The 72,089-nt window shown below is 33.2% G+C and overlaps 2 long non-coding RNA genes across 3 annotated transcripts; one reads left to right on the forward strand and one right to left on the reverse strand.

Annotated features, from left to right (window-relative positions):
• Positions 1 to 13,159: 13,159 nt before the first annotated feature.
• On the reverse strand, positions 13,160 to 18,350 carry LOC139886244 (uncharacterized). 2 transcript variants are annotated; one of them, XR_011772351.1, is made up of 3 exons: positions 18,159 to 18,350; positions 14,084 to 14,335; positions 13,160 to 13,990 (listed from the first exon to the last, which is right to left on the reverse strand). It is a non-coding gene; the product is annotated as an uncharacterized lncRNA (long non-coding RNA). The 2 variants fall into 2 exon arrangements; XR_011772350.1 differs by lacking the exon at positions 18,159 to 18,350 and adding an exon at positions 14,460 to 14,798.
• A 1,428-nt stretch (positions 18,351 to 19,778) lies between these two features.
• LOC139886245 (uncharacterized) lies at positions 19,779 to 22,250 on the forward strand. Its single transcript, XR_011772352.1, has 6 exons — positions 19,779 to 19,885; positions 19,987 to 21,321; positions 21,448 to 21,592; positions 21,668 to 21,715; positions 21,816 to 21,903; positions 22,019 to 22,250. It is a non-coding gene; the product is annotated as an uncharacterized lncRNA (long non-coding RNA).
• The last annotated feature ends 49,839 nt before the right edge of the window (positions 22,251 to 72,089 follow it).

Consider the following 72,089-nt stretch of genomic DNA (forward strand, 5'->3'; position numbering starts at 1 on the left):
CGGTAGTTTACCGAAAGGTAATATACGGGACAAGTAAACTGGACGTGTTGCTTTCCAAATACAAGGTTAGCAAGTGGGTGACACAAAACCGCAAGTTTTGAGCTAAAATTTTCAAATCTGAAACCCACCAAACCCACAAAAATATTTTGCAAACACCGGTAAAGGGTTATTCCGGAAAACTTATCTAGGGTAAAAACTAGATTTCAAAAGATCAAATGTTTTCATAAAGATCCAATTTCCTTAATGGATCTAAATTTTTATAGTCATGTGGGACTGTAAACCATATCGTTACTACCATTGTTTATACCACCTTATAGAAATCACTGATGTACAAAGTGTGAAGAATAAAGAAGTGATTCTAGTATTTCAAGACAATATTGCTTGAGGACAAGCAACGCTCAAGTGTGGGAATATTTGATAATGCTAAAAACGAACATATATTTCATAGCATTATTCCTCAAGAAAGACAAGCTTTTAGTTGCAATTGTTCTATTTACAAGTGATATTCGTTTAAATAATAAAAGGTGAAGACAAAAGACAGATTCGACGAATTGAAGACGCAAACGACCAAAAAGCTCAAAAGTACAAAAGACAATCAAAAAGGTTCCAATTATTGATAAGAAACGTCTCGAAATTACAACAGTACAAGATTCAAAACGCAAAGTACAAAATATAAAATTGTACGCAAGGACGTTCGAAAATCCGGAACCGGGACTAGAGTCAACTCTTAACGCTCGACGCAACGGACTAAAAATTACAAGTTAATTAGGTATATAAATATAATATAATATATAATTAATTATATTAATTATATATATATTATATTTATAAATAAAAACCGTCGGCAGAGAAAGACTCCAAGATATGAGCTGGAATTTCAAACTCCGCGACTTGCGGAGTTTGAAGGCAAAATTCACCGCGAGTCGCGGAGCACCAAAAATCGAAAATCCCTATAAAGCCAACCGAATTCTGATCAAAAACCATCATCTTTTTCTTCTCTTATCATACGTAAAATTTATATATATATATATAATTTATATTTTAATTTTAATTTTAATTCTAATAATAAGGGTATGTTAGCGAATATTGTAAGGGTGTAAGTCGAAATTCTGTCCGTGTAACGCTACGCTATTTTTAATCATTGTAAGTTATGTTCAACCTTTTTATATTAATGTCTCGTAGCTAAGTTATTATTATGCTTATTTAAAACGAAGTAATCATGATGTTGGGCTAATTACTAAAATTGGGTAATTGGGCTTTGTACCATAATTGGGGTTTGGACAAAAGAACGACACTTGTGGAAATTAGACTATGGGCTATTAATGGGCTTTATATTTGTTTAACTAAATGAAAGTTTGTTAATGTTAATATAAAGATTTACAATTGGGCGTCCCTATAAACTACCATATACACTCAATCGGACACGATGGGCGGGGTATTTGTATGTACGAATAATCGTTCATTTAACCGGACACGGGAATGGATTAATAGCCACTAGAATAATTAAAACAGGGGTGAAATTACATTCAAGGGTAATTGGTGTAATTGTTAACAAAGTAGTAAAACCTTGGTTTACACGCAGTCGATAACCTGGTGTATTCATTAAACAAAGTATTAAAACCTTGTTACAATTCGAATCCCCAATTAGTTAGAATATTTAACTTCGGGTATAATAATAATTTGACAAGGACACTCGCACTTTATATTTATGACTGATGGACTGTTATGGACAAAAACCAGACGGACATATTGAATAATCCAGGACAAAGGACAATTAACCCATGGACATAAAACTAAAATCAACACGTCAAACATCATGATTACGGAAGTTTAAATAAGCATAATTCTTTTATTTCATATTTAATTTCCTTTATTTTATATTTAATTGCACTTCTAATTATCGCACTTTTATTTATTGTTATTTAATCGCACTATTAATTATCGTACTTTTTAATTATCGCAATTTTATTTTATCGCACTTTTATTATTCGCAATTTCATTATCGTTATTTACTTTAAGTTTTAATTTAAGTCTTTTATTTATTTAATATTTTACATTAGGTTTTAACTGCGACTAAAGTTTTAAAATCGACAAACCGGTCATTAAACGGTAAAAACCCCCCTTTATAATAATAATATTACTTATATATATATTTGTATTTTTATAAAAGTAAACTAATATAGCGTTGAGCTTTGTTTAAAGATTTCCCTGTGGAACGAACCGGACTTACTAAAAACTACACTACTGTACGATTAGGTACACTGCCTATAAGTGTTGTAGCAAGGTTTAAGTATATCCATTCTATAAATAAATAAATATCTTGTGTAAAATTGTATCGTATTTAATAGTTTTTCCTAGTAAAATATAAACTATTTTATATACACCTCGCATAACATCACATGTAAATAAGTCATGAATGATTACTCATATTTTTGTAATTTTATGAGATATTTCATGCTAGTTGCCAAATGATGGTTCCCACATGTGTTAGGTGACTCACATGGGCTGCTAAGAGCTGATCATTGGAGTGTATATACCAATAGTACATACATCTAAAAGCTGTGTATTGTACGAGTACGAATACGGGTGCATACGAGTAGAATTGTTGATGAAACTGAACGAGGATGTAATTGTAAGCATTTTTGTTAAGTAGAAGTATTTTGATAAGTGTATTGAAGTCTTTCAAAAGTATATAAATACATATTAAAACACTACATGTATATACATTTTAACTGAGTCGTTAAGTCATCGTTAGTCGTTACATGTAAGTGTTGTTTTGAAACCTTTAGGTTAACGATCTTGTTAAATGTTGTTAACCCAATGTTTATAATATCAAATGAGATTTTAAATTATTATATTATCATGATATTATCATGTATGAATATCTCTTAATATGATATATATACATTAAATGTCTTTACAACGATAATCGTTACATATATGTCTGGTTTAAAAATCATTAAGTTAGTAGTCTTGTTTTTACATATGTAGTTCATTGTTAATATACTTAATGATATGTTTACTTATCATAGTATCATGTTAACTATATATATATCCATATATATGTCATCATATAGTTTTTACAAGTTTTAACGTTCGTGAATCACCGGTCAACTTGGGTGGTCAATTGTCTATATGAAACATATTTCAATTAATCAAGTCTTAACAAGTTTGATTGCTTAACATGTTGGAAACATTTAATCATGTAAATATCAATCTCAATTAATATATATAAACATGGAAAAGTTCGGGTCACTACAGTTAATACACTTAATGATATATTTAATTATCATTTAACATAATTAACCAAGTGTATCAATATCTTAATATGATTCATATGTACCTAGTAAGACGTTATAACGATAATCGTTATATATATCGTTTTCGAGTTTCTTAATTTAATAGTATCATTTTTATGTATATAACTCATTGTTAAAATGATATTATTATATGTATGTATCTCATTAGGTATTTTAACATGATTTTAACAATGAGTTATATACATAAAAATGATACTATTAAATTAAGAAACTCGAAAATGATATATATAACGATTATCGTTATAACGTCTTACTAGGTACATATGGATCATATTAAGATATTGATACACTTGGTTAATTATGTTAAATTATAAGTAAATATATCATTAAGTGTATTAACAATGAACTACATATGTAAAAATAAGACTACTAACTTAATGATTTTGAAACGAGACATATATGTAACGATTATCGTTGTAACGACATTTAATGTATATAGATCATATTAAGAGATATTCGTACATCATAATATCATGATAATATAATAATTTAAAATCTCATTTGATATTATAAACATTGGGTTAACAACATTTAACAAGATCGTTAACCTAAAGGTTTCAAAACAACATTTACATGTAATGACTAACGATGACTTAACGACTCAGTTAAAATGTATATACATGTAGTGTTTTAATATGTATTCATACACTTTTGAAAGACTTCAAGACACTTATCAAAATACTTCTACTTAACAAAAATTCTTGCAATTACATCCTCGTTCAGTTTCATCAACAAATCTACTCGTATGCACCTGTATTCGTACTCGTACAATACACAGCTTTTAGATGTATGTACTATTGGTATATACACTCCAATGATCAGCTCTTAGCAGCCCATGTGAGTCACCTAACACATGTGGGAACCATCATTTGGCAACTAGCATGAAATATCTCATAAAATTACAAAAATATGAGTAATCATTCATGACTTATTTACATGAAAACAAAATTACACATCCTTTATATCTAATCCATATACCAACGACCAAAAACACCTACAAACACTTACATTCTTCAATTTTCTTGATCTAATTGATCTCTCTCAAGTTCTATCTTCAAGTTCTAAGTGTTCTTCATAAATTCTATAAGTTCTAGTTTCATAAAATCAAGAATACTTCTAAGATTGTAAGTTTACTTCCAATCTTGTAAAGTGATCATCCAATCTCAAGAAATCTTTCTTATTTACAGTAAGATATCTTTCTAATACAAGGTAATACTCATATTCAAACTTTGATTCAATTTCTATAACTATAACAATCTTATTTCGAGTGAAAATTTTACTTGAACTTGTTTTCGTGTCATGATTATGCTTCAAGAACTTTCAAGCCATCCAAGGATCCTTTGAAGCTAGATCTATTTTTCTCATTTCCAGTAGGTTTATCCACAAAACCTGAGGTAGTAATGATGTTCATAACATCATTCGATTCATATATATAAAACTACCTTATTCGAAGGTTTAAACTTGAAATCACTAGAACATAGTTTAGTTAATTATAAACTTGTTCGCAAACAAAAGTTAATCCTTCTAACTTGACTTTTAAAATCAAATAAACACATGTTCTATATCTATATGATATGCTAACTTAATGATTTAAAACCTGGAATGTGACGATCGCTCCAAATCCATATGGACGAACACGTCATTCATCGATTTCATTGCGAGGTATTTGACCTCTATATGATACGTTTTGTAAACATTGCATTCTTTTGAAAAGGCACACCATAAATGAATATTTAAATCAAAGGTTTTCGACATCTGATGATTTTTACATATAGACAATCACCGTAAATAAGTTTACAATAGTACTTCCATTGACAATGCAGTCAAAATAAGATACATGGTGATGATTTGGTGAATGCAACGTTTCCTTGATAAATATGCCATGTAAGACTCCATGCACATAGCTTGTCTAACATATAAGCAAACAGCGGAAGACTTCTAGGAAACCTGAGAATAAACATGCTAACAAGTGTAAACACAAAGGTTGGTGAGTTCATAGTTTTAATGTTTCGTATAATCTGTATATAAAGGTGGATCACAAGATTTCAGTTGTTTCATCCAGAAACGTTTATCAATAGATTATATAAAAGTGGATCACAAGATTTCAGTTGTTTCATCCAGAAACGTTTATCAATAGATTCTACATAACAGAGCACCTGGTAACTAAACTTTAACGTTATAATGATAAATACCCCATTCGTTTTAATACACGCAAACCAACGTGTCCTAAACTCAAATAACATACGTCCGTTAAAAGGCTAGCGCTCTAGCTCGGACGGGGATGTCAAGCCCTATGGATCCATATACAATTATTCGCGCCCACCAGTCCATATCATATGTACTGGCAGCTACTAGTTACCAAAGCTAAGGGATTTTCGGTTTAACTCAGTGTAGAATTTAGTATGTACTTGTATCCATTGTGTTTAAAATAAAGTGCATGTATTCTCAGCCCAAAAATATAGATTGCAAAAGCAATTAAAAAGGGAGCAAATGAAACTCACCTTATCAGCATATAAAGTCGTTCATCGTAATGTGATCGAAACTCAGAGTATCGAATAACCATAGATCTCAACGTATCAATATTGAGATTTAATATTGTAGAAAAGTACGTAGACGTAACGGAGATGATAAACACTAGGTTTGATTCACAAATATACCCCCGAACGTTACCCATAACCTCTTTGGCAATAACCCATAATTTCCTTAACTCTAGCTTGCTCGTAAACTTGTTTTGAAATCGTTTGGACATAACCTCGTCGTAGTATTTTATGTATAATACTAATAATATTACTAATAAAAATAATAAGATTAATAATAATTATATTAATCTTAATAATATATATATATATATATATATATATATATATATATATTTGAGAGACAGAGAGATTTTGAGAAAAAAAAGTAAATATATTCGAACAAAACTTGCGAGCTTTATAGACCTGGCCTGATTTCCACTGCCATGCGATCGCATGGCTGGGCAGTGTAATTCCTATGCGATCGCATGGGAAACTTTTCCAGCTCACAATGTTTTGGCAACTAGCTCGTCGACATATTTTTATAATATATATAATATATAATTTAAATTAATTAATTATATATTATATTTTATTCTCGTGCATAGTTGATTTGTAATTTTTGTTTCGATAAGTCGTACGTCGTCACTCGACTTATGTCCCGGTTCCGGTTTTTCGAATGTCCCTTCGTACGCTGAGAAAACTTGTACATTACATTTTGGAACACGTACCTTAGTCAAAATATAGCCTTAAATTATCCCTAAATTATATCACTCAAAATATAACTTATACATTTGAGTGTTTTGGTCATTTACATCTATAAATCATCGTCTCGCTATTTGTTAAAATACATTTTAAAATAGTGTTTACCGTAGCAAGTTACTGTAGCAATTCACTGTAGCAAAGTCAATTTCACTGTAGCAAGTAGTGATTTTCGAAAGAAAAAATTGCACCGTTGGTCACTCATGTTTAACTCAAATTTCATGTTAGTCACTAATGTTTGTTTTGAACATTGTTGGTCACTCAAGTATACAAAAGTTCTATGGCTAGTCACTTTTAAACTTTTGTAAAAAAAAAAATGCATCACATGTTTTACATGTGAAGGTATAATCGTCCACACACATTTTTCCATAATAGCAATCCAAGCTACGATCAAAATATGTGAGATTTTTTAAGTGCTCTTCCAAGGAAAGATTATGATTCCACTTGTGTTAGTATCTTTACACACAACTATCATCACTCCTCCCACTGATGCATCAAAAAACAAAAAGATACTTTTATTATTATTTTAAGTAGTAATAAATCAACATCATATTCCTTCTACTGATTCTATATTTAGATCCAATCCAACTTATTTTTTCATTTAAATTTTTTTTTTTTTTTTTTGTTTCTTCAGGAAGGTTTGGGGGACAAAATTGAGTCTCAACTGGTCAAGGTTCTCTCCGAGAGCACTATCGGAAAATGTTTCATTGCGGTGTCATTCATGATTCTTGCATTCAAATTTGGTGGTTCCTTTTTAAATCTTGGTGAAAAAATAACAGCCAACTATGCCTCGATCAAGAAGATCTACAATACCCTATTGAAGCTATCTATCTATCTTATCTATTAATTAGTCGATCCATGTGAAGGTATTTGAAGAAACTGATTTTGGAATTCGTTTTTGACTTTTGTTGACTATTTTGGGGTTTTGATGATCTAGATCGAATATGAGAAAAGTAAAAACGTGGAAAGGTTGAAAATCATTTAGTGAATGTTTCTTCAGAGTTATCGAGTTATGATAATTTTTTGTTTCGAGTTTTTTTTAGATCTGAAATCGATTTGTTCATCAAATTTGGTAGTGTTTTGCTAAATCTGAAAATGGAGAATTGTTCAGAATGTTCAAACGCTGCTAACTGCATCGTTTGGTGGATTGGGGTCGAGTTTTGAACTGTTTTTGAAGAACGCCGCCAACAGCCCACTTGAGCCGCCGCCTGAAACTCGCCGGATTCTGCTGTTTAACAAGAACATATCAGATGAGGCATATTTCCGGTAGCCTGAGTTTGGTATGATGATTCAAACAACAAAAATGTGTATGGACGTTTATACCCTCATGTCTAAAACACGTGATGAATTTTTTTTACAGAAATTTGAAAGGTGACCAACCATGTAACTTTTGTATACTTGAGTGATCAACCATTCTCAAAACAAACATTAGTGGCTAACATGAAATTTGAAGTAAACATGAGTGATCAATGGCGTAATTTTTTCTTTTCGAAAACACTGTAGCATTTTGAGTACTGTAGCAATTTGAAAATACTGTAGCAAATTAGTGTATTACTGGTTCATCTTAAATGCTTTAGTTAACTTATCTAAATATCAATCGAATCAATAAACGAATGTTACTATCGTTTACTAAATAACTTGAAATTATATATATGTATATATCTTTTTAATATACATAAATCAGTTTTTAAATACACATTGAAAGTTATTTATAAATAAATTTTAATAATAAATATTCCAACTTATCATATATATTCAAATAGATATTTAAACCAATAAGTTTAATGTACGGTCTCAAACAATTAATACATTGTTACCTTTTCAAATTATAGTATATATGTATCTATTTATATATAATTGTTCGCGAATCGTCGAAAACAACCGAAGGGTATTTAAATATATAAAAGTAGTTCAAAAATTTTGAGATTCAGTTTTACAGACTTTGCTTATCGTGTTGGAAATGTTAGTCATACAAAGATTAAGTTTAAATTTGGTCAGAAATTTCCGGGTCATCACAGTACCTACCCGTTAAAGAAATTTCGTCCCGAAATTTGAGTGAGGTCGTCATGGCTAACAATAAAAATGTTTTCATGACGAATATGAGTCGATAACTAGAGTTTTATCACGGTTGAATAATATAGATACAACAATCCAATTACTTGAAGCGTATGAGAGAAGTTATCGTAATCAAGTGAAATGGAGAATAGAGATGCGTCTTATCTCTTGTTGTAGTAACAATTGATTTCCGGATTTTAAGGAATAGAAAATCTTCATAATCTAAATAAGATTTGATTCTTTAGAATTTGCGGAAATTAGGATTTTCTTTGATTAAATGCGTAATCTGCCTCGATTGCTATGTCTGATATTTCGCTTATAAATTGACCACTTCCATTTCATTATTTTCACTACTCCTACATCTTCTTCCTCATTTCATACTTTCAAAAGATTGTGAAATGCTTCATCCAGTTCTGATTCTTGATATACTCCTAACTTTCATATCTGTCATTCTTCTTTTTCATCTACCACCAGAGGAAGTTATTTTCTTCTACCATTACCTTGGGGTTATAGTGTTTTTCATTCTCCCGTGTCTTTATATTGCTATACGCATTGATATACACGGTTTGTAATTTATGTGTTGTCATCGAACTTTATATCTTTCCTTATTTTTCAGAGTCCCTGCTTCTGTCTTTTTATAATCATTGACATCCACAGTTACTGCTCCCTCCTATTTACTGCGATTTATACTCCAATTTCTATTTCGGAGCTTTGTCCCTTCGTTTCTTCTTCTTGCGATTAGACATCTCTTGTAATGGTCCAGAATTCGTAGGTATGGAGTTTTGGATGAACATAGTTAATGTTCTGAGAAGGTAATCGTAATGGCACGATCTTGATTTGTCAAATTACCAGAATATCCGGAAAAGACCGAATCATTAAGAAAATATTTTCTTGATATGTTTAGAGGTTAAATAGAATAAAAGAGTTATGTAACATGGGTCATGATGATGGTGTGATCTGTGAACATTTATCAAGTTCCATTAGAAACTCAGCATGACTTACTGTAATATAATCACGTTGATCAAGTGTCATTATATTATACTAACTCATGCTTCAATTCCCAACATTACTTCAAAACATTTATATTTTAAACTTGAAAGTTTCAGAATTTAGAAACTAAAATAGTTTCTGTTATGGTGTAACACAGATATCGTACGTCGTCACTCGACTTATGTCCCGGTTCCGGTTTTTCGAATGTCCCTTCGTACGCTGAGAAAACTTGTACATTACATTTTGGAACACGTACCTTAGTCAAAATATAGCCTTAAATTATCCCTAAATTATATCACTCAAAATATAACTTATACATTTGAGTGTTTTGGTCATTTACATCTATAAATCATCGTCTCGCTATTTGTTAAAATACATTTTAAAATAGTGTTTACTGTAGCAAAGTTACTATAGCAATTCACTGTAGCAAAGTCAATTTCACTGTAGCAAGTAGTGATTTTCGAAAACACTGTAGCATTTTGAGTACTGTAGCAATTTAAAAATACTGTAGCAAATTAGTGTTTTACTGGTTCATCTTAAATGCTTTAGTTAACTTATCTAAATATCAATCGAATCAATAAACGAATGTTACTATCATTTACTAAATAACTTGAAATTATATATATGTATATATCTTTTTAATATACATAAATCAGTTTTTAAATACACATTGAAAGTTATTTATAAATAAATTTTAATAATAAATATTCCAACTTATCATATATATTCAAATAGATATTTAAACCAATAAGTTTAATGTACGGTCTCAAACAATTAATACATTGTTACCTTTTTAAATTATAGTATATATGTATCTATTTATATATAATTGTTCGCGAATCGTCGAAAACAACCGAAGGGTATTTAAATATATAAAAGTAGTTCAAAAATTTTGAGATTCAGTTTTATAGACTTTGCTTATCGTGTCAAAAATGTTAATCATACAAAGATTAAGTTTAAATTTGGTCAAAAATTTCCGGGTCATCACATGGAAACACGAAAAACACCGTAAAACCGGACATACGCTGTCGTAGTAACACCGCGGGCTGTTTTGGGTTTGATAATTAAAAATTATGATAAACTTTGGTTTAAAAGTTGTTCTTCTGGGAAAATGATTTTTCTTATGAACATGAAACTATATCCAAAACTCATGGTTAAACTCAAAGTGGAAATATGTTTTTCAAAATGGTCATCAAGACGTCGTTCTTTCGACTGAAATGACTACCTCTTACAAAAATGACTTGTAACTTATATTTCCGACTATAAACCTATACTTTTTCTGTTTAGATTCATAAAATAGAGTTCAATATGAAACCATAGCAATTTGATTCACTCAAAACGAATTTAAAACGAAGAAGTTATGGGTAAAACAAGATTGGATATTTTTTTGATTGTTGTAACTACGGGAAATATTGTAACAAATCTATATTAATCATATCCTAGCTAACTTATATTGTATTATACATGTATTCTAATATATTATGTAATCTTGGGATACCATAGACACGTATGCAAATGTTTTGACATATCATATCGACCCATCTATATATATTACTTGGAACAACCATAGACACTCTATATGCAGTAATGTTGGAGTTAGCTATACAGGGTTGAGGTTGATTCCAAAAATATATATACTTTGAGTTGTGATCTAGCCTGAGACGTGTATACACTGGGTCGTGGATTGGGTCAAGATAATATATATCAATTTATTTTCTGTACATCTAACTATGGACAACTAGTTGTAGGTTACTAACGAGGACAGCTGACTTAATAAACTTAAAACATTAAAACGTATTAAAAATGTTGTAAATATATTTTGAACATACTTTGATATATATGTACATATTTGTTATAGGTTCGTGAATCGACCAGTGGCCAAGTCTTACTTCCCGACGAAGTAAAAATCTGTGAAAGTGAGTTATAGTCCCACTTTTAAAATCTAATATTTTGGGATGAGAATACATGCAGTTTTATAAATGTTTTACGAAATAGACACAAGTAATTGAAACTACATTATATGGGTGAATGATCGAAGCTGAATATGCCCATTTTGCTTGGTAGCCTAAGAATTAGTAAACCGATCTACTAATTGACGCGAATCCTAAAGATAGATCTATTGGGCCTAACGAACCCCATTCAAAGTACCGGATGCTTTAGTACTTCGAATTCGTTTTTATCATGTCCGAAGGATTTTCCGGAATGATAGGGGATATTCTTATATGCATCTTGTTAATGTCGGTTACCGGGTGTTCACCATATGAATGATTTTTATCTCTATGTATGGGATGTATATTGAAATATGAAATCTTGTGGTCTATTATTATGATTTGATAATATATAGGTTAAACCTATAACTCACCAATATTTTTGTTGACGTTTTAAGCATGTTTATTCTCAGGTGATTATTAAGAGCTTCCGCTGTTGCATACTAAAATAATGACAAGATTTGGAGTCAATGCTTGTATGATATTATGTAAAAACTGCATTCAAGAAACTTATTTTTGATGTAATATATTCTTATTGTAAACCATTATGTAATGGTCGTGTGTAAATGGTATAATTTAGATTATCATTATTTGATAATCTACGTAATGCTTTTTAAACCTTTATAGATAAAATAAAGGTTATGGTTGTTTTAAAAATGAATGCAGTCTTTGAAAAACGTCTCATATAGAGGTCAAAACCTCGCAACGAAATCAATTAATATGGAACGTTTATAATCAGGGGCGAAGATGGTATGGGGCAGGGGGGCGGGCGCCCCCGGTGGATTTTTTTTTTCAGTGTAAAAATTTTGGGTTTTTCGACTTTGCCCCCGGTGGATTTTTTTTTTTGCCCCCAAACCTACATATTTTGCCTCAAAACCTTCAAATTTTGCCCCAAATTCTCCAACTTTTGCCCCAAAATCTTCAAATTTTGCCCCAAAATCTTCAAATTTTGCCCCAAAATCTCCAACTTTTGCCCAAAAATCTTCAAATTTTGTCCAAAAAAATTGCTACGGTTAAAAAAAAATTTTTTGCCACCGGTGAAAAAAATCCTAGTTTCGCCTCTGTTTATAATCAATATGAACGGGACATTTCACGAATAGTGCATATTAAATACTCCATGAGTTTTTAAAGCACATCATCATCATCATCATCATTAGAGTAAAAATAAATAGTATAATATATATTATTATTACTAGTTACTGTTAGTATTATTATTATTACTATTAGTATTATTGTTATTAATAATAATCTGTTTATATAAATACTAGGAAGGTTTTCGCCGTGCATATGCACGGCGGTTTAAATTATTTTTGAAATCATATACTCTGGATAGTGATTATTGGGGTCATCATAAAGGAGTTCGAAATTAGCACCTTCCTTAAAAGTTCATTGAACTTTTAATGGAAGGCTATATGCTCGTCCGAGGATGAATTCCATTTAGTAACATCATCATCATGACATGGTTAACATCAAAACAAAAATGATCACAACTTACTACGACCGATTGTAGACAAAGTTATTTCTTGCCTTCCTCAACAAACGTTATACCAAATTACCAATACACTATAGCTCTAGTTCAAAATATATACATACCAAACTACCAATACACTATAGCTCTAGTTCAAAATCCAAAATAGATATATACATACCAAACTACCAATACATTTTAGTTGTAGTTCAAAACCCAGAATCGAGAAACAAATAGCTATCCAGTATGTTTGTTCACCAAACCAATTGAGAATGTGTATCTGCATCTGCATGAATAAACTTCGTCAAAAATGTAAAGCCCAAAATTACATAAATTCATGGATGTTTGTTAATGAATTTAAGTTCTAGCTATTGGAGCAGAAATGGGAATAAATATTACTATAATTGATAAAACTGGTGATCAAGATGGATAGTATTTGCATTTCACAATTGATTACCAAGTTTAAAGCTCAATAATAAAAATTAACTTTAACTTAATACGTAACAAGAAAATAGACCGTTAGGATAAGCAGCTCCTATGATGTGTCAAGTCAGGGATCAACTGTAACTGTTGGAACCACGTCACAATGAACCAAATCCTTATATAGGTTAGAGCTTTAAGATATTTAGGGACAAGTATCTTATTTGTATTTGCCAATTAGCCAACATTCAAGTCAATCTATAAGACGTATCTTTTTTTTTTCTTCAAGTCAATCTATAAGACCATGTATCTACCTGCAAGGATATACAATGCAATGGTTAAAAACTTGTGTATTTGGCTGACGAAAGAAACCATTCACCTTCGCAAACGTCAACAATATAATTTATCTAACTTCATCCTTCGGTTCAAGAAGCTAGGCCAGAGTAATTCCAAGAACTTGTGCTCGTATAACTGAAATAAGAGTTCAGATTAATCATGACTGTTAATGTTAATCTGAGTCTAGTGTAGGATTAATTTTATATAAATACAATGACCCCAACTTACGTCGACTTTACCATTGAAAACTTACGCTTGAATACATTCCCGGAGGTTCTGGAACTCACATAATACATCTTCAGCAATTTTCTTTCTCTCGGTACAGAATTGAAGGAAAATAATTGTTGGAACCACAAGATCTTCCAAACCCAAAAACAAAGACCCAGTGACAAAACAAAGACCCATTGACAAAGTCACAAAACACTGTTCCGATTCAAATTGCAGTGATGGTGTGTGCCAAATTAAGCCAACTGATCGAGCCTACAGCAAATTTTACATATATGAATTTATAATAACTATACATTGCATTAGCTAACAAACCAACCATCTTATCTAGAAATTCGTAGATCATAGGTTTATGCAACCACAAACACTTTAAGCTCACCTCTATGTAGTCGCTTCTAATGGTTCTAAAGGCGGTAGAGCACCAAGTTGAAGGTCAACAATATTATCAAAATCTTTGCTCAAGGAATCAATACATCCAAAAAAAAAAAAAAAAAAAAAAAAAAACTGTATTAAAAAGAAATAAACATGCGTGTAAACCAAAGTCATAGCGATTTGTAGATAAAGGTCAAATAGAATAGATGATATAGTTTAAAAGTAATTAAAAAAAAACATATAGATGGTGTGTGGATTTATGTTTCGGAATCATCAATAATAAACTTTAGTTGCATAGACAACAAAAGTAATGGAAACTGTTACTTGCACAATGAATAGCTGCCCTTCAAATTGATACGGCTTCTTTCGAGCGAGCCAATTCTCCAACAGAATTAAAGAGAGAATATAGAGTTTCAGTTATTGATTCAAAGATTTGTTACATTCCTCTTCTACCTCTAACTATTTAACCACTTGTTACAACCGAAAACGACAAACACCACCTAAACGATACAGCTATTTTTAGTGGGCTACATGTAATCTCTTGGCCAAACTGTTGGACTTGTATTTATTTTGGGCCTTGCATTATTGGACTCAACTTCCACTTCAGCCTTATCATTACATCTCCCATCAAAAGAACCATGTCCTCATGGTTCAAATTCTGTTGCATTACATCACATTAAACCAAATAAATCCAAGTACTCTCTTCATGTGTCAAGAATTTATACTTAACATGCACGGGTAACACAAGTTTATAACAGCTGGACCAATTCTCTTTGCCACTTTACCAAAATACTTGCAACTCAACTTCGGGTTGACCCGTTTAACTACTGCAAGTTGGCTAAATGGATGAAGTTTAACCCAAACCAAATCTCCTTCTTGAAACTCCAACTCCGTCCTATGCTTATATGCAACTAACTTCATTTTGTTATTTACTTGAACCAAAGCTTGTCTTAAATATCTGATCTGCTCTTGTCTTCCCTCAAGCATAGAATGTAAAGCATCCACTGTTGTATTATCACTTAAGCAATCAGAGATCACAACTAATACTATTGTAGAATCATGAAGTGGTTTTCTGCCATACATTGCCTCAAAAGAATCAAACCATGTAGCTACATTAGTTGGTGTGTTTAATTCCTTAAAATGAACACTTTTGGACCATCTATCTACCACCACCCTTATGATATTATAACCACAAGAAAGAAACAATTTGACCTTTCTCTTTGTTCTTCCTGAATTAACTTTTGTATTAACCTCATAGTGGCCTTCTTTTTTAACACTTTGACTAGTCTGTTCATTGCCAACTTCAATCCTTTCATTGCATTGCCCTTTTAAAGAAACCATGTCCTCATGGTTCATATCTTCTAGCATTTGATGATAAGCAACTTTATCCATCCAGGGTACTTCATCAACTGGACACATTTCCCACTTAAGCAAAAAATGATCAATGAGAATTTCATAAAATAATCTTGAAATTAGTGTGTTGGTTACTTCAACCACACTGCAATAATCTTCAAATTGATCAACATCTGTGTCATACACCCTAGTTACTTCCTCACTAGGTAGCAATTCCCATTTAACCAACACCAAATCTTCTTCCCGTCTTTTAAAGGTTTGTGCAGGTTTATGCTTGTATGCTCCTGTTATTAATGTCATTTGGACATTTGCATTCAAAAAGTTTTGTTTATTCGTTCCAAGCATCATCTCCTGATACTTATATGCCACAACTACATTGTAGACACCATCATGTTTCGACCTCCATTTGGGCCACAAATGCATCATCTCATTCCCTTTAAATCGAAACTTGAAATTTTCGACTAACTGAATTGGAAGATGAACACAATAACAATGCAATTTCACTGCTGCTGCTATGTGATTCAGATCCGAATCATAATATTTGGTTCGTTGTGTAGCTTGCAACCCTAATTCCTTTGCCTGTTTAGTAGTTGCAATTTCCACTGACCCAATCATCCCATTGTAATTTTGAATCGCCTCAATGATAGATTCTGCATTTCCACTATCACTTTCAAACAAATATGAAGACATCAAAGAACTCACGCCACTGTACAGAGCATTTATATATCCATCATCCTCCTCTTCTAGCTTATTACTAACTGCAATTGTAGTATGAATATCCTCTTCTATTAACACCTGATTAGACTCAATCTCCCTATCATTGTCACCCATTTCTTCAAGACTTGAATCTTTTACATTTAAACAAGGTAGTGATTCTAAAAAAATGTTGTCTTTATTTTCTTCCTTTGAAACTTTAAGATCAGAAACATCTACCCTTTCTACATCAGTCAACTTAGTTATCACTTTTGAAGTTGCAATGTTAGTATTTTTATTACCAGAAATATCAATACTCTTAGATGCATTTGGTAAAGAAAAATTGCTCTTTTGTTGACTGGACCACTCATTATTACCACATTTAACATTCAATTGATCTTCATTAGAAAAAGGGCCAAATTGTACCTTTAAAGCTGCGATGAAATCTGCCCAAGAATGGACTTGATTTGTCATCTCCATCCATTCAAACCAATTACTTGCTAATCCATCTAAATGAAATGATGTATAGATCAGTTTTTGTGGTTCTGAAACTTTGTGAAATTCAAAATACTTTTCAACTTGATACAACCATTCAGAAGGATCACCCCCACTGAATCTTGGAAAATCCGTTGACAAGGTCTTCGAAGGTGTGACCTGATCAATTATATTTGTGCAATTTGGTGGAAAATTAGATTGTGGGTTTTGTGTAGGTTGAGTTTGTGATGCCAATACAATCAAAGGTTGTAATGCTTGAAGAATTCGTTCTGTGAATCGATCCAACAACTCACCTTGATTTGATGATTCTGCCATTGTTGTAGCTTGAAGCTCAAGAACAATGAAAGCACCAAAATGATACGGCTTCTTTCGAGCGAGCCAATTCTCCAACAGAATTAAAGAGAGAATATAGAGTTTCAGTTATTGATTCAAAGATTTGTTACATTCCTCTTCTACCTCTAACTATTTAACCACTTGTTACAACCGAAAACGACAAACACCACCTAAACGATACAGCTATTTTTAGTGGGCTACATGTAATCTCTTGGCCAAACTGTTGGACTTGTATTTATTTTGGGCCTTGCATTATTGGACTCAACTTCCACTTCAGCCTTATCACAAATCCTCTTAGCTCCTCTACTACTTTGCGACACCTAAAAATAGACCACAACTTCGATGTATTTCATCCAACAATTTCAAAACAGTCGAACCTAGTTCTCTAGCATATAAAAACATATAAACCGAGAGAGAGATATAGTTACAGTGAGGGTTGCTAGTAGAACTTTGTTGTCAAACCCTAGCACCAGATCATGTACCCCAACTGTAAACTATTTGTTCTGCAACCAATTTAGCGCACCAATAATTCAAAACATACATGTTAAAACTCAACAACAATCTCCACAACCAATTTAGGGAACCGACAACGAAAAACATAAATATTTGAGCACAATAACAATCAATTAACATATATACTCATAGACAACAACAATCAAATAAATAAAAGCATGAGAAAGTATTCAAACACAATAACAATCTCCACAACCAATTTAGGGAACCGACAACTAAAAACATAATTATTTGAGCACAATAACAATCAATTAACAATTTAACATATATACTCATAGATAACAACAATCAAATAATTAAAAGCATGAGAAAGAAGTACCTTATTTAGGGTTTAGAATTGACAATTGATTTTTCCCAATACAAAGGAGTTGTACGATAGTATCAGCAAGAAGAAGATGAACCAAAGGTAGATGTGGCAGGCTATACAAAACTCAGCAGCTACGTGTCAATCGGGGGGAAAAAAACGTGGAACTCAAGAATTGAGGGGAAGAAGCAGGTGGTGGCAGGGTAGTGAAATTGAAAGATAAGCGGGTGGTGGCACCTTGAACAGTAAAAAAAAAAAAAACTACCTTTATATGGATAGGTAGATATAGGGAAATTGGTGGATGTAGGTACGTCGAGAAAACAAAAGTCGTGGTTGGCGGAATGTTTTTGTGATGCTTCGGAGAATCCAATTGTTGGTCGATCACAAAAGCAAAAGAGTTTTTGGGCCACGGTAATGGACAAGTTTAATGGAAACGAAGAAGGATGAGTACGCCATGACGTTTCGTTATCTTCAAAATTGCGAGATGTCAACAAGGCGTGTACGGAGTTTTTGCCGATTTTTAAGGATATAAAGGATCATTGGCGTAGTGGAGCTAATGACGATGACATTTACAAGTATACGGAGCAATCATATTATAGTCAATATGATAAACAATTTCATCATAAGGAATCATTTTTTTTTTCTTGAAAGAACATCCAAAGTGGAAGGTACATAATGATTCGGTTGCTAGATATCAAAAAGATTTTGTGGATGTTGACGATGTTGGGGAAAGTCAAGAGACTCGGTACGACTTTTACAAGACTTTCAGGCGGAGTTGTTTGGGGACGTCCCGATGCCACGTCCAATGGGCCGTGATAAAGCAAAGAAAGCCCAGAAAAAAAAACAACTTCTTCGGACGCAGGAGCGTCATTCCGTATTAAGAGTTCGAGTTCGTCAAGGGTGGACGAATTTTTGGACCAAATGACTTATGTGGCCACGAATAAGAAATGTGCGATTGATAAATTCAATGAATATGTTAGTATGCAAACAGCACTTACACAATTTGATTTGTTGGGGAAATCATCTGCTCAATTTGAAGACCCGAAAGACGTGATACGTCTTCAAAATCTAAAAAAGATGATTTGTTGAGAAAATCAACTGCTCAATAAAACACAAAAAAAAAAAAAATACCACACCAGCATTCCACTAACAACTCACACCACAACTAATCCACACAAAAATTTCACACATGATAATCAAGTACAAAAAGCAACTCACAAACCAACGAAGCAGTGCTTCAGTGGTACCAGTCACCTATGAACCCTGGGCCCACGAGAATATGCCCTTTACCAAAAATGGGGTGCAGGTTCGAATCCCTCCGGGGGCGATATTCAGCTTGCAAGTTCTCGTTAGGTATTGGGGGAGGTGTTTTACACGGTATACTTAGCCCTTACTGAGTGGACGGTATAGGTGCCAAAGACACACGGGGTCAGGGTTTCTCCGCCAGATTAAACCTTACCAAAAAGCAACTCACAAATAGTCTTATGACTAGCGTTAAAGTTACGAATAAATATGTCATTTCCATTCACTCGGTATCTCGTTCCTATTTCTTCTTTTCGATTCGAGGAATCAGCTTCTTTGATTTGTTCGAATTTAGGGTTTCGAAGTTGTTGGGAAGTACAAGACAAACGCTTTTTTTTTTCTTTTTTTTAATTGAGACAGAAAAACTACGAATCTATCATTCCACATTCACTCGTTATCTCCTATTTCTTCTTGTCACACTCTTCTCTTCGCGTAATCAGGTCTATTTTCCTTTGATTTCGTTAAGATATTCGAATCTATGGGTTGTTTCTTTTAATTTCGTTAGATTGTGATAAGTGAAGGTTTCTGTATTTGAAATTAGGGTTTTTTCTCCCGTCAAATTATGAAAAGTTGGAGTTCTTCCGTTGATCTTCTTAAAGTGAAATTAGGGTTATGAAAAGAACAAGTAATCTTAAAAAGAATACAAGTATGGTGTCCTGAAGAACCTAATACACAATGACATTGTTCTTGTTTCCGTTGATCTTGATGGTCGTATCTTTGACTACCATAACTTCAATTTTAGTTATTGTAAGTTTACGTTGATTCTTAATTATTATTGTAAAAAGTGAAGGTTTTTGTCTTGTTTCGATTCCGTTTAAAACTTTGAATTTAGGCTTCTTTTTTCATCAAATTCTAAAAATTATGTTAAAGTTTCATAAATTAGGGTTATCAAAAGAAGTTTCAGAAATTTAGGCTTCTTTTTTCGTCAAATTCTAATAAGTTGTCCTGTACGTATAGTCTTTGTGTAATCTTAAGAACAAGATGATATGGAAGCATGGGTTCCTGAAGAACCTGATTTTGATTATCATATGGAAGCATTGTTCTTGTTTCTTTAGATGGATTTGCAAGTTTATTATGTTAATTCTTGTTATTCATATCTTTGACTACCATATCTCTCAATGTTAAGTCTTGTAACTTTTTTTGTTAATTCTTGATATTCATATTATCGGCAAGACAAAATTAGTGCGTTTTTATTTCATCTGTTCTTTTGTTCTATCGAGAGGGAAACATATGGCTAGCTAGTTGAATATTATAATCATGTGGATACAACGCGACTACTACAGGTACTGATTCTGATTTCTAATTTCTTACAATATGTGGGTTGTTTTATAGTTATTCGGTACACTGTAAATAATTTTTGTTGAAGCTGATATTTGTAGGAAATGTGTCTAAGCCGCAGATTCTTATGGATAATGGTATTGGCAAAAAGATTGTTTATAAAATTTTGTTAGCTATTATCACTAAAATGATGAAATTTGCTCATATAAGGTGAGTTTATGGTGCTACTATTAATTGTAATGGTAAGTTTATTGTGAAACCAGTAGTATTACCTTTGCATTTGGTATGGTTATGTATGTTAGGTTAAATCCTCTGTTCTTGCAGAGTGGGTCGGTGCATTCATTTTCCTACCTTCGTCAAATATCTCGTTTTCTATCTATATGCCATTTGGATCATTGACTTTTGGTTTCAAAATTCTGTGTATCTAATATTGCAACAGTCATTATTTTTTAGTATATTATTGTCTCGTTTGGTACCCCGGTTTTATGGTTTTTATTTGCACTTGAAAGTGGGAGTTACTTGATTCGGATACTTTTGGATTATGGGTGCAGTTTCATCGTCGTATTGACAGAACCTTCAAAAAGAGTTTGCCCCCAAAGTTAGTCGCTATCTTCTATCTTTCATATGTAAATGTACTAGTCGTTATCTACGCCTCTCTATGCTTGTCTGGCCGCTGACTTCTATTTCCAAACTCTTTTCTATCTAACAATATTTTTTTATGCAGATGTCTTGGTCCGAGTCCTATCATTCATATGAGCCATGGAGCAAAACTCTCAAGTCATTTTCCGAGTTAAAGAAGTTATTTTATAGTATGCAGGGAGAGTCTTATTCTTACCCATTATTGTTACGGGAGATCATTAGACAAAAAGGTCCTAACTACACATCCTTAGCTCTTTACAAAAAGATTATATATTTATGCTTTAGTCTTTCTTTTATATGAATAGATCGGCAACGGCATTGTGCCAAAAAGAACTTACCGAGAGGAAAACATGGTATTGATTTTGATTTCTATTATCTTACGATCTGTTAACTGTTTTTCGTTTTTTGGTACTCTGTGAATAATTTACTTAAATATGATGTTTATCTTTCCAGACTTGCTAAAAGCTTCTCCTATCTGTGCTTCCTCATCCTATTAAGCATTGCCTTGTAGTGCTGGTTTTTTCAGATGGCCCATGTTAAGGTATTATATCCTCAGATTGTTGAATACTTTGTGTTTTGCTTATGAATAAGTTATATTTCTTTCTGTACCTGTTGTTCAGTGATATCTAAAGAAGTTTCTCTAATTTTGATTGTAGATGGTCTTTGAAAGGAATTGATTTATTTGCAACGTGAGAATTGGAAGCTAGGAAGCTTATGTTCTCAAAGGTATTGTCATGTGTATTTTCGTTAAGTGTTGATTTTCATTTTTTTAAAGTGAAATAGTGGTTATTTGATGCTCGTTGTTTTTGTGCATACTTGTTATCAAGGTTGAAAAAGACGTGAGACGGGGCCGAAACGTTAGCGATCTCAAAACGTCGCAATGGAAAAAACGGGGTCGAAACGGATGTTGACTAACGTTGACTTATATATATATATATATATATATATATATATATATATATATAAAGTTGACCCTTTTTTTCCCGTCTTTGACCGTTTTTCCGTTTTTTCCCGTCTTTGACCTTTTTTCCGTCTTTGACCATTTTTTACCGTTTTTTAGCGTTGTTGACCGTTTTTTAAGCATTGACCGTCTTTTTTGCCGTTTTAAGGCCCGTTGCAACGATACTAAGGCAAATCCTTTGTGGCGTCCGTTGCGGCGCCCGTTTCAGCCGTTTTTTACAACACTGCTTGTTATATTGTTTATGCATTAATATGATACTGCATTTCTATCTACGCCCACTTATTTATAGTTGATTAGTGGCGTTTCGACATTTCGTAAGACGTGAACTAGGACAAGCCTAAGGTCGTATATCGTGTTCACACTTGATTTGTGATAAATGAAGTGTTTATAAGCATGTTCATTTTCTCCATAAAATCGGCTACATTGGTGAAGTATTGGTGTTTGTTTAATGTTGAAGAGATTGTCTTGGTTAACAGATAACTCGCATAGGGTTAGCGGTATGTAAATAACTATTTACCACGATGTTTCCCTTGTAAGTTTACTTTGTTCTACGCTATTCTCATCTTGGTTGTATTGCTTCTGTTAAAATATGCTTTGCTTGGGAGATCTCTCCCTTATTTAATGTTGAATTCAGAAGTTCATTTGCTATGAAATTTAGTGGAGCAAAGTATATATCGATCTATGGATTTGGTTGATTATTCATATACTAAATTTGTGAGTAGCTATATTTTTATCGTTCAGATTACAAGTAAAATTAGTTTGTCTTGTAGTAAACAAGGAGATAACTTATTCTTTACCGGTTTGACTTTGAATTGCTCTTCTTTTATCTGAATCCAGTTTGACTTTTTTAGATAAGTTATAAACCCGCAGCCATTTAGTAGTATGTGGTTGGAATGCTTGATAACTCTTTTTTGTTTCGAATTTTAGCTTGATTTACTACTAGTTTTCTGTCATAACTCATCGGGTGTATTTTCAGAATAGCGTTGGAAGGAGATCTCTTAAGAAAGTCCAACAAGATTGGAGATTGCTTAAAAGTAACTTGTTAGGTATCCTATGACTTTATTCTTTGATTTCCATTTTTTATATCTGTGAATTTTGGCCTGTAAGCGTTTTGAGCTTGTACGCAGATGAAATTTATTTTAGAGTTAATGAAACCCGAATAAATTTATTAAGAGCTGTGATAGTTGGAGCGCATGGAACGCTTTATCATGATGGCCTTTTCTTCTTTTACTTTCATCTTCCTCGTCAATACCCCGATATTCCACTATTAAGTAAGCTGACCGCTGCCTTTTTCAGTTATTATTTTCTAGTTTGCAAACTAACCAATTTCTATTTGAAGTGCGAAAAATATTTATAGCGGGCTATAATAAGTGATTATGGACATTTGTGGGGATGTGATTCCGGACATATTTTCTCATTAAAAAATTGCTTCATTCACATTTTCAAAAATCTCTAGAATCACTAATTCTAGCAAAGCTATAACTATTTTTCGCATTTTCAAATAAAAAATTGGTTTGTTTGCAAGCTAAAAAATAATACGGAGTAAGTGAATGAGGGAGTGATCAGGTCACTTACTAGTGGAACCTCAACGTCTTTATGAGGAAGATCGAAGTCAAAGAAGAAAAGACCATTTGGATAAGGCGTTTAATACGCTCCAACTATCACAACCCTAAGTAAATCCATTCGTTTTTCATAAACTCTAATATAAATTCTATTCATGTACAAACACAAAATGTTTACTAGCTGAAATTCACATATGAAGACAATGGAAATTAAAGAATAAACTCATAGCATACCTGGAAAGTTACTTTTAAATGAGTTTCAAACTTGTTGGACTTTCTTAAGCCATTTCTTTCCAACGCTATCCTAAAAATACACCCGATGATTTATGACAGAAAATTAGTAAACTAGTAGTAAACAAGCTAAAATTTGAAACAAAAAAGAGTTATCAAGCATTCCATCACATACTACTGAATGACTATATCGGGTTTATAACTTATATTTAAAAGTCAAACTGGTAAATCTTCAGATAAAAATGGAGCAGTTCAAAGTCAAATGGGTAGGATTTCTTGTAGTAAACAAGGAGACAATCTTTACCAGTAAAATTAGTTATCGTTCTGAAAAGTTTTCCAGTCATTTTTTTGAGTTAAGTTAGTTGTCTTGTAGTAAACAAGGAGATAACTTATTCTTACTTTCTACTGTTGCGGAAGATCATCAGACAAAAAGGTCCGAACCACACATCCCTAACACTGTACTTCTATAGGTTATAAATTTATGTTTCAGTCTTGCCTTCACTTGAACAGATCGACCACTACATTGTGACAAAAGAATCTATCGAGAGGGAAGCATATGCCAAACTGGATCAACTGATCAGGTGGCAGGACAACATGTATTATTTTGATTTTTATTATCTTACAATTTGTGGGTTGTTTTGAGTTTTTTTGGTACTCCGTAAATAATTTTACTTAAATGTGATGTTTGTAGGATATGTAAAGGCATTGTTCGTGTTTCTGAATCTAAGTTTCCTTTACCATATATAATTTCTGAATCTAAGTTATACAAGTTTGGGTGTCATTTCTTTTTGTCCATTAAAAAAACTAACATAATGAACGACGCTCATATGAGTTTGAAAAATTATTCTACTTTGCTACAAGCAAAAGGTGTTCCTATTGTAGGGTTGACTTTTTTATGCAAAGTCCAATAAGATAGCGTTTATATTATTTATATATCTCTTGTTTTCAGGTGATGGATACACGTTTTATGCAAATTCATGGTGGCAGCCTTAACGTACTGAAAGTACATTTATTGGCTCGTTATAGTATATATGAACTTGTATGTTAAAGAATAGGATAATAGATTAATAGTGATTGTCCCTCTAACTTTAAGTTTGTGATTTAAGTTACTGATTTCATATTCTGGTGTATCGAATTTACCAGGTGGAAACAAAGCTAAAGATTAAGCCATTAAGGTACTTCTGTACTAACAGAAAGGTATGAATATATGAAAGATACAAACAGTTAGGTTTGAATGTATTTAGGAATGCAAAGCAGATTATTGAGGTTTTCTACCGCATTTTAACAGTTATATAATTTTTTGTTTCCAAAAAAAGCTGTATTTATTTTTAGGAAAGGAATTCAAGTTTATATACTTCAGATGTATATTATTTTGGTCACATGATTTTTACAGGACTGTTGAAGAAGTATTTGTGTTGTGTTTGATGTTAAAGAGATTATCAAAGTTAACAGATAGGACACATAGGGCTAGTGGTATGGAAGTAACCTATCAACCACTATGTTGCACGTGTAAGTTTAGTATGTTTAGTTTTAAAATTGTCTTAGTTATTGGTTTATATTTATCAATTATGTTATAGTAACATGTATTGGAGTATGTATACCACGCACATCCACATTGAAAAGAATGAAAAAAATATAAACGGGTAGGCGCCATGCCATATGTGCCTAGCTCAAAGTTTTCATAATGTGCAGGTATATTTTGCATCGTTGATGCTGAAATTTAAAGGTTGCCGCTTTAATTAGTCACCATTCTCATTTAAAGTTTTCATACTGTTAAAATATGCTTTGCTTGGGAGATCTCCTCTCCCTTTCTTCAAGTTGCATTCAAAAGTTCATTTGCTCTGAAATTTAATGGAGCAGAGTATATATCCAAGGATCTAGCCATCTAGGGATTTGGTTGATGAGTCATTTACTAAATTTGTGAGTATCTATATTTTTTTATCAGAAGTAAAATTGTATCTTAATTTTTTACTAGACTCGCTAAAAGGTTCTGCTATCCGAGTTGACCCGATACATACCGCTTGAGGTGACTAATAATGTAGCTAATGGGGCGAATTGAGGAATGTGTCAAAGCTAATAGTTTTCAAAATAAAGCTTAACATTTTCCTTTTTGAGCCTTTTAATCACACCTTAACATTTCCTTTTTTTTCTTTCCAAAACTATAGTTTGCCACTTCAAGAGCTTTCGTTACCTGTTTTGGAATTGACATAACTTTTTTTATGTAGTACCATTGTATTATTTAATCATGTAGTTATTCTTAGTGTGTTTTGGAATTGCCATTTCTCATATGTGAATCTTGACCATTGGGAAACACGGATGATTCACTACTTTTGTTGTAGCGTAAAAAACTAAAGTTGAAATATGAGCATTTGGTAAGTTTGACAAATCCCTTCCCTTCATAATATTTCTATTATATTTACAATTTATCTTTTTCACGATGTTTTATTTTTTTACAAATAGTAACACTACCAGTTGTTGCAAAACTTGTATGGTATTTTTGTAAAAAGAAATTTGACGTCGACATAGCACCTAAGGTTGATGCATATAGTATCCTAAAGGAATGTTTTTTTATTCTCTTGACCATAGTGATTTGTCCTTTAAGGTATGCGTTAATTGAATTGACAACGATGATTTAGGATTTTGGATCACAAGGAGAACAATAAACTATATTCTCATTGAATTGAACCAACTAACCAAAAATGATTATAATTGAATAAATAGCTGAGCTGCTAACGACCTAATTCTAATTGCTACTAACACTGGCGGATCCAGTGTATTAAGAGGGGGGCGCCCGCCCCCGGTGGATTTCAAAATTTTAGTGCAAATTTTTTCGATTTTTCGATTTTGCCCCCGGTGGAAAAAAAAAATTGCCCCAAACCCTTCATATTTTGGCCCAAAACCTTCATATTTTGCCCAAAAACTTTCAAATTTTGCTCAAAAAACTCTATATTTTGCACAAAAAAAAATTCCCTACGTTTTAAAAAAAAATTCGCCCCCGGTGAAAAATTTTACTGGATCCGCCACTGGCTACTAACCGACTAACAGAATTATATCTACAAAATCACAAAAGCTACCATGTACTTCTATTATTTACAGAATGGTCCCTGCACTTATTCTTTGACTTCATTTGACTGTTTGGGCTTGTAATGACCTAATTCTAACTGCTACTAACAGACTAACAGAATTATATCTACAAAATTACAAAAGCTACCATGTACTTCTATTATTTACAGAACGGTCCCTGCACTTATTCTTTGACTTCGTTTGACTGTTTGGGCATGTACACTCCCCCTCAAGTTTGGAGTTGGATAATTTGGAAAGTCCTAACTTGCCCAGAAGAGTATTATGTTGCTCAACATTGACAAATTTGGTGAAGACATCACAACATTGACAAATTTGGTGAAGACATCAGCTAATTGTTGCTTGGTGTTCACATATTTAGTTTGAAATGTGCATGTCTGCAATTGATCTCGAACATAATGACAATCAACTTCTATGTGTTTGGCCCGAGCATGAAACACATGATTTGCTGCAATGTGAATGGCAGCTTGATTATCACTATGCAACTCAACAGGACCTAAGGGCATGCTTGGTTGGGGGTAATGGTAACTAAGGAATGGGTATGATTATGATTGCATTCGTTTGGTTGTCTATAATGGGATTACTCAATACCCTAAACTATATAATGGACCATTACCCACTAAAATGAGGGGAATACATTTCATTACTCACAAATTTTACGGCTAATTTTGTTCCCACGTTTCCCCCTTTTTTTAGCCTTCTTTCCTTCTTTTTAGTCCCACTAACCCTCTTTAAACGTTTATCTCTATCTTCTGTATTAACTTATTACGAAGTGTGACGACCCGGAAATTTCCGTCCAAATTTAAATTTAAAATTTATATGATTTTGACCGACGATTCACGAATAAATATTTGTAACTAGACATGAATATATATATATATATATATATATATATATATATATATATATATATATATATATATATATATATATATATATATATATATATATATATATATATATTATAATGTGATAAAAATATAATAATAACTTAGTCATAAAACGTTTAGATTTAAAATAATATTATTATATATATATTAGGACGATGATTTTAAGAAGCAAATGACCAAAACACTCAAATGAATAAGTTACACTTTGAGTGGGATAATTTTTCATTGATTTGGGTCTTGTTATTGATAAAGGTACATTACACGAAACGTAAAGTACCAGTTTTCTAAGCGTATGAAAATGCGTTCGAAAAACCGGAACCGGTACTTAATTCGAGGGTCAACGTACAACACATCGGTGTAAAAATTACAACTCAACTATGCATGAGAATATAATATAATATTTAATTAATTCTAAAGTTTAAATATATTATATATTAAATAATATTATTTCTTTTAATCAAATGTGAAATGGGTGTCGGCAGGCTATATTACAAGGCCATGCGATCGCATGGACACACAGACTAATTCCCATGCGATCGCATGGAGGGGGTAGTGTAAGACCCAAATATTTGTTGTGTACATAAGTGTACATAAGATGCTTGAAGTGGGGGTTCGTTGTACTTTTTAAAATGAAAAAGAAGCTAATCTGGGGGAGTGGCGCGTCGCGCGGCCTTATGGCGCGCCGCGCTGTTTGTCTGTGACAGATTCCTTCTTTCTTTTAAATAGATATTTTAAGGGCAATTTGGTAAAATTACTTGGAACCCGAATTTAAGGCCCTAGATCAGTAGTGGAGCCTCATTTACTCCATTTTCCACCTACCTTATCTTCATCCATTCAATTCTAGAGAGAGAGTGATAACCTAGTGTGAGAAAACTCATTTTGGAGAAGAAGAAGGAGGATTCTTGCCTAAGCTCAAGTTCTAAAGTTGTTCATTTACTTCCTAGCTACGTTTTGGTGGTAGTGGTATGCTCTAATCTTGATTTCTCGATTCAATTTTGTGTAAGGGTTAGAGTTAGGGTTTATGGTGAACTTAAAACCCACTTTGTTAGTAAATTGGGTGTTTTGGGTGAATTTGGGTTATGTTGACTCAAAGGTGACTAACTAGGGTTTTTTAAGTATTAATTGTTGTTAATGAACCTTAAGTAGTTAGTGAATTGCTAGAACACCGATATATATGTAAATGGATGTTAAGTGGGTTAGTGGATGGCCCGAAATGGGTATGTTGACTTTAAATTGGTCAAATGGGTCAAAATGGACCTAAATTAGTTAACGTTTGTGGTTAATGCATAAACATAGTGTTAAAAGGTGTTTTAAGACCTAACTTGGCTAACGCTAGGGTTTTGGCGAAAGATGACCCAATTTTAGGGTTAAGTGTCCAAATGGGTCAAAATGACCTAGTAGTGGTGAGTGTTGTGAGTTTGACCTACTTGGATGGTTGATTGATTATATGTACATTATAATAGGTGCGTTACCTTGAAGATTCAAGCTTGGTTTATTGATTCACCGAAGACGTAAGGTGAGTGGAATAAGTATACATGTGCGTATATGATGTGTTTACTTGTAGAAATGGATATGTGTTGTCCAAGTTAGTGATATATGCATTGTACACTAACGGTTTTAAGAACGGATATATGTTGTCCAATTTAGTGTTATATGTGTTGTACACTAATGATTTACGAATGGATATGTGTTGTCCGATTTAGTGTTATATGTGTTGTACACTAACAATTTTATAAACGGATATGTGTTGTTCAAGGGTTAGTGATATATGTGTTGTGCACTAACGGTTGTTATGAACACCGATGGGAAATTTGAGTACCATTCCTATTACGATTGGTTAACCATGGTTGTATGAATTATGTATTAGCATATTTAATTATGAACTATATGCTTTTGTTATTGCTAGCTCAAATGTGAATTGCGGTTATTGGTATATGCATAATGTTGTGCATGGTTGTCAAATTGCTAGCTTGTGTACGGTATTGTGTAAGTGTTTGCAAGTAGATATATTATATATGTATATGTATAAGTATTGCATTCACTAAGCTTTGCTTATCCTCTCGTTGTTTACCTTTTTATAGGTTCGGTTGTGGACAAGGGTAAGGGCATTATTTTGGAGTAGAGTTCCCGCTTTGTTGATAGGGGATGCCTTTTTGGAAGTGTTGGCTATTTGGAGTTTGACCGAGACTTGGGTAGTTTAACCCCAAACACCATACTCGTTGAGTCGTTTGGCATTTAAACTTTTTGGTGGTCGAAACTCTCGTTATGTATTAAACTCGTAAAACGGCCGATGTGGGCCCCACTTTGTAAAACTTATTTTATGTTTGAATCGTGTTAGTTTTACATGTCTGAATATGTGTTAAAATCGTTTTGTCTAATTATGTCGGGAAGTGGCCGATCTTTTTCGCAATAATGGAAAAATGGGACAGACTGTTTTGGCGCGCCGCGCGGCCATATCGCGCGCCGCTCTATTAGCTGATCAGTGAAAAAAAAATTGTGACATTTTAAGCGGGTTTGTTCGTGGTTTGGTTTGGGTTGTTACAAGTGGTATCAGAGCATGTTCTAAGGGATTTAGGCGACTTGAGATAGGTGCCTAGACTTAGACTTTATTGTGTGTACGCTTTATGCGAGACTTGTAGGGCTTTGGGTCTAATCGGGAATTGTTAGTATTTTGGTTTATGTGAACTAACCTTGTGCTAATGGTTTTGTGTTGTGTTTAGCAATCATCAAGCGAGATGGACGTGGTACTAGCAAGTTAATGCGACGTGCTCGCGTAACAATGATTAGCTACCGTTGTTACGGGTGCAAATCGTGTCAAACAAGTAATGTACGACGATTGTTGAGCAAGATGGAGTAGTGTGGCGTATATGCATATACAATTGTGTTATGTCCTTTTGTTTCGTTGTTTAATCTAATTCATTTTATAGAATGGAGATGAGAAACGGACACGACACCAATGATGGAAGTACGAGTGAGGACGTTGAGTTCACGGCCAAAGTTGAGGCCATCTTTAAACGTCAAAAGGCGGAGTTCCTCGAGGATGTTAAGAAAATGTTTCTAGATACGATTGACGAGCAATTAGTCAATGTAGTCAAGGAGCAAGCGAAGGCCGTTCATCAAGAGGATAATGTGGGGAGACGGGACTTCTTCTATAAGAATTTCAAGGACTCTCAACCTCCCACCTTCGATGGTGAACGGGACCCACTTAAGAGTGCCCGTTGGATCTCCGATATGGAGGGGGCTTTTCGTACGTGTGAATGCCCTCTTGATAAAAAGATGAGATATGGTTGTAGCATGTTAAGAGGTGATGCTAAATTGTGGTAGGACGCGAAGATCCGACTTTATGGCGAAGAACAATGCATGGAGTTCACATGGGATGAATTCAAGGTGGAGTTTTTCAATGAATACTGAACTTCGGTCGATCTTACAAGGCTTAAGGATGAACTACGTTCCTTGAGGCAAGGGTCGATGGATTTGAACACTCTCAAATCCGTGTTTTTGTCCAAGACCCAATTTTTCCCGGAGTATGTCGGGAATGATAAAATGTTGTAAGAAGATTTCTATCGAATCTTGAATGATAACTATCAAGAGAAAATTAGTGTGAACGTGGTGAAGAGCTTTGATGAATTGTTCAATATGGCGAAGGGTTTTGAAGCGCTTGTGTTGAGAAAGAGTAGTTTTACTTTTGGAAAGAGGAAGTTCGAGAATTCGAGTCAATCGAGCTTTTCCAACAAAAAGAACAAGAAGGGCTCCGAAAGTGTTAATAGCATGAAGAAAGGTGGCTCCGATGGTCATGTACCCACTTGCTATACTTGTGGGCAAAAAGGTCACATCTCTCGTGATTGCCCCAACTCACCTTCCACACCCAAATTTACTTGTTTCAATTGTGGTAAAGAAGGGCACAAGAGGCCCGAGTGTCCCGAGATGCGCAATGATAATGTTAAGCGGTTAGAAAAGGCGGCGGGTACGGCTAGAGGTCGAAATTTTTTGATGACCAATGACGAAGCCAAGCAATCGAATGAAGTTGTTTCAGGTACTTTTATGGTTAACTCTAATCCGGCAAGGATCCTATTTGATAGCGGTGCAAATTTGTCGTTTGTATCTCCAAAATTTGTGCCTAGACTTAATAGACCGTTAGCTAAGTTAAGTCGTCTGGTAGAAGTCGAAATAGCGGATGGTAAGACGGTGCTAGTGGTTGATGTGTGTAAAAATTGTGATGTCGTTTTTGGTGCCAAAAACTTTAAGATTGATCTTATCCCGATGACTTTGGGCGATTTCGATATTGTTGTTGGTATGGATTGGCTCGATCATAATAGAGCCGATATTGCATGCCACGAAAAATTTATTCGTGTAAAGGCCCCAAGTGGGGGAGAGTTAATTATTCACGGCGATAAACGAAGAAGACTTGTGCCGATATGTTCTTTTGCACGGGCACGTCGTTTTCTTGTTAGTAGTGGCATGGCTTATCTTGCCCATGTTGTTGATACTCGTGATGAGCCACCACCCATTCGTGAAATTCCGGTGGTTAGTGAATTCGAAGACGTTTTTCCGGACGAGTTACCGGGTGTTCCGGCGGAAAGGCAAGTTGAATTTCGCATTGAGTTGGTTCCGGGGGCTACCCCCATTGCTAAAACTCCTTATCGTTTAGCACCGACGGAAATGCAAGAGTTGTTAAATCAAACCCAAGAGTTACTTAAGAAGGGTTTTATTCGACCGAGTGCTTCGCCATGGGGCGCTCCGGTTTTATTCGTGAAAAAGAAGGATGGTAGTATGCGGATGTGCATCGATTACCGGGAGTTGAATAAAGTAACGATCAAGAATCGTTATCCTTTGCTTAGGATTGACGATTTGTTTGACCAACTCCAAGGTGAAACGTATTTCTCTAAAATCGACCTACGGTCCGGCTATCACCAAATGCGGGTCTGTGAGGAAGATATCGAGAAAACGGCTTTTCGAACGCGTTATGGGCATTTTGAGTTTGTAGTTATGCCTTTTGGTCTTACGAATGCACCGGCGGCGTTCATGGATCTTATGAACCGAGTGTGCCAACCTATGTTGGACAAGTCGGTAATTATGTTCATTGACGACATACTTGTTTATTCAAAGAGTATGAACGAACATGAACGTCATTTGCGTGAAGTATTGAAGACGTTACGAAGGGAGAAGTTATATGCTAAGTTCTCCAAATGTGAATTTTGGCTAAGGGAGGTTCAATTCCTTGGCCACATTGTGAACAAGGACGGTATTCAAGTAGATCCGATGAAGATAGAGACGGTGAAGAGTTGGAGACAACCGAATACGCCTACGAAAATCCGAAGTTTTCTCTAATTGGCCGGTTATTATCGTCAGTTTATCTAAGACTTTTCTAAGATCGCTTCTTCGTTGACGAAATTAACAAGGAAGAACGCGAGGTTTGTTTGGGAGAACGAGCAAAAAATTGCTTTTCAATTGTTAAAGGAGAAGTTGTGTCAAGCTCCGGTGTTAGTGTTGCCGGAAGGGGTGGAAAACATGACGGTTTATTGTGATGCGTCTTTAAATGGGCTCGGGTGTGTTCTAATGCAAAGAGGTAAAGTCATTGCTTACGCCTCTCGTCAATTAAAGGAACACGAAACGAGATATCCGACTCATGATCTTGAGTTGGCGGCGGTTGTACATGCGTTGAAAATTTGGCGCCATTACTTGTATGGTGTCAAGTGTACGATTTATTCGGATCACAAAAGTTTGAAACATCTCTTTAATCAACGAGATTTGAATTATCGTCAATGTAGGTGGATGGATGTGGTAAAAGACTATGATAGTGAAATACTTTACCATCCGGGCAAGGCGAATGTGGTCGCAGATGCGTTGAGTCGAAAGAATCATCACCCGGCGTTACGTTTGGGATTTTTACGTATGATTATTACTAACGATTTTCTTGAAAAACTTGGTGTGATTCAAATAGAGGCTTACGTTCACAACAAGCATGCGGAACGAATTGTGGGGCAATCGGAATTCATTACTATGGGTTCGCGTGGTTTGTTGTCTTTTCAAGGAAGAGTGTGGGTGCCTAAGATGGGTGATTATCGACAAGTGCTACTTGATGAAGCACATAAGTCAAAGTATTCCATTCATCCGGGCGCAACGAAGATGTATCTTGATTTAAGGAAAGATTATTGGTGGCCGGGCATGAAACGTGATGTTGTAAAGTATGTTGAGCAATGTGTCACGTGTTTGCAAGTTAAAGCCGAACACCAAAAGCCGTATGGTAAGTTGCAACCGTTAGAAATCCCGAAATGGAAATGGGAGCACATTACCATGGATTTCATCACAAAGTTACCTAAAACGGCAAGAACCCAATTTGATTCGATTTGGGTGATAGTTGACAGATTGACGAAAAGTGCTTTGTTTCTTCCCATTAAGGAAGCGATATCGTCGGAGACTTTGGCCAAGTTGTTTATCAAGGAAGTCATCTCTCGACACGGGGTTCCTATATCTATCATTTCGGATCGAGATACTCATTTTACATCTCGGTTTTGGGAAAATTTTCATGAAGATATGGGTACGCAATTAAAGTTGAGCACGGGGTATCATCCTCAAATGGACGGTCAAACCGAACGTATAAATCAAACATTGGAGGATATGTTACGGGCATGTATTATTGATTTTGGTGGTAGTTGGGATGAGCACTTACCTTAGGTGGAATTCTCGTACAATAATAGTTATTATACTAGTATTGGGATGCCACCTTACGAGATGCTTTATGGGCGTAGGTGTCGAACCCCGATTTGTTGGGGTGAAGTGGGACAAAAGGAAATCGGAAGTACCGATTTGGTTTTGGAGACGAATAACAAGATTGATATTATTCGGGATCACTTGAAGAAGGCTTAAGATAGGCAAAAGTCGTATGCCGATAAACGAAGACGAACGATCGAATTTCAAGAAGGGGACATGGTGATGCTTAAGGTTTCACCATGGAAAGGTATTATTCGATTTCGAAAATGGGGAAAGTTAGCTCCTCGGTTTATTGGGCCATTTAAGGTTTTAACTCGTATTGGTGAAGTCGCGTATCGTTTGGAATTACCCGAAGAGCTTGCGGGGATTCATAATACTTTCCATGTCTCCCATCTCCGTAAGTGTCTTGCGGATGATTCATCTTGGGTACCATTAGACGAAATTGAGCTAAACAATAAGTTAGAGTATATTGAGGAGCCGATTGCCATACTCGATGAGAAGGTCAAAAGGTTGAGACATAAAGAAGTTAGGACTTTTAAAGTTCAATGGCGTCGTAGTAAGGGTTCCGAGTTTACTTGGGAGCCCGAAGAGTTTGTGTTGGTTTATCTTCCTTCTTGTCATGCGGCTTGGATCGCGAGGACGCGCTCCGATTCAAGTGGGGGAGAGTTGTAAGACCCAAATATTTGTTGTGTACATAAGTGTACATAAGATGCTTGAAGTGGGGGTTCGTTGTACTTTTTAAAATGAAAAAGAAGCTGATCTGGGGGAGTGGCGCGCCGCGCGGCCTTATGGCTCGCCGCGCCGTTTGTCTATGACAGATTCCTTCTTTCTTTTAAATAGATATTTTAAGGGCAATTTGGTAAAATCACTTGGAACCCGAATTTAAGGCCCTAGATCAGTAGTGGAGCCTCATTTACTCCATTTTCCACCTACCTTATCTTCATCCATTCAATTTTAGAGAGAGAGTGATAACCTAGTGTGAGAAAACTCATTTTGGAGAAGAAGAAGGAGGATTCTTGCCTAAGCTCAAGTTCTAAAGTTGTTCATCTACTTCCTAGCTACGTTTTGGTGGTAGTGGTATGCTCTAATCTTGATTTCTCGATTCAATTTTGTGTAAGGGTTAGAGTTAGGGTTTATGGTGAACTTAAAACCCACTTTGTTAGTAAATTGGGTGTTTTGGGTGAATTTGGGTTATGTTGACTCAAAGGTGACTAACTAGGGTGTTTCAAGTATTAATTGTTGTTAATGAACCTTAAGTAGTTAGTGAATTGCTAGAACACCGATATATATGTAAATGGATGTTAAGTGGGTTAGTGGATGGCCCGAAATGGGTATGTTGACTTTAAATTGGTCAAATGGGTCAAAATGGACCTAAATTAGTTAACGTTTATGGTTAATGCATAAACCTAGTGTTAAAAGGTGTTTTAAGACCTAACTTGGCTAACGCTAGGGTTTTGGCGAAAGATGACCCAGTTTTAGGGTTAAGTGTCCAAATGGGTCAAAATGACCTAGTAGTGGTGAGTGTTGTGAGTTTGACCTACTTGGATGGTTGATTGATTATATGTACATTATAATAGGTGCGTTACCTTGAAGATTCAAGCTTGGTTTATTGATTCACCGAAGGCGTAAGGTGAGTGGAATAAGTATACATGTGCGTATATGATGTGTTTACTTGTAGAAATGGATATGTGTTGTCCAAGTTAGTGATATATGCGTTGTACACTAACGGTTTTAAGAACGGATATATGTTGTCCAATTTAGTGTTATATGTGTTGTACACTAATGATTTATGAATGGATATGTGTTGTTCGATTTAGTGTTATATGTGTTGCACACTAACGATTTTATAAACGGATATGTGTTGTCCAAGGGTTAGTGATATATGTGTTGTGCACTAACGGTTGTTATGAACACCGATGGGAAATTTGAGTATCATTCCTATTACGATTGGTTAACAATGGTTGTATGAATTGTGTATTAGCATATTTAATTATGAACTATATGCTTTTGTTATTGCTAGCTCAAATGTGAATTGCGGTTATTGGTATATGCATAATGTTGTGCATGGTTGTGAAATTGCTAGCTTGTGTACGGTATTGTGTAAGTGTTTGCAAGTAGATATATTATATATGTATATGTATAATTATTGCATTCACTAAGCTTTGCTTACCCTCTCGTTGTTTACCTTTTTATAGGTTCGGTTGTGGACAAGGGTAAGGGCATTATTTTGGAGTAGAGTTCCCGCTTTGTTGATAGGGGATGCCTTTTTGGAAGTGTTGGCTATTTGGAGTTTGACCGAGCCTTGGGTAGTTTAAATCCAAACACCATGCTCGTTGAGTCGTTTGACATTTAAACTTTTTGGTGGTTGAAACTCTCGTTATGTATTAAACTCGTAAAACGGTCGATGTGGGCCCCGCTTTGTAAAACTTATTTTATGTTTGAATCGTGTTAGTTTTACATGTTTGAATATGTGGTTAAAAGCGTTTTGTCTAATTATGTCGGGAAGTGGCCGATCTTTTTCGCAAAAATGGAAAAATGGGACAAACTGTTTTGGCGCTCCGCGCGGCCATATGGCGCGCCGCGCCATTAGCTGATCAGTGAAAAAAAAATTGTGACATTTTAAGCGGGTTTGTTCGTGGTTTGATTTGGGTTGTTACATGTAGGTGGCTGAAATTGTTATATAAAGCGAGCGTTTCAGTTTTTCTGATTCATTTCCTTCACACTAGTCGCAGATACATAAAATTATTATTATTATTATTATTATTATTATTATTATTATTATTATTATTATTATTATTATTATTATTATTATTATTATTATTATTATTATTATTATTATTAAATTTATTAATATTAAACTTATTATTTTTGATATTAGTATTATTATTAGTATTATTTATACATAAAATACTACGACGAGGTTCTGCTCGCATGTTTTAAAAATGGGTTTTTCGAGAGGGATAGAGCTAAGAAAATTATGGGTTATAGCTAAGGAGGTTATGGGTATTGTTCGGGGTATACTCATGAGGTCAAACTAGTGTTTATCATCTCCGTTGCGTCTACGTACTTTCCTGCAATATTGGATCACAATATTGATACGTGAGCACTCATAACTTAACTTTTATATATTAATAGTGTATCCCTGACTAGTGCTCGAGTATATATGATTATGCATGCTTGTATGTTTAATTTTTGTCATTAGATAGTTTATGATGAATCACGAATTTGATACATATGCTACTGTTATAAAGTATATGATATGCATGTTTTTAGAAAGCTGGTGAAAAATTATTAACTTTTCATTTAGAAATCGCTTGATTTCGATGAACGGATTAAAAGATATGGTCAACTAAATTATGGTTAACGTTAATTGAAATTGTGTTTGAAACTGTAAATTAATATTTAAACAACTTGTCTATGAGATTGATAAATTGGATTTTCAAATATTACTAATCGAGTAAATGAATTTTTATATAAAGTACGTCTTGTTTTGTTGAACAATTATCAAAGTTGACTGTCTTATCATGTTTTAAATCTTTATAAACACTATAATCTGATTTTACAAGTATTGGAAAGCTATGTGAAATAATATAATATTTTCGATTCTCATGATAATTCAAATATAATATAACTCCTGAAATAAATAATATTTTGAGTTTGATAAACTATAAATTCGTTCAATTATCAAGACTTATACTATGATAATAAACATGTATAGATTTAGAGATCATACTGGGTCAGGTTGACTTTTGAGATGACTTTTGTTAACTTTTGCATGTCGGTCTCGAGCATTAGGATTGTGATACACTATGACCCGACCTAGCTTGCTAGACATGTATTGACCAACATATGTTCTCTAGGTTGAGATCTACGATTATTTTGCTTTTCGAGTTTCGGTCACATTTCGGTGAATGAACTTATGTGCTGCTAAGGTGAGTTTCATTTACTCCCTTTTTAAATGCTTTTGCAATCTATATTTTTGGGCTGAGAATACATGCACTTTATTTTAAACACAATGGATACAAGTACATACTAAATTCTACACTGAGTTTGAACCAAAATCCCTTAGCTTTGGTAACTAGTAAGTAGTAACTGCCAGTTATAAGAACTGGTGGGCGCGAGTAGTAGTATATGGATCCATAGGGCTTGATATCCCCGTCCGAGCTAGAGCGCTAGCCTTTTAACGGACGTATGTTATTTGAGAAGCGTACACGTTGGTTTGCGTGTATTATTAAGATGATTATACAAAGGGTACAAATTATATATACGTTAAGTTTAGTTACCAGGGTGCTCAATTTCATAGAATATTTTGATAAACGTTTCTGGATGAAACAACTGAAATCTTGTGATCCACCTTTATATACAGAATATGCGCAATATTAAAACTATGAACTCACTAACCTTTGAGTTGACACTTTTAAGCATGTTTACTATCAGGTTTCTAGAAGTCTTTCGATGTTTGCTTATATGTTATACAAGATATGTGCATAGAGTCATACATGCTTTATTCTAGAAAACTTTGCATTCACAAAATCATCACCATGTATCCAATTTTGACTGCATTGTCAACGGATGTATTTTGGTAAACTATTATATACGGTGATTGTTTATACGTAGAAATCATCAGACGTCAAAAACCTTGGATTTATATATTCATTTATGGTGTACCTTTTCAAAAGAATGCAATGTTTACAAAACGTATCATATAGAGATCAAAACCTCACTATGAAATCAATGAATGGTGTATTCGTCCAAGTGGATATGGAAGGTTCATCACAGTTGGCATCAGAGCTTGAGGTCATAGGGAACCAGAATTTGCATTAGTGTGTGTAACTGGTAATTGTTAGGATGCATTAGTGAGTCTGGACTATGACCGTATCTGTTTTTACCGAGTTTTGCTTATCATTTCTTGTCAGAAATTACATGTTATCATCTTAAGCCTAAGACACGTTTTACTGCATTGATTGCATAGATAGTGTATGGAAAAATTTCGTATCTTAAGCATATCTGTTACAATAAACTCTGTCTTACACTTTCCGAAAATTTCTCCGTAACTTATGGGATTTTGGTATTTTATATATATATATATATATATATATATATATATATATATATATATATATATATATATATATATGTAAATTATGTATCGGAGAATACCAAACTAAATCCTATAATCTATCTCAAATCAAAATCAATTCCCTGATTATACAAGATGGATCACGTATCTAGTTCAAATTTCTTAAACTCCAACAGCTATTCCGATATGGATATTCACCTGAACTCCGAAGACAGTGTAACCGGAATGGATCAACCAATTAGCCATCATCTATTCTGGATGAATTGGGGATGGGTTCATAGTCTACTTAATCATTGGAGACAAGAAGAAGGCGATCCCTTCCATCCACCACATTGCCCTCTTGGCGAAGAACCTGAAGCACTTACCGGCGAACCTGTTCGTAATACCATTTTCTCTCTCATTTCCAGAGTATCTCGTCATGATTATATACTATCTCACATTCTAGATCTCATTCATCAGTGATGTGTAACGAGGTGGTGTATAAAATAGTTATATATTTGCTACAAAATACTATTAAATACGATACAATTTTACACAAATGATTTATTTATTTATAGAGTGGATATACCTAAACTTTGCTACAACACTTATAGGCAGTGTACCTAATCGTACAGTAGTGTAGTTTTTAGTAAGTCTGGTTCGTCCACAGGGAACTCTAGCTAAGTTTAACGCTATATTAGTTTTAACTTATAATTGTAAAAATACAAAAATATATATAAGTAGTATTATTATTATAAAGGGGGTTTTACCGTTTAATGACCGGTTTGTCAATTTTAAAACTTTAGTCGCAGTTAAAACCTAATGTAAAATATTAAAAATAAATATAACTTAATTTAAAGCGTAAAGTAAATAACGATAATGAAATTGCGATAAATAAAAGTGCGATAAAATAAAATTGCGATAATTAAAGAGTACGATAATTAAAAATGCAATCAAATAAAATGACAATAAATAAAAGTGCGATAATTAAAAGTGCAATTAAATATGAAATATATAAATTATGCTTATTTAAACTTCCGTAATCATGATGTTTGACGTGTTGATTTTAGTTTTACTACCATGGGTTAATTGTCCTTTGTCCTGGATTATTCGATATGTCCATACGAATTTGTCCATAATAGTCCATCAGTCATAATCATAAAATGCGGAAGTTTTCGTCAAATTATTCTTATTCCCGAAGTTAAATATTCCAACTAATTGGGGATTCGAATTGTAACAAGGTCTTAATACTTTGTTTAATGAATACACCAGGTTATCGACTGCGTGTAGACCAAGGTTTTACTACTTTGTTAATAATTACACCAATTACCCTTGAATGTAATCCACCCCTGTTTCAACAAGTCTATTAACTATTAATCCAGTTCCGTGTCCGGTAAAATGAACAATTATTGGTATTTATAGATATCCCGCCCACCGTACCCAGTCAAGCGTATGTGGTTATATATAAATACGTCAAATTATAAGTCTATATATCAAATTAACGAGGTATCATTTAGTTAATATAAAACCCATTAATAGTCCATAGTCTAATTTCTACAAGTGTCGTTCTTTTATCCAAACTCCAATTATGGTACAAAGTCCAATTACCCAATTTTAATATTTAGCCCAACATCACGATTACTTTGGTATTAAATAAGCATAATAATAACTTAGCTACGAGACATTAAATTAAAAAGGTTGAACATAACTTACAATGATTAAAAATAGCGTAGCGTTACAAGGACAGAATTTCGACTTACACCCTTACAACATTCGCTAACATACCCTTATTATTAGAATTTAAAATTAAAATTAAAATATATATATATATATATATATATATATATATATATATATATATATATATATATATATATATATATATATGTTTGATAGATAGAGAGATGGATATATGGATATTTGATCAACCAAACTGCGAATTTATAGGGGTGTCGCCTAGATTTCAGGGCCATGCGATCGCATGGAAAATAATCCTACAGGCCATGCGATCGCATGGAGGTAGGTATCAGCTCACATGAGTTTGTTTTCTTGTTTGCCGACGTTTATAATATATATATTAATTTTAAGAATTAATTATATATTATATTATATTCATGTGCATAGTTGACTTATAATTTTTAGTCCGTTGCGTCGAGCGTTGAGAGTTGACTCTGGTCCCTGTTCCGGTTTTTCGAACGTCCTTGCGTACAATTTAATATCTTGTACTTTGCATTTCGTATCTTGTACTCTTGTAATTTTGAGACGTTTCTCATCAATAATTTGAACCACTTTGATTGTACTTTGTACTTTTGAGCTTTTTGATCGTTTGCGTCTTCAATTCATCGAATCTGTCTTTTGTCTTCACCTTTTATTATTTAAACGAATATCACTTGTAAATAGAACAATTACAACTAAAAGCTTGTCTTTCATGAGGGATAATGCTATGAAATATATGTTCGTTTTTAGCATTATCAAATATTCCCACACTTGAGCGTTGCTTGTCCTCAAGCAATATGGTCTTGAAATAAAAACATACTAGAATCACTTCTTTATTCTTCACACTTTGTACATCAGTGATTTCTATACGGCGGTATGAACAATGGTAGTAACGATGTGGTTTACAGTCCCACATGACTATAAAATTTAGATCCCTTAAGGAAATTGGATCTTTATGAAAACATTTGATCTTTTGAAAATTAAATCTAGCTTTTACCCTAGATAAGTTTTCCGGAATAACCCTTCACCGGTGTTGCAAAATGTTTTTGTGGGTTTGGTGGGTTTCAGATTTGAAAATTTTAGCTCAAAACTTGCAGTTTTGTGTCACCCACTTGTTAACCTTGTATTGGGAAAGCAACACGTCCAGTATACTTGCTCCGTATATTACCTTTCGATAAACTATAGTCCGGTTGTAAAGGAAAGCGTTGAACAAGCAACTGTTAAGGCAATGTCCCCTGACATGCTTTTAATTATGGTCTATAACGTGTAGGATGCAATTACTATCCTTTGTAGGAGCAATAGTAAAGCTCACCCTTTAGTTTTTTGGTCTGGCACAAGGTCCTGTCTTTGACCATGCTATGCAACCACCGTTCTTACGGTTGACACCCGATTTGGTTCAGGTGACCTAATGAATTCCAGGTGAATTCCTAGGATTTTACGTTCAATGGTAATGAACGCATTAAAAATGGGTTTTCAGAAAACAAATCGGTTTGTAATTTTGATCAAAATATTTTCTCGTTCAAGCTCGAATTCAGATATCATCGAATTCCATAAGTTTGTAATTCTCAATCTTTAAGGTCAATCTCTAGGATTGAGTAATATCAGGCTTAAAAGCTGATTTTTAATCTTTAAGGAGATTATCCTTTTCTGGGGATCTGATTCATTAGTCTTATCAAGCTAATTTGCACGGCGTCCTCCCAATTTTACGAGACAGATCCTCTCATGGTTAGGATAAGTCTGACCACTTGGCAACCCTGTTTGATGCTGAGGTCCGTGGATTTCCAGCTGATTTTTGAGAAAACTTTTCAAGGTTTTTCGTAGACTCTACAACTGGTCTGGACGACAACTTCCTGACCTAAATCAAGAAGCGCGTGTCTTTTTCGGAAGACTTTACTTTCTTTTAATGATGGAATTGATTCATCGTGTAGATCCATCTTTCTTTCAAATATATTACAAGAAATTGGGTAAAACTGATAAAATTGTCCAAAACAAAAGTATCTTCAGTTATTTGTACAAAAATATGTGATATATGTTTTAAATAACTTGGTAAATTTTTCCCACACTTGGCTTTTATTTTCCTTTTTATTGTCCTCTATTCCATTTTAAATGAATTCTAACATTTTGGTTTATTTCTCAATTTATGTCCTTTCCGAGGTAACAATAATTTCGGTGTTAACACCTAGTTTTATCGTTCATAAATATGTATAAACATGATTTTGAATTCATTTAATTGAAAATTTTTACTAGAATTGGTAGTCAGTATATAAGACTAGGGCTGTTCTTTATTATCAGAGAGCACTAGATTCTAATACAACTACTGCGTTACTAGTATTTTTAATGGTAACCAAGTGTATAAGTTAAAATTTTAAAAATCCGAAAGAATTTAACCCCTTCCCACACTTAAGATCTTGCAATGCCCTCATTTGCAAGAAATCAGTAACAATTTAAATTATTGAGGGTGATTCGCGTAGAAAAATGATTAAATTTTACCAAAGTTTCCAAACATATTGGCGTTTGTTTGCTGAATGATAAATGGTGCACATCATTTGTTCATTCCGTCTTGTTGTTACATCACATTTGTTTTTCGTATTTTCGACAAAATTAGTAGCTTTTGCTGAAATTAATGTCAGTCTTTGAAAATGCGCTGTTTTACCCTCTTGTGTACAATTGACAATATACATACATACAAATATAAATATGCATGGTAATTTGAAATGGGACTTAAAATCCCACTTTCAAATCAAATATGAAATATTAGTACCAAATAATAAAAATATTAAACAATACATTAATGTATCACAATATCATATGTTTAAACATAAATAAATAAAAATAATAAAAATATAAAAATCATAGAAATCACCAACGGAACTATATCAATCTAGATAGGGGTTCCAGTTCATGTCGTCGTCCGGGTTCCATGGTTGGTGAGAGGTATACTGGTAGGCCTGGTTAGGGTCGTAGAGAGTATATGGTGGTCTCATCTCGGGCTGGTGTGGAGGATAGTAAGCGGGTCGGGTTGGGACGTAGTGATCCTGAGGTGACAGCCGGCTCATAATCTGTCGCTGATGATAGTCTCATCTATCATGTTGTCGTTGCCTGGAATGCTCGTAATCATTCCAGGCTTGCCACTGCTCCATCCGACTAAATCTCTCCCCGTTTGTCATATCTACCTCGTCTACACGCTGGTAGACGTCAGTCATAGCCTCCCTAATGACATCCCTAATGTCATCCGCTTCCTCCATTTCCTCATCTGAAACTCTCTCTACCTGAGGATGACTACCTTCATAGGGTACTGCCTGGTTGCGTCTGCTCTTTAATACCTTAGCACTCTGATAGACCTTTAATCCTAAAGGCTCAACCTGTTCCCTACATTCCAAAAGTGGACCCCCTTGGTTTCTATCTACACCTAAATACTCTCCAATGAGAGTAACAAAAATACCTCCTCCTATTATCCCCCCTTCCTGTATTCCTTCCACCATCTTAGACAAATAAAAACCAACACTGTAGGGGATATTAACAAAGCTTCTTGGGTCTCGAATACACTTTAGGTAAAATAAATCATGTAAGGTCATTTTATCCTTGTTGTGACCTCTCTGTGTAATCGAGTTAGCCAAAAATCTATGAATTATACGAAGTTCAGCTTTGTTAATATGTAAGTAGGAGTGTTTTCCTCCCAGCGTAAAAACATTATAGTTTGACATACGCCTCCAGACGGCGTTCACGTCAAAATTCCTATCTACCCTTTCACCATGATAAATCAAATTCATACAATCGGGTAGTAGCAATTCACTAGGAGTGTAAATCTGTAATGCCCTGGCCATGTCCAGCATGGACATCCTGTACATCCTACGGCCAAGTATAAATCTAAGAAAACTTCTATCATCTAATCTATCTACATCTACATTTAATGCTGTAGTACTCATCAGCTCAACACACCATTCCTTATATACAGGTCTACGAATGGTGAATAGACGTTCCCAATCAGTAAAAGAAGAACTGCCATACCTTTGGATCAGATGCTCCCTAACTGAGTTAGCTAGTTGGACCCTTTCCAAAGGATTCCAATCGATTACCCTTGGCACTTCTACATTTTTCGGTAGCAGTTTGAATTTGTTACTTTGATATGATGAGTAATCCCTCCAGCTTCTATCGAATCTCAGATTAGGATGCAACGTGTGTTCAGGAATCGTTGGGTATTCTACTGGTGGATGTATCGGAAATACTGTGAAGGCATCAACAAATTGTAGCGGATCATAATAAGGTACGTGTTGATTAGGTTGTTGTTGTGGTTCCTGTTGTTGCTCCGATTCAGGTTCATATTGCATTTCTGGTTCAGGTTATGTAGCAGGTCGTCTAGATGATGATGAAGAACCTCCAGTTTCAGTATTAGTAAATCTCTGCAAAACACATTAAACACAAATTTTGTGCATCCAAATATACATTAGTGTTAGCAAAATAACAAATTAACATAATTACAATAACATGTTAAATCAAACTTAAACTTATACGCATTTTCACAATTTTAACAATTCTACACTTTTTCAAATAAGCATAAATGAAAATGTTTACAAAGTTCATAAGCATTCAACTCAAATAACATGTTAAAACAACCTTTACTAGCAATTAAACAAGTCTCAAATGGCAATTATATCAAATTAATCAAGTTCATGAATTTTGTACTTAAAAAGTCCACTTTAATTCTCAAAAATCATGTTTAGGATCAAAGTTTGGATCATTTAGCTACCTAAACATGTTACACTACTTAATTTAGCAATAATTCATAACAAAAATCGGCCATAACCTGTTTATATCAAAAAGCCCCAAATTGCTCAAGAACACAAACCCTAAATTCCTAAAAATTTTGAAGTTTTTGGCTTCAAATCATGTTAAATAGCATCAATCTAGGTTATACATGCATAAAATATTAACAATTTAACTCTAATTACACTAGAAATTAACAAAATCAAATTAGGTAAAATATAGCTCAAGAACACTAAAAATTAATTTTAAAGAGATTTAGGAGTGAAATTGTTACCCTTTTTGATAAACTCCTTATCAAATTCATGTTTAGAGCGGATTGTAGCAAGAAATTTGGTGAATTTTGGTGTTAAAATGGTGATTTTAGGAGATAATATGTGTATGTGTTCGTGTATGTTGTGTGTGTGTTTGTGAAGAGAGCAGAACAGACTGCCTTTTGTTTCTGGCCAAAATTCCAGCTCCATGCGATCGCATGGATTGGAAGGCCAAATCCCATGCGATCGCATGGGGTTCGGGTACAGTAACTTTTGCCTTTTTTTTTTATATAAAAACCCTTACTTAATAAAACATATATTTAATTAAAAATTAAAATTTTGTTTCTTTTTAGGATGAGGGCGTTTCGTATAGTTGTCCTAGTCCGTCCCTCGATAAAATTTTAAAATTTTGTCATTTTTAAACGCGGTTGTTTTAAAAGCAAAGATTTTTGGGTTTTTTTTTTTAATGTTTTTGGCTTACTTTAATTCAATAAAAAAATAAATAATGATAATAAAATTTCTCGTCCCTCCCTTGGGTAGAGCAATTTCGGTTCAACGACCTAGTTTTCAACTCACAACGAATTTTAAAAATCATATTTTTAACTTAGCGAAATAAATTTTTTTTTTTAATTCACACCAAACTTAAATTTAAAATGCATAAAATTAAAAATTCATATTATTAAAATTTTAAAAATTCACACCAAATTTATATTATAATTTTGTTTTTATACATACAAACTTATATTAAAAACATAATTTTTTTTTTATATTTACAAACTTAAATATATTGATTTAAAAAGTTTGCAATATTATTTTAATATTAATTTTAAAAACAAAGTAAAAATAAAATTAAAAATCTTTTTGGTCTTTTATCCCACTTTAATCAATCAAATATTATCAAAAATATACGCCCCTCTTTTCGGTAAAGTAATTTCGGCTATATTACCTAGTTTTACTCCTGACGAATTTCTGAAATATTTTGGGTTGATTGATTAAAGATATTTATACCTTAAGAATAAACGGTAAATTTCGCAGTGATGTAATAAATTTTTGTATGATATCAATAATTTCGGTTACGCATACCTAATTTTATTGAATACCAATTTAATACTTTATAGCGAACAATTTAGCGTTTATTATCAAAAGGTTAATAGCAATAAAATAAAAATTAAAACTGTACATACTTACCTGTGAGATAGAATTCTCAGTGACCTGCTTTAGCCCACTCATAAGATAGTCGGACTAATTGGTTTTCCATAGCTACATAGGCATAACCTCGAGCATTCAACGATTTTTCTTCTAAACATATGAACGGTCCATCTCTGTATAAAGTAACAAATTCGGTATTTGAATATGTTTGATTATTTGAACATTTACCTTCGTTTGACCATTTTCCGCATTTGTGACATCTTTCAAGGTGTCGTTCTCTTCTTTTCGCTGCGGATTTTGATTTTCCTTTACCAAAATGTAACTTATTATTTTCGTTCCTGGATTCTTTTCTTACTCCGTCCAATTTGCCTCTGATTAATGATACCAATTCACTTGGAAGGGTGTCATTATTACGTTTAGTGATCAAAGCGTGTAGCATTAGACCATGGTTTAATTCACAGGAAGTCTTCATCTCGTAAAACCTAAAAAAAATAAAAATTCAGAATGGGGGGAGAAGACTAGTTCTTTAGGGTCTGCTAGGGAAAGACCATTCGAATTCCATTCTCGAGAACTACACAAAAACAGAAAATCTAACTCTAACAGAAATACATATTACCCTAAAAAGATTCGAACCTCCCCACACTTAGTTAGATGTGGTGCTGAAATTGTGATTAACGTTATTTTCAATTGGATCATCAACAATTTGTATATCTCTGACTTTTGCTTCAATCCATTTGTTGATTTCCTCCGTAACTTTCACAAATTCAACTAACATTGCCTTTTCTTTTGGTGATAAATTGGATAGTAATCGGTTACATAACTTAAAGTTTCCCTTAATCTTAGCATCGTGAATCCTTTATAAAGTTTCTTCGTTGAATGTTAAAAACGGGTTCATCTAATTTCGTATCATCAACGGGGTTCTTTGTGATCGGATCATCATTAAGTGTTTCTTCATCTTCCCCTCACTTATGTATTTTTATTGGTCTAATAGTTTTGGTTGGTGGAGATCTAAACTTTCGGTTCACAAAGGTGATCGATTTATCACTGATATTGCTCTAAACATACATATTATTCGACGCAATATCAGTTATATTTCATCAACTTTTATCATCTAAAAAGACATTCAACGTATAATATTCAAGAAAAATGACAAAAGTGGACAAGAGCTTGCTATTTGAAGAAACAACGATAAACGATGAGTTTAAATCAAATATATATCGAGAAAACGTTTATCCAAATTCAAGAACGAAGAAGACTGAAGAAAAAGGTTACACAAGTCGTCCAAAATGGTATACATCGATAAGGGATCAACAAAGAATAAACAAAAAGGAAAAAAATGAAGAAAACTGTCGATTGTACTTACACGAACCGTGTAACACTACACGAAACGTGTAGCATTTTGGTCTTACGTGTTTCGTGTAGAGGCTACACGATTCGTGTAAGAACAAATTACTACGCACAGCTGTTCTGGACTTACATCTTCTAACATAAGTTAGCAAGTGTGTCAATTTGGAAGACTTTACTTCCTTACGGGATGGACTTGATTCATCCTCTATTACTCGTAATAATGGAATATTCAGATTTATACGTTCCAAAGCAATGATATCTGCAATAACTTCATAGAAACATGTGATATATGGTTCTCAACATAAGGTTTTATAAATTCTTGTTATAATTGGTTTTCTTTTATAGGTTTTAAACAAATAAACTTATGCGTTTTTAATGTATTGAGACGATAATTTCGGTTTTTGACACCTATGCTTTAATCGCTCGTAGTTACCTTAAAAATTCATTTGATATATTTGTTTAAAATTTTTATAAATCTTGATAAAAATCACCAAATTATAAGTTCTCGAGAATTTATATATTCCCACCCCACACTTAAGATTATGTAATGCCCTCATTACATAAAATCAGATAATAATGTATAAATTTGAGAGGACAAATAGTGTGAAGTATTTGGAACTTCCTTTGTTAACCAATTTGGATTTTCAAATTGTTTTACCTATGATTTTATCCAACGTTTGTATCACAATGTAATTCGATGTTTCGTTTCGTCTAATTGCATTTTCTTCTGTACCTGTCAAAACCATGTTAAAAACATACAAAACATGGGGTTGTACTTCAATCGTACAAAACAATTTTACCCCACACTACTTTCTTGCTAATATATAATAAAACATAAGAAACATTAAAAGTATCAATACACACCATACTATTATGTTATTACAAACCATAAAAATAAAAATGTTTTAAAGAAAAGAACTAGTTAAATGGATTCCAAAACGGGCCTCCCTGATCGCCTTCTTCCTGTTGCTGTCGCTGCCGTTGTTCGTTTAGGCGTTGTTCCTCGTAGAAATGCCTATATGCATCCTAACTCGTGGCTATGGCGGCGTTATGGTCATATGGTGGAGGTAGAGGGTCATTGGGTGTCTGCCATTGGGGGTATGAAGGATAGGCTGAGGGTGCGTAATTCTGCGGGTTCGACGCGTATAAATATGCCTGATGATGCGCCCACTCTAATTGTGCTCCCTGACCCCTCTGATCGTATCGGATGTTAGACAGAATATTATACTGATCTAGTTGGGTATGCCTAATATCCCCCAATTGCTGAGACAAAGCAGTATACTGGTCTTCTGATCTCACTCCCCAGTTTTGATATGAGTTACGTACATCTAAACTCAATGCGTTAAAATAATTTTGGAGCATATCGAAATCAGAAGTACCTGTATGAGACGAGCTAGCCTGATCTGTCTCTCTGCGTCTCCTCCTAGCTTTCCTCGTGGGTTCATCATCCTCCTCCATAGGTGCGTGAGCAGCAACTTCCTGTTGCCTTAAACTACGTACCCCACCCCTCACACGTATAGCCTTAGCTGTCTTATACACCTCCAATCCTAAAGTACGAACCCGTTGATCTATCGGCTGGATTGGAGGATCTAATTCGTTCGGGTTCAGGATGTGAAGGAGTTAATTCAGCGTTGGAGGAACGTAAGTTCATGCATTAATTTCTATTATGAGATCATAACACCAAAAGCTTTTCTAGTGTTACTTACTTGTTTCTTTTTTTTAGTGTTTTTCGGTGTTTTAAAATTACTAGTACTTCTTTTTGTTGTTTTTGATTTTTATAAATTCTTTGTGGTTCCGGATTAAGTTTAACGAGTTTAGTATTTTCTGAACGGATCATACAATTGGGAAATTGTACAAAGAACTAAAGGATTTATTCATAAACTTTGAACTTTCTTGGAAATGAATTTCCTCGAGAGGATCGAATAACATAAAAACAATGATAAAAAACCCTTAAACAAACAGATTTTCCTTCTGATTTTGCCCACGTTTCGAATAGCCAAAAGATGCAGCAGAGGGGCAGGATCCTTCAAAGACCAATAAAATTGGTGATCCAACAACCCGGTCCACGTACAAATCCAACTATTACTACGAACCAGAAAAAAATTATCTATTTATTTAACTGCCAACTCCCCGGCAGCGGCGCCAAAAAGTTGATGCGTTGAAACAGTACCTTTATTTATGAACAGATTTGAGTTGTTTTGTTACACGAATTGATTTATTGTATACATGGTATTTTAACGATTTTAGGTTGGTTTCAAACATATATAGGCAACTAGTCCTATCCGTGTAGTTTAGTTTGTTGGTAAATCCGGTTCGTTCCACAGGGAGAAACGTATTCAAGAATTTAATGACAATTAATTATACTAGAAAATGGGGTTTTAGTTGGTTTTTGGTTTTGGATGATTTAAATTAATAAAAGGTGAATTAATGTAGTGTTTACTATTATAAATATTATGACTTAAAATAAATTAATATTAGTGTTAAAGTAATTAATTAAAAATTAAATTTAAATAAAAAATCGAAACAGTACTGGTTTAAAGTGTACGCGTTTCGCGTGTATGTATACGCGTTCCGCGTATGTGTTGGGACTACGCGTTTCGCGTGAGGTTATACACGATCCGCGTAAGCTATAAACGATGTGACAAAACAGTAGTGTTTAAACTGAAGGAGATTAAGTTGTTTTTTTTTATTTTTCTGAAAATAATATGTAAAAATAATAATAATAATAATAATTTTACAATATATATAAATATGAGAGTGTTTACTTGAATGTGTCACCTCTAGATCCATGGATTGTTTTAAGTTTAAGCTCGTATTAAAATGTTTAGTAATAAACTTATATTTTCCTTTCGAATAAATATAAAGTTTCGACTAACTAAATCAAATCCAATTTTCATTTGATTTTATTTAGATAGTTACTAGTCCCTAAGTATTTAAATTGAGACCCAACCCAGTTTTGACCTTCGCCAAAACCCAAATCATAACGGTTTCCCTTTTTACAATTTCACTATTATATACCTAATGATATTACCCAAACCACCGAACTTTATTTCTAATTTAGTGTTAGTAAATTATTCATGAGTTCGTCTAAATCACTTTTAATGTTGAAGCTTAATTTGTATAAATAAAAACAACTTTCGTTATTTTTATCTAATAAATTAAGTGACAGGGGTTAATTTATCCAAGTACATAATAATGGTTCTTTTAATTAGGCTCAATGTTAAAAATACTTAAGTTACATTTTTACTTTTACAAAAGGTAACAATCCATTTCACTAGGGGCTCTACATCTAAGTGAACACTAGGGAAATTTAGCTACTCATTATACTAGGGTAAACATAAAAATATAAATATACAAACATAATAATAATGATAAAAATTGATAACGATAATTTTAATGGAATCTACATCTAAGCGAACGCTATGGGAATTTACTAACTAATCATGATAATGATACGAGAGTAAAAATAATAATACATAAATATAAACATAATAATAAGTAACAATGACAATAATAAAAATGAAAGTAACAAACTTACAAAAGGTCTTCAATTTAAATACTTAGGGAATAGTAGCTATCTAAATAGAATCCGATGAAAATTAGATTTATTTTAGTTAGTCGTAACCTTATATTTATTCGAAAGAAAAATATAAAGTTTATTACTAAAACATTTTAAATAGGGCGTAAACTCAAAACAATCCATGGACCTAGGGGTGACATATTTAAGTAAACACTCCCATTTATCCCATTTATATTTATTATAAAAGTATTATTATTATTATTTACGAATTATTATTACAAAATATAAAAAGAATACATAAAAATACTTAAAATTCGTATCAGACTGTTTGTCACATTATTTATATCATACGCGAATCGTGTATGGTATACGCGAAACGCGTATGCCTGTAATTCAAACTCTACGACCAGATTCACATAATTCGCGTAGGTTTTAAATTATACGCGATACGCGTATAAATACGCGAAACGCGTATGTACAAGACACGGCTACAGTACCAGTAGGGTTAAAATTAGGGTTTTAGTTATTTAATTATTTATATTTAGGTTATTACTATATAATTTATTTTAGTTCTTATAAAATACTTTAATACATGTTAAATCCTAATAATTAGTGTTAATTATAATACTTTATAATTAGAAATTAGTTTACAATTAGTTAATTATTTTAATTCCTTTTAATTTGTATTAATCTTTTTAAACATGTCATTTAGTTAATTTAAATAAGTTTATATTATAATTGCTCAAAACAAAATTCTAAACATATAGTTTTATTAAAAGTTACTATTTTACTAATTACCATTTAGTAATATAATTAATGCATCATAATTAGTATAATTTCATTTAGTTCCTTTTTAAGTTAATTATTGTAATCTTGTAATTTTATTTAGTAATCTTGTAATTTCCCCGGCAGCGGCGCCAAAAAGTTGATGTTGCGAAACGTAACCTTTATTTTGAATGGATTTGAGTTGTTTTGTTACACGAATTGATTTATTGTATATGTGGTATTTTATTGAATTCAGGTTGATTTCACACATATATAGGCAACTAGTCCTATCCGTGTAGTTTAGTTTGTCGGTAAATCCGATTCGTTCCACAGGGAGATGGAGTGTTTAATGGTTTTTAATAGTCTTTGATGTCAAACTTAATTAAAGGGGGTTTTGGATTAGGAATTTATAAAATAACAGTAAAAGAAAATAACTTAAACTAATTTACTAAATAAAATTACAAGATTACAATAATTAACTTAAAAAGGAACTAAATAAAATTATACTAATTATGATGCATTAATTATATTACTAAATGGCAATTAGTAAAATAGTAACTTTTAATAAAACTATATGTTTAGAATTTTGTTTTGAGCAATTATAATATAAACTTATTTAAATTAACTAAATGACATGTTTAAAAAGATTAATACAAATTAAAAGGAATTAAAATAATTAACTAATTGTAAACTAATTTCTAATTATAAAGTATTATAATTAACACTAATTATTAGGATTTAACATGTATTAAAGTATTTTATAATAACTAAAATAAATTATATAGTAATAACCTAAATATAATAGTAAAAAGGCTAAAACCCTAATTTTAAACTAATTAAATAATTAAAACCCTAATTTTAACCCTACTGGTACTGTAGCCGTTTCTTGTACATACGCGTTTCGCGTATTTATATGCGTATCGCGTATAATTTAAAACCTACGCGAATTGTGTGAATCTGGTCGTACAGTTTGAATTACAGGCATACGCGTTTCGCGTATACCATACACGATTCGCGTATGATATATAAACTGTGACAAACAGTCTGTTACGAAATTTAAATGTTTTTATGTATATATTTTTTTTATATTTTAAAATAATAATTCGTAAATAATGATAATAATAAGTTTACAAGAAATAATAATGGAATAAATGGGAGTGTTTACTTAAATGTGTCACCCCTAGGTCCATGGATTGTTTTGAGTTTTAAGCCTTATTAAAATGTTTTAGTATTAAACTTTATATTTTTCTTTCGAATAAATATAAAGTTACGACTAACTAAAATAAATCTAATTTTCATCGGATTCTATTTAGATAGCTACTATTCCCTAAGTATTTAAATTGAGACCTAGCCTAGTTTTGACTTTCGCCAATACCCAAATCGTAACGGTTTCCCTTTTTACAATTTCACTATCATATAATTATTGATATTACCCAAACCACCGAAGTTTATTTCTAAATTGGTGTTAATAATTTATCCATAAATTCGTCTAGATCATTTTAGTGTTGAAGCTTAATTTATATAAATAAAAACAACTTTCGTTATTTAAATTTAATAAATTAAGTGACAAGGGTTAAATACCTAATTACACAATAATGGTTCTTTTAACTAGGCTCAATATTAAAAATACTAAAGTTACATTTTAATTTTTACAATTGATAACAATCCATTTCACTAGGGGCTCTACATCTAAGCAAACACTAAGGAAATTTAGCTATTCATTACACTAAGGTAAACATAAAAATATAGATATGCAAACATAATAACAATGATAATTTTAACAGAGTAAACTTACTAAAAATTCTTCACTTTCATTAACTTCAAATGGTAGAAAATTACAATAATAACACCCTTTTCACGCGTACAATAACACCCTTAATCGCGAACAATACACCCTTACTATTTGAAACTAATCTTAATATTTGAACCTTGAAACTAATTTTACAGAGTAATAAAAATAACAATATAACAATTTGTGTGTGTATAATAATTCTTCTATTTGATATATGATTTGTATCTCCTCTTTTGCACACGATAGTACTCCGTATTTAACATTGAACTAGTAGTAGGTAGGCTTCAACTTGTTTATTGGTTTCCTTGCTGTATCTCATTTGAGAAAAGAATTGATTTTTTAAAGAAAAAACCACCGTCCCATTTTGTGTTTCATGATTAATCTTGGCCTAATATTACGCGTTTCGTGTAGAGGCTACACGATTCGTGTAAGAACAAATTACTACGCGTTTCGTGTAATCCTACACGATTCGCGTAAGACCAAAATGCTACACGTTTCGTGTAGTGTTACACGGTTCGTGTAAGTACAATCGACAGTTTTCTTCATTTTTTTCCTTTTTGTTTATTCTTTGTTGATCCCTTATCGATGTATACCATTTTGGACGACTTGTGTAACCTTTTTCTTCAGTCTTCTTCGTTCTTGAATTTGGATAAACGTTTTCTCGATATATATTTGATTTAAACTCATCGTTTATCGTTGTTTCTTCAAATAGCAAGCTCTTGTCCACTTTTGTCGTTTTTCTTGAATATTATACGTTGAATGTCTTTTTAGATGATAAAAGTTGATGAAATATAACTGATATTGCGTCGAATAATATGTATGTTTAGAGCAATATCAATTAAATTGAAGACCTTTTGTAAGTTTGTTACTTTCATTTTTATTATTGTCATTGTTACTTATTATTATGTTTATATTTATGTATTATTATTTTTACTCTCGTATCATTATCATGATTAGTTAGTAAATTCCCATAGCGTTCGCTTAGATGTAGATTCCATTAAAATTATCGTTATCAATTTTTATCATTATTATTATGTTTGTATATTTATATTTTTATGTTTACCCTAGTATAATGAGTAGCTAAATTTCCCTAGTGTTCACTTAGATGTAGAGCCCCTAGTGAAATGGATTGTTACCTTTTGTAAAAGTAAAAATGTAACTTAAGTATTTTTAACATTGAGCCTAATTAAAAGAACCATTATTATGTACTTGGATAAATTAACCCCTGTCACTTAATTTATTAGATAAAAATAACGAAAGTTGTTTTTATTTATACAAATTAAGCTTCAACATTAAAAGTGATTTAGACGAACTCATGAATAATTTACTGACACTAAATTAGAAATAAAGTTCGGTGGTTTGGGTAATATCATTAGGTATATAATAGTGAAATTGTAAAAAGGGAAACCGTTATGATTTGGGTTTTGGCGAAGGTCAAAACTGGGTTGGGTCTCAATTTAAATACTTAGGGACTAGTAACTATCTAAATAAAATCAAATGAAAATTGGATTTGATTTAGTTAGTCGAAACTTTATATTTATTCGAAAGGAAAATATAAGTTTATTACTAAACATTTTAATACGAGCTTAAACTTAAAACAATCCATGGATCTAGAGGTGACACATTCAAGTAAACACTCTCATATTTATATATATTGTAAAATTATTATTATTATTATTTTTACATATTATTTTCAGAAAAATAAAAAAAAAACAACTTAATCTCCTTCAGTTTAAACACTACTGTTTTGTCACATCGTTTATAGCTTACGGGGATCGTGTATAACCTCACGCGAAACGCGTAGTCCCAACACATACGCGGAACGCGTATACATACACGCGAAACGCGTACACTTTAAACCAGTACTGTTTCGATTTTTTATTTAAATTTAATTTTTAATTAATTACTTTAACACTAATATTAATTTATTTTAAGTCATAATATTTATAATAGTAAACACTACATTAATTCACCTTTTATTAATTTAAATCATCCAAAACCAAAAACTAACTAAAACCCCATTTTCTAGTATAATTAATTGTCATTAAATTCTTGAATACGTTTCTCCCTGTGGAACGAACCGAATTTACCAACAAACTAAACTACACGGATAGGACTAGTTGCCTATATATGTTTGAAACCAACCTAAAATCGTTAAAATACCATGTATACAATAAATCAATTCGTGTAACAAAACAACTCAAATCCGTTCATAAATAAAGGTACTGTTTCAACGCATCAATCTTTTGGTGCCGCTGTCGGGGAGTTGGCAGTTAAATAAATAGATAATTTTTTTCCGGTTCGTAGTAATAGTTGGATTTGTACGTGGACCGGGTTGTTGGATCACCAATTTTATTGGTCTTTGAAGGATCCTGCCCCTCTGCTGCATCTTTTGGCTATTCGAAACGTGGGCAAAATCAGAAGGAAAATCTGTTTGTTTAAGGGTTTTTTTATCATTGTTTTTATGTTATTCGATCCTCTCGAGGAAATTCATTTCCAAGAAAGTTCAAAGTTTATGAATAAATCCTTTAGTTCTTTGTACAATTTCCCAATTGTATGATCCGTTCAGAAAATACTAAACTCGTTAAACTTAATCCGGAACCACAAAGAATTTATAAAAGTCAAAAACAACAAAAAGAAGTACTAGTAATTTTAAAACACCGAAAAACACTAAAAAAAAGAAACAAGTAAGTAACACTAGAAAAGCTTTTGGTGTTATGATCTCATAATAGAAATTAATGCATGAACTTACGTTCCTCCAACGCTGAATTAACTCCTTCACATCCTGAACCCGAATGAATTAGATCCTCCAATCCAGCCGATAGATCAACGGGTTCGTACTTTAGGATTGGAGGTGTATAAGACAGCTAAGGCTATACGTGTGAGGGGTGGGGTACGTAGTTTAAGGCAACAGGAAGTTGCTGCTCACGCACCTATGGAGGAGGATGATGAACCCACGAGGGAAGCTAGGAGGAGACACAGAGAGACAGATCAGGCTAGCTCGTCTCATACAGGTACTTCTGATTTCGATATGCTCCAAAATTATTTTAACGCATTGAGTTTAGATGTACGTAACTCATATCAAAACTGGGGAGTGAGATCAGAAGACCAGTATACTGCTTTGTCTCAGCAATTGGGGGATATTAGGCATACCCAACTAGATCAGTATAATATTCTGTCTAACATCCGATACGATCAGAGGGGTCAGGGAGCACAATTAGAGTGGGCACATCATCAGGCATATTTATACGCGTCTAACCCGCAGAATTACGCACCCTCAGCCTATCCTTCATACCCCCAATGGCAGACACCCAATGACCCTCTACCTCCACCATATGACCATAACGCCGCCATAGCCGCTAGTCAGGATGCATATAGGCGTTTCTACGAGGAACAACGCCTAAACGAACAACGGCAGCGACAGCAACAGGAAGAAGGCGATCAGGGAGGCCCGTTTTGGAATCCATTTAACTAGTTCTTTTCTTTAAAACATTTTTATTTTTATGGTTTGTAATAACATAATAGTATGGTGTGTATTGATACTTTTAATGTTTCTTATGTTTTATTATATATTAGCAAGAAAGTAGTGTGGGATAAAATTGTTTTGTACGATTGAAGTACAACCCCATGTTTTGTATGTTTTTAACATGGTTTTGACAGGTACAGAAGAAAATGCAATTAGACGAAACGAAACATCGAATTACATTGTGATACAAACGTTGGATAAAATCATAGGTAAAACAATTTGAAAATCCAAATCGGTTAACAAAGGAAGTTCCAAATACTTCACACTATTTGTCCTCTCAAATTTATACATTATTATCTGATTTTATGTAATGAGGGCATTACATAATCTTAAGTGTGGGGTGGGAATATATAAATTCTCGAGAACTTATAAATCACCATCCCTAAGTGTCATTCTACCTTCTCTTACTTCAATGAACGTCTCGGTGGTTGCTAAAAATGGGCGACCTGAAATTAGAAGAATATAAAGGTTTTCCTCCATATTAATCACTATGAAGTTTGCAACAAAGGTCAAACTTCCCACGTTAACCAGTAAATTATTTGCTATTCCAACCGGGTGTTTAATGGTTAGGTCAAATGATTGAACACCTATTTTGGTTGGTTTTAATTTACCCATACCTAATCTTTTATATAAGGAAAGAGGCATAATATTTGCACTTGCTCCTAAATCTGCGAGTCCATTATATACAGCACCATCATTAAGCAAGCAAGAAATGATAAATTCACCCGGGTCTCCTGCTTTAGTAAGTAGATTTTGGTTTGTAAACCTTTTTCGGGTGTTCTTTTCTTGGTTCTTCCACTTCTATTTGAACCTCTTGTTCACATTTTTCTTCGTTTCTTGGAATGGGAGGTTTGTATAAGAATTCTTCTTCATCACTCCAATTTGAATCCTCCCTATTTTCCAATTTTGATTTTTCATATGTTGTTGATAACATATTTATGTTTTCATTTTGAGGGTTTTCTTGAGTGGTGAAATTATGATTGACTTCATTGTCAACTTCCATCGGACCATGTATGTAATGTTTAATTCTGTGACCATTAACTTTAAATTCAATCCCATTTGAATTTATTAACTCTATTGTTCAGTATGGGAAACTCTTTTGACTATAAATGGTCCAGACCATCTTGATTTCAATTTTCCAGGAGATAGCTTGAATCGTGAATTGAAAAGAAGAACTTTATCTCCTTCCTTAAATTCTTTTGAACTTCTGATTCTTTTATCATGCCATTTCTTCATTCTTTCCTTATAGATTAACGAATTTTCGTATGCTTCATGTCTTAATTCTTCTAATTCGTTTAGTTGACTTAATCGTAGACGTCCAGCTTCATGTAAATCAAGATTACATGTTTTCAAAGCCCAAAATGCTTTGTGTTCAATTTCTACTAGAAGATGACATGCTTTTCCGTAAACGAGTTTAAAAGGTGTGGTTCCAATTGAAGTTTTGTAGGCTGTTCTAAAAGCCCAGAGTGCATCCTCCAATTTCATGGACCATTCCTTCGGATTTGATCCTACGGTTTTCTCTAGAATACGTTTTAAAGCTCGGTTGGTATTTTCAACTTGTCCACTTGTTTGTGGATGATATGCGGTGGAGATTTTATGAGTTACTCCATATCTTTTGAGAACTTTCTCAAGTTGATTGTTACAAAAATGAGTACCCCGATCACTTATTAAAGCTTTCGATGTTCCGAACCTTGCAAAAAGATGTTTTAAAAAGTTGACTACAACTCGTGCATCGTTAGTTGGGAGAGCTTGTGCTTCCGCCCATTTAGATACATAATCAATGGAAACGAGAATGTAGAGATTATTATGAGATTTTGGAAATGGACCCATAAAGTCAATACCCCAAATGTCAAATACTTCACATACTTGAATGACATTTTGTGGCATTTTATCACGTTGACTTATTTTTCCGGCCCTTTGACAAGCATCACAGGATTTGCAAAGAAGGTGTGCGTCTTTGAAAATTGTAGGCTAATAGAATCCAGCATCGTAAACTTTTCTTGCTGTTAGTTGAGGCCCATAATGCCCTCCTGTTGGTCCTGTGTGACATTGGTTTAATATTTGACTAGCTTCATCTCCGAATACACATCGGCGTATTATTCAATCGGGACAACTTTTAAACAAATGTGGATCTTCCCAGAAATAGTGTTTTATATCACTAAAGAATTTCTTTCGTTTTTGGTACGATAATCCTTTTTCAAGGAATCCACATACTAAATAGTTTGCATAGTCTGCAAACCATGGAATTTCATTATAATCTATCTTCAATAGATATTCATCAGGAAAATTGTCTTGTATGGCCGATTCATTTAGAACTTCTAATTCGGGATTTTCAAGACGAGAAAGATGATCAGCTGCGAGATTTTCTGCTCCCTTTTTATCTCGGATCTCAATATCGAACTCTTGTAAGAGTAAGATGAAATGTCCCATTCTTATTGATTAAAAACGTTCCATATTAATTGATTTCGTTGCGAGGTTTTGACCTCTATATGAGACGTTTTTCAAAGACTGCATTCATTTTTAAAACAAACCATAACCTTTATTTCATAAATAAAGGTTTAAAAAGCTTTACGTAGATTATCAAATAATGATAATCTAAAATATCCTGTTTACACACGACCATTACATAATGGTTTATAATACAAATATGTTACATCGAAATCAGTTTCTTGAATGCAGTTTTTACACAATATCATACAAACATGGACTCCAAATCTTGTCCTTATTTTAGTAAGCAACAGCGGAAGCTCTTAGTATTCACCTGAGAATAAACATGCTTTAAACGTCAACAAAAATGTTGGTGAGTTATAGGTTTAACCTATATATATCAAATCGTAACAATAGACCACAAGATTTCATATTTCAATACACATCCCATACATAGAGATAAAAATCATTCATATGGTGAACACCTGGTAACCGACATTAACAAGATGCATATATAAGAATATCCCCATCATTCCGGGACACCCTTCGAATATGATATAAATTTCGAAGTACTAAAGCATCCGGTACTTTGGATGGAGTTTGTTAGGCCCAATAGATCTATCTTTAGGATTCGCGTCAATTAGGGTGTCTGTTCCCAAATTCTTAGATTACCAGACTTAATAAAAAGGGGCATATTTGAAATGTCCCGTTCTTATTGATTAAAAACGTTCCATATTAATTGATTTCGTTGCGAGGTTTTGACCTCTATATGAGACGTTTTTCAAAGACTGCATTCATTTTAAAACAAACCATAACCTTTATTTCATCAATAAAGGTTTAAAAAGCTTTACGTAGATTATCAAATAATGATAATCTAAAATATCCTATTTACACACGACCATTACATAATGGTTTACAATACAAATATGTTACAACAAAATAAGTTTCTTGAATGCAGTTTTTACACAATATCATACAAGCATGGACTCCAAATCTCGTCCTTATTTAAGTATGCGACAGCGGAAGCTCTTAATAATCACCTGAGAATAAACATGCTTAAAATGTCAACAAAAATGTTGGTGAGTTATAGGTTTAACCTATATATATCAAATCATAATAATAGACCACAAGATTTCATATTTCAATACACATCCCATACATAGAGATAAAAATCATTCATATGGTGAACACCTGGTAACCGACATTAACAAGATGCATATATAAGAATATCCCCATCATTCCGGGACACCCTTCGGATATGATATAAATTTCGAAGTACTAAAGCATCCGGTACTTTGGATGGGGTTTGTTAGGCCCAATAGATCTATCTTTAGGATTCGCGTCAATTAGGGTGTCTGTTCCCTAATTCTTAGATTACCAGACTTAATAAAAAGGGGCATATTCGATTTCGATAATTCAACCATAGAATGTAGTTTCACGTACTTGTGTCTATTTTGTAAATCATTTATAAAACCTGCATGTATTCTCATCCCAAAATATTAGATTTTAAAAGTGGGACTATAACTCACTTTCACAGATTTTTACTTCGTCGGGAAGTAAGACTTGGCCACTGGTTGATTCACGAACCTATAACAATATATACATATATATCAAAGTATGTTCAAAATATATTTACAACACTTTTAATATATTTTGATGTTTTAAGTTTATTAAGTCAGCTGTCCTCGTTAGTAACCTACAACTAGTTGTCCACAGTTAGATGTACAGAAATAAATCGATAAATATTATCTTGAATCAATCCACGACCCAGTGTATACGTATCTCAGTATTGATCACAACTCAAACTATATATATTTTGGAATCAACCTCAACCCTGTATAGCTAACTCCAACATTCACATATAGAGTGTCTATGGTTGTTCCGAAATATATATAGATGTGTCGACATGATAGGTCAAAACATTGTATACGTGTCTATGGTATCTCAAGATTACATAATATACAATACAAGTTGATTAAGTTATGGTTGGAATAGATTTGTTACCAATTTTCACGTAGCTAAAATGAGAAAAATTATCCAATCTTGTTTTACCCATAACTTCTTCATTTTAAATCCGTTTTGAGTGAATCAAATTGCTATGGTTTCATATTGAACTCTATTTTATGAATCTAAACAGAAAAAGTATAGGATTATAGTCGGAAAAATAAGTTACAAGTCGTTTTTGTAAAGGTAGTCATTTCAGTCGAAAGAACGACGTCTAGATGACCATTTTAGAAAACATACTTCCACTTTGAGTTTAACCATAATTTTTGGATATAGTTTCATGTTCATAATGAAAATCATTTTCTCAGAATAACAACTTTTTTATCAAAGTTTATCATAGTTTTTAATTAACTAACCCAAAACAGCCCGCGGTGTTACTACGACGGCGTAAATCCGGTTTTACGGTGTTTTTCGTGTTTCCAGGTTTTAAATCATTAAGTTAGCATATCATATAGATATAGAACAAGTGTTTAGTTGATTTTAAAAGTCAAGTTAGAAGGATTAACTTTTGTTTGCGAACAAATTTAGAATTAACTAAACTATGTTCTAGTGATTACAAGTTTAAACCTTCGAATAAGATAGCTTTATATGTATGAATCGAATGATGTTATGAACATCATTACTACCTTAAGTTCCTTGGATAAACCTACTGGAAAAGAAAAAAATGGATCTAGCTTCAATGGATCCTTGGATGGCTCGAAGTTCTTGAAGCAGAATCATGACACGAAAACAAGTTCAAGTAAGATCATCACTTGAAATAAGATTGTTATAGTTATAGAAATTGAACCAAAGTTTGAATATGATTATTACCTTGTATTAGAATGATAACCTACTGTAAGAAACAATGATTTCTTGAGGTTGGATGATCACCTTACAAGATTGGAAGTGAGCTAGCAAACTTGAAAGTATTCTTGATTTTATGTAACTAGAACTTGTAGAATATATGAAGAACACTTAGAACTTGAAGATAGAACTTGAGAGAGATCAATTAGATGAAGAAAATTGAAGAATGAAAGTGTTTGTAGGTGTTTTTGGTCGTTGGTGTATGGATTAGATATAAAGGATATGTAATTTTGTTTTCATGTAAATAAGTCATGAATGATTACTCATATTTTTGTAATTTTATGAGATATTTCATGCTAGTTGCCAAATGATGGTTCCCACATGTGTTAGGTGACTCACATGGGCTGCTAAGAGCTGATCATTGGAGTGTATATACCAATAGTACATACATCTAAAAGCTGTGTATTGTACGAGTACGAATACGGGTGCATACGAGTAGAATTGTTGATGAAACTGAACGAGGATGTAATTGTAAGCATTTTTGTTAAGTAGAAGTATTTTGATAAGTGTATTGAAGTCTTTCAAAAGTGTATAAATACATATTAAAACACTACATGTATATACATTTTAACTGAGTCGTTAAGTCATCGTTAGTCGTTACATGTAAGTGTTGTTTTGAAACCTTTAGGTTAACGATCTTGTCAAATGTTGTTAACCCAATGTTTATAATATCAAATGAGATTTTAAATTATTATATTATCATGATATTATCATGTATGAATATCTCTTAATATGATATATATACATTAAATGTCTTTACAACGATAATCGTTACATATATGTCTCGTTTAAAAATCATTAAGTTAGTAGTCTTGTTTTTACATATGTAGTTCATTGTTAATATACTTAATGATATGTTTACTTATCATAGTATCATGTTAACTATATATATATATATATATATATCCATATATATGTCATCATATAGTTTTTACAAGTTTTAACGTTCGTGAATCACCGGTCAACTTGGGTGGTCAATTGTCTATATGAAACATATTTCAATTAATCAAGTCTTAACAAGTTTGATTGCTTAACATATTGGAAACATTTAATCATGTAAATATCAATCTCAATTAATATATATAAACATGGAAAAGTTCGGGTCACTACAATATTCGATTTCGATAATTCAACCATAGAATGTAGTTTCACGTACTTGTGTCTATTTTGTAAATCATTTATAAAACCTGCATGTATTCTCATCCCAAAAATATTAGATTTTAAAAGTGGGACTATAACTCACTTTCACAGATTTTTACTTCGTGGGACTATATAGAGTGTCTATGGTTGTTCCGAAATATATATAGATGTGTCGACATGATAGGTCAAAACATTGTATACGTGTCTATGGTATCTCAAGATTACATAATATACAATACAAGCTGATTAAGTTATGGTTGCAATAGATTTGTTACCAATTTTCACGTAGCTAAAATGAGAAAAATTATCCAATCTAGTTTTACCCATAACTTCTTCATTTTAAATCCGTTTTGAGTGAATCAAATTGCTATGGTTTCATATTGAACTCTATTTTATGAATCTAAACAGAAAAAGTATAGGTTTATAGTCGGAAAAATAAGTTACAAGTCGTTTTTGTAAAGGTAGTCATTTCAGTCGAAAGAACGACGTCTAGATGACCATTTTAGAAAACATACTTCCACTTTGAGTTTAACCATAATTTTTGGATATAGTTTCATGTTCATAATAAAAATCATTTTCCCAGAATAATAACTTTTAAATCAAAGTTTATCATAGTTTTTAATTAACTAACCCAAAACAACCCGCGGTGTTACTACGACGGCGTAAATCCGGTTTTACGGTGTTTTTCGTATTTTCAGGTTTTAAATCATTAAGTTAGCATATCATATAGATATAGAACATGTGTTTAGTTGATTTTAAAAGTCAAGTTAGAAGGATTAACTTTTATTTGTGAACAAGTTTAGAATTAACTAAACTATGTTCTAGTGATTACAAGTTTAAACCTTCGAATAAGACAGCTTTATATGTATGAATCGAATGATGTTATGAACATCATTACTACCTCAAGTTCCTTGGATAAACCTATTGGAAATGAGAAAAATAGATCTAGCTTCAAAGGATCCTTGGATGGCTTGAAAGTTCTTGAAGCAGAATCATGACACGAAAACAATTTCAAGTAAGATTTCCATTCGAAATAAGATTGTTATAGTTATAGAAATTGAATTAAAGTTTGAATATGATTATTACCTTGTATTAGAAAGATAACCTACTGTAAGTAACAAAGGTTTCTTGATCTTGGATGATTACTTGGAATGGATTTAGAAAACTTGGAAGTAAACTTGCAATCTTGGAAGTATTCTTGATTTTATGAAACTAGAACTTTTGGAATTTATGAAGAACACTTAGAACTTGAAGATAGAACTTAAGAGAGATCAATTAGATAAAGAAAATTGAAGAATTAAAGTGTTTGTAGGTGTTTTTGGTCGTTGGTGTATGGATTAGATATAAAGGATATGTAATTTTGTTTTCATATAAATAAGTCATGAATGATTACTCATATTTTTGTAATTTTATGAGATATTTCATGCTAGTTGTCAAATGATGGTTCCCACATGTGTTAGGTGACTCACATGGGCTGCTAAGAGCTGATCATTGGAGTGCATATACCAATAGTACATACATCTAAAAGCTGTGTATTGTACGAGTACGAATACGGGTGCATACGAGTAGAATTGTTGATGAAACTGAACGAGGATGTAATTGTAAGCATTTTTGTTAAGTAGAAGTATTTTGATAAGTGTCTTGAAGTCTTTCAAAAGTGTATGAATACATATTAAAACACTACATGTATATACATTTTAACTGAGTCGTTAAGTCATCGTTAGTCGTTACATGTAAATGTTGTTTTGAAACCTTTAGGTTAACGATCTTGTTGAATGTTGTTAACCCATTGTTTATTATAACAAATGAGATGTTAAATTATTAAACATGGAAAATTTCGGGTCACTACAGTACCTGCCCGTTAAATAACAATTTCATTTAATATATATATATATAAACATGGAAAAGTTCGGGTCACTACAGTACCTACCCGTTAAATAAATTTTGTCCCGAAATTTTAAGCAGTTGGAGGTGTTGACGTATCTTCTGGAAATAAATGCGGGTATTTCTTCTTCATCTGATCTTCACGCTCCCAGGTGAACTCGGGTCCTCTACGAGCATTCCATCGAACCTTAACAATTGGTATCTTGTTTTGTTTAAGTCTCTTAACCTCACGATCCATTATTTCGACGGGTTCTTCAATGAATTGAAGTTTTTCATTGATTTGGATTTCGTCCAACGGAATAGTGAGATCTTCTTTAGCAAAACATTTCTTCAAATTTGAGACGTGGAAAGTGTTATTTACAGCCGCGAGTTGTTGAGGTAGCTCCAGTTGGTAAGCTACTGGTCCGACACGATCTATAATCTTGAATGGTCCAATGTACCTTGGATTTAGTTTCCCCCGTTTACCAAATCGAACAACGCCTTTCCAAGGTGAAACCTTAATCATGACCATTTCTCCAATTTCAAACTCTATATCTTTTCTTTTACTATCCGCGTAGCTCTTTTGTCGATTCTGGGCGGTTTTCAATCTTTGTTGAATTTGGATGATTTTCTCGGTAGTTTCTTGTATTATCTCCGGACCTGTAATCTGTCTATCCCCCACTTCACTCCAATAAATCGGAGACCTGCACTTTCTACCATAAAGTGCTTCAAACGGTGCCATCTCAATGCTTGAATGGTAGCTGTTGTTGTATGAAAATTCTACTAACGGTAGATGTCGATCCCAACTGTTTCCGAAATCAATAACACATGCTCGTAGCATGTCTTCAAGCGTTTGTATCGTCCTTTCGCTTTGTCCATCAGTTTGTGGATGATAGGCAGTACTCATGTCTAGACGATTTCCTAATGCTTGCTGTAATGTCTGCCAGAATCTTGAAATAATTCTGCCATCCCTATCAGAGATAATAGAGATTGGTATTCCATGTCTGGAGACGACTTCCTTTAAAGACAGTAGTGCTAACTTCTCCATCTTGTCATCTTCTCTTATTGGCAGGAAGTGTGCTGATTTGGTGAGATGATCAACTATTACCCAAATAGTATCAAAACCACTTGCAGTCCTTGGCAAATAGGAATAAGCTCATTTTTTTCATTTGTGATGACAGTCATGCCACCCTTCTTAGGTACGCATTGAACTGGGCTTACCCATGGACTATCAGAGATTGGATAAATTAAACCTGCATCAAGCAGTTTAATAATTTCTTTCTTAACAACATCTTGTATATTAGGATTTAGTCTTCGTTGGTGTTGCACATACGTTTTATGACCTTCTTCCATAAGAATTTTATATGTGCAATACGAAGGACTTATTCCTTTAATATCATGAATTTTCCATGCAATAGCTGGTTTATTAGCTTTTAGCACAGAAATGAGTTGAGATTTTTCATTTTCAGTAAGAGAAGACGATATTATTACAGGTAATTCAGTTTCACCATGTAAATAAGCATATTCTAAATGGTTTGGAAGTGGCTTTAACTCTAATGTCGGTGGTTCTTCTATCGACTATTTATATCGATATCTGTCTTCTTCTTTTAGCATTTGAATTTCTTCTGTTGTTGGTTCATATCCATTAGCCATAAGTGTAGCTAACATTTCAGCTTCATCAATTGGTTCTGTTCCTTCTCCTAAAGAACATTCTCCTGTTCCTTGTAATTCTGGAAATTCTTCTAACAATTCTGCATGTGAATCTATAGTTTGAATATAATAACATGTATCATCTGCAGATTGAGGCTGTTGCATGGCTTTATCAACTGAAAAGGTAACACTCTCGTCCTCTATACTTAGAGTCAATTTCTTACCGAACACGTCTATTATTGCTTTAGCCGTGTTTAAGAATGGTCTTTCTAATATGAGAGGAACTCGAGAATCTTCTTCCATGTCCAGAATAACAAAATCTACTGGAAATACTAAAGTACCAACTTTAACTAGCATGTTCTCCATTACCCCTCTAGGATATTTTACTGATCGATCGGCTAGTTGTATACTTATTCGTGTTGGTTTCAATTCTCCAAGGTCTAGTTTAGCGTATAGTGAATACAACATTAAATTTATACTAGCACCTAAATCTGTCAATGCTTCTATTGAACTAAGACTACCCAGAAAATATGGAATTGTGAAACTTCCTGGATCAGATAATTTTTCTGGTATCTTATTCAATAGCACTGCAGAATAATTAGCATTCATTGTAACAGCCGAGAGTTCTTCCATTTTCTTTCTATTTGTGATTAGATCTTTCAAGAATTTAGCATATCTAGGCATTCCTGAAATCACATCAATGAAAGGAAGATTGACATTTATTTGTTTAAACATATCCAAGAATTTGGATTGCTCGGCTTCAAGTCTCTCTTTTCTCATTTTACTCGGGTAAGGAAGTGGTGGTTGGTATGGTTTAACATAAGGTTTTGCCTTAATTGTGTTATCTTCATTAACCTTTTCAACTACCGGTTCTTTTTCCTTATCTTGTTCAGGTTGTGGTTCTTGTGGAGTAGGAATAGCTTCATCAAAAATTACAGGTATTTCAGGTGGTTTAAGTGTAATACCACTTCTTGTGGTAATGGCTTTAGCTGTTTCATTTCGGGAGTTAGCATTTGTATCACTAGGTAAACTTTCCGGTTTTCTTTCACCTATCAACCTTGCTAGGTTGCTTACTTCTTGTTCCAGATTTTGAATAGAAGCTTGTTGATTTCTAAATGTTTGAGCATTTTGTTCATTGGTTTGTTTCTGAGATGTGAAAAACTGAGTTTGAGAATCAACTAGCTTTGACATCATGTCTTCTAAATTTGGCTTTTTATCATCGGTTTGTGGTGGTTTGTTTTGAAAAACAGGTCTTTGCTGGTTGTAAGTATTATTGGATACTTGTTGATTGTTTGGACCTTGTTGGTTGTTGTATATAACATTTCGGTTATAATTCTGGTTTTGATTGTAGATTGGTCTTGGCGGTTGATAATTATTCTGATAATTATTTCCAGGCCTTTGGTTTATGTATGAAACATTATCTGTTTGTTCCATTGTTAGTTCAATACTGAGATAATCTTTTGTTAAATGTGGTCCTCCACACTGCTCACAACTAATTCTTATTGAGTGGATATCTTTAGTCATCTTTTCCATTCGTCTCTCGACAGCATCTATCTTTGCAGAAATGGAATCTAAGTCATGGCTAGAATCGGCTCTAGCTGCTTTAGATGATCTAACGATATCTTTTTCTTGGTGCCACTCATGTGAGTGGGAAGCAGTGTTATCAATAATTTAGTAAGCATCAGTTGCGGTTTTCTTCATAATGGAACCACCAGCTGCTATATCGGTGTCTTTTCTTGTAGTGATGTCACATCCTTGGTAGAATATTTATACTATTTGACAAGTGTCTAAACCATGTTGCGGTCATCCTCTTAATAACTTTTCAAATCTTGTCCACGCCTCATAAAGAGTTTCATTTGGATTTTGTGTGAACGTAACTATTTCTCCTTGAAGTCTTACGGCTTTAGATGCCGGAAAGAATTGTTTAAGAAATTTTTCAACTAAAACGTCCCATGTATCAATCGCCCCTTCAGGTAATCATTCTAACCAATCTTTGGCTTCTCCCTTTAAAGTCCAGGGAAATAACATGAGATATATCTGTTCATCATCCACTTCTTTAATTTTAAATAGAGTACAGATCCTATTAAAGGTACGAAGATGTTCGTTTGGATCTTCCATCGGCGCACCACTAAATTGGCATTGACTAGTCACCATGTGTAGGATTTGTCCTTTGATTTCATAATCTGGCGCATTAATGTCTAGTTGAGTAATTACGTGACCTTGGCCAGTGCGTTTAGCTCGCATTCGGTCTTCCATACTTAGAGGTTCCAGATTTTCCATGATTGAATTTGATGAATCTGAATCACTATAGGATTCTGATTTAATGGTAGGTTCCTCAACAATCTCTGTTTGAATGATTGGTGGTTCCGGAGGAAAGATTAATGGTTCAGGATCTCTGAATTGTCCCTGAATATTCTCCGGATTCTCAATTGTGAGGTCGGGTTCAAAAAATGGATTATCGGAAATTTGAATTGGAGTACTTGATCGACTGGATGACGATTCTAAAGAAAAATCAACGGCGACAATATTTGCTAGATGTCTTGATCGAGTTAAAGGTGGTGAACGTACAAAAGGTGGTGAACGTTTTGCTCGGTGCATTCACAGAATATCCTATAGTTATAAAAGATAAAAATTATATAAGTTATCAAATTAATAGACTTTTTTGCTTTTGCCCACCTTTCGAATAGCCAATAGATGCAGCAGGGAGCCAGAACCCTTTAAATCGGAAGCTCACAACTCAGCCACTAACAAATCCAACTATTACTACGAACCAGAAAATTTTGGATGTCTATCAATTTAACCACTTAAAATAATTTTTCGTTGAAATTTAAAGAAATTTTAGATAAGAAATAGAAAATTCTATGTCCTAAAAACAAGAGTGTCGTGAAATAAGAAAGAAAAAGAGCGCGTCGAAAAAAAAACGTCGAAAAATAAAAGGTCGAAAAATAATAATAAGAAAGTAGCGCGTCGAAACTTAAAAAGGAACTAAAACTAAGAATTAAAAGTTGCGTCTAAAGGTATTAAAGCTCAAAAGAAATACTATATCCCAAAATGGCAATAACTTAAAAAGGTACTAAAATATTAAAAACGGCGTCGCAAAATTCTAAAGCACCTAAATTTTAGTTTAAAGAGAAAGCACTTAAGGGATTTTACGGCAAAGCCTAAAAATCTAGAAATAAAAATAACTATGGCAAAAACTATAACTTAAAACTAAATACGAGCGAAAAATACAAATATTATGAATAAACGATTAAAAGGGTACAAAATATAAAAATATACTTAAAGTTGTAAAAAGTACAATTTTTATAAAAATATTATTTTTATATTATTTATTTTATAAAACTATTAATTTTATAATTTATTAAAACTAATTAAACTAATTAAAACTAAAAAAATACAAAATAAACTAAATAATATAATAACAATACCCTAATTAGGGTTTTATTAATAATAATAAATAATACTCCGTAATTAA

Source organism: Rutidosis leptorrhynchoides, chromosome 1 (assembly GCF_046630445.1).
Source record: "Rutidosis leptorrhynchoides isolate AG116_Rl617_1_P2 chromosome 1, CSIRO_AGI_Rlap_v1, whole genome shotgun sequence".
Lineage (NCBI taxonomy): Eukaryota > Viridiplantae > Streptophyta > Magnoliopsida > Asterales > Asteraceae > Rutidosis > Rutidosis leptorrhynchoides.